Source organism: Oncorhynchus kisutch, linkage group LG22 (assembly GCF_002021735.2).
Source record: "Oncorhynchus kisutch isolate 150728-3 linkage group LG22, Okis_V2, whole genome shotgun sequence".
Classification (NCBI taxonomy): Eukaryota; Metazoa; Chordata; class Actinopteri; order Salmoniformes; family Salmonidae; genus Oncorhynchus; species Oncorhynchus kisutch.
Window position 1 is genome coordinate 4222463 of NC_034195.2, and position 60384 is coordinate 4282846.

The 60384-nt window shown below is 42.9% G+C and overlaps 5 protein-coding genes and 1 long non-coding RNA gene across 9 annotated transcripts; all 6 read right to left on the bottom strand.

Moving 5' to 3' along the window:
• Positions 1–3707: 3707 nt before the first annotated feature.
• Positions 3708–7675, bottom strand: LOC109867820 (ras-related protein Rab-19-like). Its single transcript, XM_020457138.2, has 5 exons — positions 7525–7675; positions 7045–7131; positions 6097–6285; positions 5190–5373; positions 3708–4948 (listed from the first exon to the last, which is right to left on the bottom strand). The coding sequence occupies exons 1-5, from the start codon at positions 7615–7617 to the stop codon at positions 4683–4685; spliced, it is 819 nt and encodes a 272-aa protein (XP_020312727.1). The 5' UTR covers positions 7618–7675; the 3' UTR covers positions 3708–4682.
• Positions 7676–8011: 336 nt separating this feature from the next.
• ccdc34 (coiled-coil domain containing 34) lies at positions 8012–13151 on the bottom strand. Of its 4 annotated transcripts, none has more exons than XM_031801680.1 (7): positions 13079–13151; positions 10852–11116; positions 10431–10572; positions 10134–10241; positions 9829–9987; positions 9315–9441; positions 8012–9125 (listed from the first exon to the last, which is right to left on the bottom strand). In XM_031801680.1, exons 2-7 carry the CDS (start codon positions 11106–11108, stop codon positions 8917–8919), a joined length of 1002 nt encoding a protein of 333 aa, XP_031657540.1. In that variant the 5' UTR covers positions 11109–11116; positions 13079–13151; the 3' UTR covers positions 8012–8916. The 4 variants fall into 4 exon arrangements, with proteins under 4 accessions (XP_031657540.1, XP_031657537.1, XP_031657538.1 ...); XM_031801677.1 differs by having other exon boundaries at positions 13063–13140; XM_031801678.1 differs by having other exon boundaries at positions 12915–13110.
• Positions 13152–17831: 4680 nt separating this feature from the next.
• Positions 17832–20490, bottom strand: LOC116356335 (uncharacterized). The gene is made up of 3 exons (XR_004204840.1): positions 20462–20490; positions 20236–20347; positions 17832–17943 (listed from the first exon to the last, which is right to left on the bottom strand). It is a non-coding gene; the product is annotated as an uncharacterized LOC116356335 (long non-coding RNA).
• A 4015-nt stretch (positions 20491–24505) lies between these two features.
• LOC109867813 (tripartite motif-containing protein 16) lies at positions 24506–30118 on the bottom strand. The gene is made up of 6 exons (XM_020457123.2): positions 29376–30118; positions 28538–28633; positions 28197–28430; positions 27932–28079; positions 27688–27747; positions 24506–25434 (listed from the first exon to the last, which is right to left on the bottom strand). The coding sequence occupies exons 1-6, from the start codon at positions 29955–29957 to the stop codon at positions 24884–24886; spliced, it is 1671 nt and encodes a 556-aa protein (XP_020312712.1). The 5' UTR covers positions 29958–30118; the 3' UTR covers positions 24506–24883.
• Positions 30119–30984: 866 nt separating this feature from the next.
• Positions 30985–36098, bottom strand: LOC109867823 (kxDL motif-containing protein 1-like). The gene is made up of 5 exons (XM_020457142.2): positions 35906–36098; positions 34300–34401; positions 33642–33794; positions 33074–33120; positions 30985–32687 (listed from the first exon to the last, which is right to left on the bottom strand). Exons 2-5 carry the CDS (start codon positions 34392–34394, stop codon positions 32425–32427), a joined length of 558 nt encoding a protein of 185 aa, XP_020312731.1. The 5' UTR covers positions 34395–34401; positions 35906–36098; the 3' UTR covers positions 30985–32424.
• A 4901-nt stretch (positions 36099–40999) lies between these two features.
• On the bottom strand, positions 41000–48187 carry LOC109867821 (SIN3-HDAC complex-associated factor). Its single transcript, XM_020457140.2, has 6 exons — positions 48013–48187; positions 45658–45785; positions 45118–45217; positions 44872–44995; positions 44395–44545; positions 41000–44129 (listed from the first exon to the last, which is right to left on the bottom strand). Exons 2-6 carry the CDS (start codon positions 45783–45785, stop codon positions 43856–43858), a joined length of 777 nt encoding a protein of 258 aa, XP_020312729.1. The 5' UTR covers positions 48013–48187; the 3' UTR covers positions 41000–43855.
• Between the last annotated feature and the right edge of the window lie 12197 nt (positions 48188–60384).

Here is a 60384-nt window from a genome sequence, read left to right on the forward strand (position 1 = left end):
CTTTAGGGAGGAGACGGCGAGACAGCCTGGTGCGGGGGGCTGCCACCTGAGGGTTGGTGTGTGGAGGAGGCACCGGATAGACCGGGCCGTGGAGGCACACGTGAGGTCTCAAGCACCGAGCCTGCACAACCCTACCTGGTTGGATACTCCCCGTAGCCAGGCCAGTGCGGCGAGGTGGAATCGACCACACAGGGCTGTGCTGGCGAACCGGGGACACCATGCGCAGGGCTGGTGCCATGTACCCCGGCCCAAGGAGACGCATTGGAGACTAGATGCGCTGATCCGGCTTCATGGCACCTGGCTCGATGCCCACTCTAGCCCGGCCAATACGAGGCGCTGCTATGTAACGCACAGGGCTATGCCTGCGCACCGGAGACACTGTGCGCCTCACGGCATAACACGGTGCCTCTCTCCACAGTAAGCATGGGGAGTTGGCTCAGGTCTCCTACATGACTTAGCCACACTCCCCTTGTGCCTCCCCCCAATATTTTTTGGGGGCTGCCTCTCGGGCTTCCTTGATCGCCGTGCCAACTCCATTCGCCGGTATCCCTCCTCGCACTGTTCCAGAGAATCCCAGGCGGGCTCCGGCACTCTCCCTGGGTCAACCGACCACCTTTCTATCTCGTCCCATGTTGTCACCTCCTCCAGATAGCGCTGCTCCTTACCACGCTGCTTGATCCTTTGGTGGTGGGTGATTCTGTAACGTTCGTCGTAGGTGGAAGAAGAGGAGGACCAATCTGCAGCGTGGTAAGTGTCCATATTCTTTAATAAAGTAATTGAACACTGAAACAATAAGTAAAACAACAAAACGAACAGTCCTGAATGGTGCAGGAAAAACCCCCAGAAAAGAATCACCCACAACTCAAGGGTGAAAACAGGCTACCTACGTATGGTTCTCAATCAGGGACAACGATTGACAGCTACCTCTGATTGAGAACCATACCAGGCCAAACACAGAAATCTCAAATCATAGAAAAAAGAACATAGACTGCCCACCCCAACTCACGCCCTGACCATACTAAAACAAAGACAAAACAAAGGAACTAAGGTCAGAACGTGACAGTACCACAAAACCTGAACCTATAGGGGTGGGTGCCATAACATTGGAAATCACTCTGTGAGCTATGAGTTTTTCCAACTTGAGACTAGAGCTGTCATGTCATTTTGTCATCCGGTGATTGTCAAGCAAATATCTGCTGGTCTCACGGTAATTGATCGTTAATTAACATAAAAATGTTTAGCCTCTCTTGGCTTCCACGCATAGCCTACAAGCCACTGATGCAGACCTTTGGAACGTCTGCATTTCAAAAATCCATTTAATATAGCCTACACCTTCACAATAAATGTTTTGATTTTTAAAACATTCTAAGGCTGAATGATGCAACTAATTATGATTTGAAAAAAGCTGCATGAAAGTCATGAGCTTAGCTTTATATCTTGCGCAGGATGCACACACTACATCAGTCTCTCATTCACAATTTGACAAGCACTTGATAATATTCTCACTAGGCCTCTAATGTCCCGGCGGCATCCTCCTTGTGTGGCCATAATGTCCCCTGAAAAAAGCCTTTTGCGGCCAAAGTGGCCATTGTGTCCTTGGGCTGAGTATAATTATTATAATTCCCTTCTCCAGGCTGCCAATCACCGTGCTCTGAAGCACCTCACACTCACATGGCTCTCAGATACCTAAATTATTTTTAGCCAATGCCCTTCATGTGATCGGGTCCTTCTCACAGGCATCTCAACTCTGAATTAGGCTAAGAGTGAAGACAGACACATCTGGGACGCAACTGTGCGTGTCCTTCTTGTCGAAGTCCGAGATGCATATTGAAGATGTTAGAAGAACTGTCCACATTTACTTTTCATCAGCCAACAAGATGAGTAGGCTTGCTGAACAGTTCTAGGTCATTGTACATACAATTTGTAGACCATGTGACTTCATCTGCAATGCCTCGGACGATTTTGGATCTGTAAAGGACTGAGGCCAAAACATCTTTCCTGGTTTTCTCCAACCAGCTCTCCGGACTTCCGAAGACAAGGTCGCATGCACCCTCCAATATAACGTTCTTGTCTTGCTTCACAACCACCGATCTGAGAGCCAGGGCTGTTGCCTCGTGGATTAGTCCGTCCACCACAGCCTTTAGCGTGGACACGACTGTCAGAATTGGAAGCTGTTTTCCTAGCTTCTTGAAGTCTAGAACTCGCTAGCTGGTTAAATTAGGCTTTTCCCCAAATGCAATTGGCAAGACCATCAATATATCCTCCCCTCGCACAAAGGCTTGAAATGCTTCAAGTTGCGCCTATCTTAATTCAGTCCCTAAATTGGCCGTTACTTTTCAGAATGCTTCACCCCTGAGTTTTTCTCCCCACAGCTTGGCTTGTTTATCTCGCTAGTGGGGAGTAGGAAATTGACGAGGAAATAGCGTGCATATGAGAACCAATCAAAATGTTAGCTCAAATTCTGAGCAAATATTGAATTTTACACGGACTCTTGTCCAGAACAAGTGGGTCACAGCTCTTTACTGTGTAGTCACGTGGGTCACGTCAGCCAGGCTATCACATTTTAACTCAAGCCCACTTAACTCTCTTCCTTCCCTCCCGTCTCTCCATCACAGTGACAACCCTATAGCAGACATTTATGGTGCCAACCTCTACAACCACTACTTACAGGCCTGACGCCACTGCAGGGTTCAGATGCAGCTCAAGCGGATCGTTGGGGAGCCCCAGAGCCTGGAGGACAACCACAAAATGATCCGTGACAAAATGGAATGGGTGTCAGGGGTGTACTAGGGGCGAGGACAAGTCTATTCCTGGCCCATACACTGTTCACTTCACTGCCTAGTTAGTTAACAGCCCCTCATGGTCTGGGTCTCAAAGTCTGCCTTTACACAGGCAGCCTAATTCTGATCTTTTGCCCAATAATTGCTCTTTTGACCAGTCAGATCAGATGTTTTGCCAACAATTGGGTAAAAGATCAGAATTGTGCTGCCTGTGTAAACCTAGCCTAACAGCTACTCTTTGGTTAGGACAGAGTCTGAGAGTCCACATAGACCTCTCTGTGACCAACAGATGTCTAAAATACAAGTTAACATATGAAGGAGGCTTCCTCCTTAACCCCCTGACTCTTGTATTGTCTTTATGCAAGTCTAGAATGTCCGTGCACACATTTACCATACTGTTCTGCCATTGAGATTTCCGTAACTTTTCCATTTCTGTTGCGTGTCCTGTTCTAAAGAGTGTAATTATGTCTGTTATGGTAATCATGACTATGTTTTTGGCGACTTAAAATGATTCTTAGTTTACTTGAAACAGCCTTAGGGGTGGGTTTGATAGGTCAGTGACTTCCAGGATTATTACAGTATCAGAGTAATTTCTTTATGCAAGTGACTAATTTAAGTCAATGTTCATTGATGGTCTCCACAACTGATGCAAGGCAAGTTGTTCAATTTACCGTTAACTAAACTAGTTAACTAAACTAGTCCTACATATCCGCTCGTGTTTTATTAAGGGTTGGAGCATCTTAACAGAGCCAATAGTATGTGACGGCATGCTATCGGGGGATGTAAATATTTTATCATGTTTTCTGAATTATGATGATTATTTTTGTGGAATTTGTTATTGAATGTTTTATGCGGGGATGTCAGCATGGTTTGAAGGGAAAGAAGTGTGAGACTGTGGAATTGTCAATGCAATTTGACAAACTGGAGGACAATTATTATTTTTTTAAGGTAAAAGATCAAACAATAGGAGTGTTCATTGAAACCAGTCATTCTGACACATACAATAGACCACAGGACGCCAGAGGATACTTTTACCACGTTTGGTTATTAAATACTGGTTACGTTTTAGACAATAGTAGTAGGTTAAGTACGATAAGGACAGGTGCATGTGACTACTGGCAGCCAAGTTTAAAACTACAGTTAAAGACCCACTCCAGCCTCCCTAGAACTTAATTTATCTCCTGATTCACTTAACAAAATAGGTGGTTATTGTTCCTACAGTTAAAGACCCACTCCAGCCTCCCTAAAATAGGTGGTCCATTGCAGCTCCAGCCTCCCTAGAATAGGTGGTCCATTGCAGCTCCAGCCTCCCTAGAATAGGTGGTCCATTGCAGCTCCAGCCTCCCTAGAATAGGTGGTCCATTGCTCCTACAGTTAAAGACCCACTCCAGCCTCCCTAAAATAGGTGGTCCATTGCTCCTCTATTGTTCCTGCAAGCAAAGGGAACATCTGATCTGACATCAGAGTGCACCATCAGACCAACTCCTTGTTTTGGCAAACTCTTGAATTTCGCAATTGTGTTTAATTTATTATTTTTTTTTTACTATTTTGCTCAAAACATGTATTTATTTTTACCCCTAAATGTGTGTACTGTATTTATACTAGATAGAAAATACAGCTGGAGTGGGACTTTTCAGTGGCAGTGATAGTCTCAATCATCACTACAGTACTTGTATCTATTCCATCCCCACCAACGCACAATATAGTAGACACACACATCCCAAACCCCTAGCCTCTATCCCAACACGCTTCTTGACAGCACCTTTAAATGTGGCAGTCTAAAACTAGCGGGCGTTGTGGCAACGTTGATTCCAGACAATTATAGTTTATCTCTAGGTTAATTATACAGTTATCAGGACCATCAGCACAACAACCTCTTGTCCACCTTGCCCATCAATTCTCTCAACAACATGATTTCCTGTCCGTGGAATCGGAGCCATGGATAGGATGGGAGTTTGGGAAGTGTGGGGAGGCCTGTGAGTGTTCGTCTGTGATGGTCAGGCCGTTCCTAACCATCAGCTCCCGGGCCATTAGCACGAAGGCTGCCTCCACATTCTGGGCCTCCTTGGCTGAGGTTTCCAAGGCGGCCAGCGCACCCTTCCCTTCAGCCAGAGTACAGGCATCCTCAAACAGCACTTGTCTCTCCGACTGCAGATCCGACTTGTTCCCTAGGAGAAAAGAGCAGAGAATGGAAATGGTTATTTTTATTTGAGTTTCTTTTGAGAAATAGATGACTGTTGATTGCTTGGAATAATCTATTTATAAGCTCAAGGTAAGTGTCAGACAATTTTCTCTCACCCACCAGTGACGATGAGCACCACATCTGTTATGTCATTATTACAACTGCTCAGTAGGCTTTATAACAGAGTTTGACAAAAGCCACGTGTTGCCTGTGTCTCTCCCACCCACCAATGAGGATGAGAACAACGCTAGCAGCCCCGTACTGCTCTACTTCCTGGATCCAGTGTGTCACAGATTCAAACGTTGGACGCCGTGTGATGTCATAGGCCACTATAGCGCCATGGGCACTGCGGTAATAGCTCTGGGTGATTGTGCGGAAACGCTCCTGTCCAGCCGTGTCCCACACCTGCAGCTGAGGAGACAAGAAACAATACCCACTTTAGCTGGAGAACACACACTACACCAATTTCTTATACACACACTCTCAGGCCAGGTTAAGGAACAAAGGGTCAGTTGAAACCCACCCATAGCCTTTTCCCCAACCCTCTGGTAGAACAAGATAGGTGTAAACATGGAGAGCGCTCCCCTAAGCATATTGAAAGATTAGCTGGAGACAGCACCACATGCTTACACCTATCCAGTCGCATCAGCAAACACTAAAGGGCAAAGGACTGTGTGTTGGATGTCTATGCATCCCTGTGTAGGAGAGACCGGTACAGGGAGGTTTTCATTGATTTCATTTATGGATGAGACGTTTTTAAGGGTGGTCCAAAAACATCCAACCCATCCTCCAAATACACAGACAAACATGTACCTAGGAAAACACACTTATATTGTCCATACAATTATACAGTCACTTGATACACACCCAGAAAACACACACTCACAGCGGGGCGATCCAAAGTTACAGTTTGACCTCTCCCGTTCCTTAAAACAAACAAAAAAGTGCTGAAGACTTCTTTGCTTTTGAGGACAGCAGAGGCAGAACCATTTACACTGTGTAAAGACACATTTAAGCTAGCTAGGCCTATTGACAATAACGAAATACCGGATGGAACAAAGACAATATCTCCTGTACTTAACATCGAAAAATGTGATAAACAATCGCCCCAGAAATCGACACATTTTCCCTTACCTTGACCTTCCTGCCATCAATGTCCATGGTGCGTACGGTGAAGTCCACCCCGATAGTGTTTTGTTGTTTCTCCATGAAGACACCAGACTTAAAGCTCTGGACCACGCAGGTCTTCCCCACGTCCGAGTCTCCCACCAGGATGATCTTAAAGAGGAAGTCGAAGGAGTCGTCCTGCTCCGGCCCAGAGGACTGCATGGTGAGGGGTCGACACAGGGAGAGTCTGAGAGACAAAACTAAAACTGCCCTGCAGCAGCGATATAACTGGTTCTCTACTGTGTAAGTTGTTAGCTGCGTCAATAACAGTTGAAACTGTTGACAGAGATGGTCACATCCTAGTCAAAAACATGAAGAGAACCCTTCCTCAAGAGGAGCTAAAGAAGTACATGTACATTTCCTACTAAAACGGTGTCCCTTCTATGCAGATTGTCTTGGGAAAACTCAGGAACTATATTTTTTAAAAACTGTCTGCTATACAGAAAACAAATTGTTGGCCAAAACAAGAATATCACGGCTTGTTAGTCCCCTGTTTATAACCATAGCCTGTTTCTTCTTCATTCTTTTTTCTTGTCGGAAGTTGTATTGAAGATAAGGCTTCAATAGGCTATATCCTCTACTTCTACAGGTGTTCTCTACTCAGCCCCTCTTCGGGTATTTCCTCAGGTGTCCATCTCCCAAAGTGAGCTCATTCCACACACAAATAAAACGTCACATTCCAAACAATATCACAATTAAAGGTGTTCTGGAAGGCTTCCAAAAGGTCCACGTTTCAAGTCTTCGCCCTTTTTCAAAGGTTGTGTACATCAAATCACTCCCATTCTTTGTTCTCAGACCTCCAACTGTTTTCCTGCACAGTTGGTGTTCTTATGCCCTTTATACCATATTTCTCTCTCTCTACTGTTGTTCTCCCCGCTCTCATTCGTTCACAGACAGCTACGGTACACCCCTTACCTTTCCTGGCAGGTGTGATTTCCAGTTGCCTGCCCACCTGCACCACTGCATCTTGGGAATTGTAGTTTTCCGGGCAAGGTCCAGGGTCTGTGAGGACAGGAAGGAGGGATCAGTCGCAGCGGTCACATTTAAGACTTGTCTCTAGGTTCTTGCGAGGCTCACTGGGTACACATCCTTAGGTCAATAGAGGGAGCCACTCCTGTAGTTAAGCTGCTCGTGGAGAAATGTAAACACAATAATTTTGTCTTGACAAGTGGCCTTTGGACCCCAGAGAGCTGCATACAAATACTCAGAAACACACAGGCGGCTTCCCCTCTCTCACTATTCGCCACCTCCTGACTGCCGTCAATAACACATTCCAGTGCATACAACAGCTAAATATAGAGCAGGCAAGAACACAAGACAACGCTTAAGCGTTTCTCAGTAAACATCTTGTTAATGAGGGTTAATTGAATTTACTGTGTGATGAATCCATTTTACCTCAGGCGCCATACATTGACCTCGCGAGGAGATAAAGTGAAGTGATGAAGAGTCTACTGTTCTGGAAGTCAGAGACCCCCTCTTTTTTTCCATTTCTCTCTCCACCCACACACTGGTTTGTCGTCATCTCAGCCCACAGAGGCACAAGGCACAGCTGGACACAGAACAATGCGTGCGAGTGTGAGTGGCGCTGTGCACCAGGGTTGGCCTATCTATGGCCCCAGCCACCATGTTCTGAGTGTGTGATCACATGACAGTTCCACATTAGGCCCTGCAGCCTGAGGAATGTTTATCTTTCACCCACTGACACCATATCTCCTATTATTGCCTTATCTACAGATGTCTACTGATCAACTCATGTTAGCATTTTTTTTTTTTACTGTGTGAAAAATAGTTCAAGCATAAGAAATAACACTTGTCAATCTCCCTCTTTGTCTGCTATCCAGTTAGGTTGATAAATCTAAAATGAATAAAAATATCCAGCCCATTAGCCATAATATAAATAACAACAAACAGTTTTTATTGACATCCCGAACTATGCAAAAAAATGTACATGTCATTAGGAAATTTTTGTCAGTGAAAGTAACAGAATTTGTAGAAATATTTAGCTTCACATGAATCAAACTATTCTTTGAGAATTAAGAACCTATACAAATCTGGCATCAAAAAACACACTACCACAACGTGTCTTTTCGATGAGAAATACATGAAAACACAGTCAATGGACTAGTGCAACTGAGTCTACACAGTGCAGTCGGAAAGTATTCAGATCTGGACTTTTCCCACATTTAGTTACGTTACAGCCTTATTTTAAACTGGACTAAATACCGTTTTCCCTCATCAGTCTACACACAATACCACACAGTGACAAAGCAAAAACAGGTTTTTAGAATTGATTGCAAATGTATAAATTTTTATTTATTTAAACTGAAATACCTACACTAGCAGCCCGTAGGTGCTTTTATTATTGTTGGACATAAAACAGACTGAAAACATCAGCAAATCAGCGCCAAGTGATTTGAATTTTGACAATCTGTTTCAAAAGATTCACATGCATAAAAGAGAGATATACTGTTTGTGATCTAATTCAAATGTAAGCAAGGCTTGAAATTATCCGATTTTTGTCGTCAAATGTTATATCGGTTTGGGCTTCTTGCGGTCAATTTGCAGTCTACAAATGATTTGTCATTATATTCCGGCCACCTGATCATCCACTCAAAAAAGTTGATGATCCCTGGTATGTTCATTAGCATGGTCACCTCCCCTGTGTCCTCTCACAGTAGCATAAAGCGCCTAAACACTGATCTAAGGTCAGTGTTGTGGTTTCCCCGGAGGTTAGATCTGAGGATAGTACTCTAGATCTGTGTCCAAGGTGAACCTCTACTGGAGCGGTCATCTCCTCTGCAGGCGAGCTGCCGAGCTTACAGTGTCTCGGAGTCTGAATGGGATGCTGGGGCTGTTCTGGTACTTGGGCTGACTTGGCCGTTTCCTGTGGGAAGTCTTCTTCACCGGTGTTTTCTCTGGTGGCGGGACGTGGATGGGCTTCCATGGGATTGGGTTGTAGAAGCTGGGAGATGGGTACGTTACATTGTCATAGCCACCTGGGAGAAGACACAAAATACACGTACTTTACAAAATCAAAGCTTGCTTTAAAATATACATGCACGACTGTACAACTACATGTGTGTGGCAATAAAACATCTTATTGTTACATTTTTTTTTATTGACATTTTCCAGAAGGTGAATATGAGATTGAACAACCCTAAACCAGGTGAAGACCGTTATGTTACCTCGCGGGCAGCCGGGTGCATTGGGACCGGGTCGGCTCTTGTCCTGGGCACGAAGCCATTCCTTAAAGTTTTCCTCTGCTCTCTGTCTGCGCTCTCTCTCCTGAGCCTCTCTGCTGGCTGCCTCCTCCTGTTACAACACAATTGCCCCAATCTCAGCAGCTGAGCACCTCACAAATCATTTCCAGGGAAACCAAAGCAGTTGTGGTCAGAAAGATTGAAACGCATGTTGAAACGGACATTTCCAGGAATTTGCCACATGAACTGGCATTCAGAGTAACAAACTACTGTATAATGCAATTACATGGTTTAGTGCTGTGTTGCTGAAGATTAGTTAGCAACGACAGAAGAGAGAGAGCACAGGAATATTTACCAAATGGCTAATATGTCGATCTCTTCCAACAACTGTACTCTAATGTAGAGAGCAAAGCAACAAAACATTTCAGAGATTTTAATTTGTTTACTGTCCTGAATACATCTCTGAATAATTCCACAAGGCTACTGTGAAAGAACCTACCTTCGCTCTCCTCTCGCTCTCCATTTTCTCCAGGTTCTTCCTCCGTAGCCACTCTCTGTACTTCTCCTCTGCTTTCTGTTCAATCTCCCTCTGCTTCTGCTGCTGCCTCTGCATCTCCTTCTGCTCTTTGCTCTCCTTCAGCAATTTCTCCTGCTTCTCCTGGGGATGACAATCACAAAAACATGACTTACCCCTTTAGTTGCAGATATAACGTATGCATTAGAAAGCATACAACTGCACTGTTCCTCTCTGGAACTTCGTTAATAACCGAGTCAAAAGAAGGAGGGGGGGGGGGGGTTCTTAACCTGTTCTTTCTTCATCTGCAGCCACTCCTGGATCTTCTCCTCCACCACCATCTTCTTCTTCCGCTGCTCTCTCTCCTGTTCCTCATTCCTCTCCCTCAGTAGGCGCTCCTAACAAATAACACTTGTCAGCCCCACAGTCATACTCAATTGCTTCCATGTATAGACATTTGCAACCCTAATTTACAGAAAGGAAAATATCAAAATGTTAGAAAAACATAAATGATCACGTTCTGACTCCAATGCTAACAGGAGTTGCCAAACAGAAGAAGAAGAAACTAAAAAGATACGACAGCGCACCTCTTCTGCTTTCTTTTCTATTCTGAGTCTCTCCTCTTTGGCTTTGCAGACCAGCCACCTCTCCCAGGCAGAGAGACATGCCTCTGGATCCTCCGCCTCAGTTACTGCTCTCCTCTCTGCGGGCTTCTGTTGTGGATCATCTCTGAAACACACACGCTCAACTCTGAGCATAACTTTGTGCACAAACCCTACAGTTAAACCTACTAGAGCTAATTCTGTGTACCCTTCATTCATGCATTTTATTTTGGTCTGTGGCACTTCCATTGAAACAGTCTCATCAAATTGTTTAGCGTCATCAACCCTTTTTAATTGCTTGTTGATGAGGGGACCCTAACTAAAGAGCATGTGGCACGAACAAAAATGTTGACTGACTGTCTGCTGAATCCAGTTGGGTAACACTGCTCGTGTACACCAACCATACCTGATGGGTGAGAGGGGTCTGGCGTCATCACTCTGTGTGGCTGATGTGTCTATCTGATGTACGTGGTGAGCTGCAGCCAGGTCCTCATCACTCTCATAGCTGTCATGGTAGATGGGGGAGAGCAGAGAGTAGGTGGAGTCGCCTGTTGAGTCATAGTCCACACTCTTGGATCGGTGCAGTTCCCTGCCGCTGTCCTGGTAAGTCTTCAGAGGAGTCGAGCTGAAACTCTTGGAGGTAGAGGCAGGAAAGCTTGACATCTTTCCCCCTGTTATCATACAAACATGTGAATTTATTTTTTTAATCGAGCACAAACCATTTTTTAAATGTATTTTGTGGATTGAGCAGTCACAAATAAGGAATGGAGACAGAGTTAAACAGGAGCAGCTATGTAGCGAGCATTATGACGAGCGATCATTATGATGAACAAGCATTATAATAAACACGCATGGCTACTAAACGGAACCCAAACCGGCTGTGCGCGTGTGCCGTCGTGCGCTATTGTGCATAAATGTATTTTGTCCCCCTACACCAAACGCGATCACGACACGCAGGTTAAAATATCAAAACAAACTCTGAACCAATTACATTAATTTGGGGACAGGTCGAAAAGCATTAAACATGTATGGCAATTTAGCTAGTTAGCTTACACTTATTAGCTAGTTTGTCCTATTTAGCTAGCTTGCACTTGCTAGCTAATTCGTCCTATTTAGCAAGCTTGCTGTTGCTAGCTAATTTGTCCTGGGATATAAACATTGAGTTGTTATTTTACCTGAAATGCACAAGGACCTCTACTCCGCCAATTAATCCACACGTAAAACGGCCAACCGAATCGTTTCTAGTCATCTCTCCTCCTTCCAGGCTTTTTCATCTTTGAATTTATATGGTGATCCATCGAAACTTTCATAGTATTACCATGACAACCGGCAACAAAGTTTGTCTTTCAATCAGCCACGTGGGTATAACCAATGAGGAGATGGCACGTGGGTACCTGCTTCTATAAACCAATGAGGAGATGGGAGAGGCAGGACTTTCAGCGCGATCTGCGTCAGAAATAGGAATGACTTCAAATGACAAATTAGCTAGCAACAGCAAGCTATCTAAATAGGACAAATTAGCTAGCAAGTGCAAGCTTTGCCATACATGTTTAATGCTTTTCGACCTGTCCCCAAATTAATGTCATTGGTTCAGAGTTTGTTTTGATATTTTAACCTGCATGTCGTGATCGCGTTTGGTGTGGGGGGACAAAATACATTTATGCAAGATAGCGCACGAGCGCAGCCGGTTTAGGTTCCGTGTTAGCCCTTGGCATCGCAGACGCTCGTTGGCGTGCAATAATTTAATAACATGGATTTCTAAATTTATTTTGCGACGCTCTCGCACGCGACGTGTCCGGTCTGGTCAGCATATAACGCCCATGAAGCTCCGATTCGAACCCCAATTCACCAGTTCTGCCAGCGTTATAACGTCAACATATATTCGCTGATCACCATATATGGAGTTCCGCTCAAGCAACTATCTTCATTTACTCTCGTAGCGCCCAGTATGTACTTCCAAGAAAGGTCTAAATAAAAATGTACAAGTAACCGGAAAATTCCTCTTCAGCACCTCCAATGTACTGTGTTGAGCTGTTGTAGACTTCTGACCTGTGCGTGGCAGTAATTATTGAGTTCCATTGGCATTGTTGGAGGTGCCGAATAAAACATTGTTCAATTGCTTGTAAATGTTGTATTTAGACCTTTTTGGGAAGTACATACCAGCCGTAACGGGAATAAATTACGATAGTTGCTAAGAGAAACTCGATATTTCGTGATAAACGAACGTATTTTGACATAACGCTTGCAGAGTTGGTGAAGGGGAGTTTGAACGGAGCGATCTGGGCGTTAGATACTGGTTCAAAGTTATCGTAGCTATTTGCAGGGCCCGAGCAGCCCTAGCAGACTGTTATTGCAGCTCAGATCAATTATGTTAAAAGGCCCAGACAGCTAGCTAATCCTCTGGCAATAACCTCCCTTGGCACTGGCCAGTTAACGCGATACGTAGCACTGTATGAAGTAGCTACTTACCTACAGACAGTTAGCAAATTAGCTAGTTACTAGCTTGTTTTCCAGCTAGCTAACGTTAGATTCTCATACAATTATGCTTGTCATTAGCAATGCAATAGCATCTAGCTCGACTATCCCAAAAATATTTTGCTTATATTAATCTTTTTACCTAGGTGTTCACGCACCTCTTCCCTTCTGTTTACTTGGTTGTGATTGCAAACAACTTTATTTTCCCATGATACACCACACAATCTCTCACCAATCACTAACGCGGAACGCGACGCTCCTTGTAGACGCTGAGCGGTATCCATGGTGACATCGTGGAGAAGAGGGTCGTCACGGTCATGGACGTCAGATTTGACTTGTAGTAGGTTAGAACTTCCGCAGCAAGCTAGGATTATTAACGTAGCATTTTAGGATAATTAGGTTAATGGTTAGGTCTATCAAAAATGCAAAAAAAAAGATCTAATTTTAATTTGAAAAAAGCCGGATCACTTCTTGCGATGACTGTCATAACTATATAGTTAAATTCAAAGGGGCTGATTGGTATGGGCAACATTGTTTACATTGCCAAAGCAAGTGAAATAAACAAAAAACAACAAAATAACAATTATAAATTAACAGTAAACATTGCACTCAAAAAGGTTTCAAGTAAAGACATTTCAAGTGTTATATTGTGCAAATAGTTGTCGTACGAATAGTAGGGGAAGACAAGTAAAGAGATTAATATTGGTTGTATTTACAATGTTGTTTGTGCTCCACTGGTTGCCCTGTTTTCATGGTAACGTGCAGGGTTGGGTAAGTTACTTTCTAAATGTAATCCATTAGTTACTAGTTACCTGTCCAAAATTGTAATCAGTAACATAAGTTTTGAATTACCCATCTCAGTAACGTAATCTGATTACTTTCCCCTTAAGAGGCATTAGAAGACAAAAATGTAGGTTACCAATTCAACAACATCTATTGCAGGATAAATGAATGTTAAAGTTTACACACCTGGCCATTTACAGTGGGGCAAAAAATGATTTAGTCAGTCATCAATTGTGCAAGTTCTCCCACTTAAAATATATATACGTTTTCAACAACTTCTGTGTTTTGACACTTCAACTATGACAGACAAAATGAGAAAAGAAAATCCAGAAAATCATATTGTAGGATTTTTAATGAATTTATTTGCAAATTATGGTGGAAAATAAGTATTTGGTCAATAACAAAAGTTTCTCAATACTTTGTTATATACCCTTTGTTGGCAATGACTGAGGTCAAACATTTTCTGTAAGTCTTCACAAGGTTTTCACACACTGTTGCTGGTATTTTGGCCCATTCCTCCATGCAGATCTCCTCTAGAGCAGTGATGATTTGGGGCTGTTGCTGGGCAACACGGACTTTCAACTCCCTCCAAAGATTTTCTATGGGGTTGAGATCTGGAGACTGGCTAGGCCACTCCAGGACCTTGAAATGCTTCTTACGAAGCCAGTCCTTCGTTGCCCGGGCTGTGTGTTTGGGATCATTGTCATGCTGAAAGACCCAGCCACGTTTCATCTTCAATGCCCTTGCTGATGGAAGGAGGTTTTCACTCAAAATCTCACGATACACGGCCCCATTCATTCTTTCCTTTACACGGATCAGTCGTCCTGGTCCCTTTGCAGAAAAACAGCCCCAAAGCATGATGTTTCCACCCCCATGCTTCACAGTAGGTATGGTGTTCTTTGGATGCAACTCAGCATTCTTTGTTCTCCAAACACGACGAGTTGAGTTTTTAACAAAAAGTTATATTTTGGTTCCATCTGACCATATGACATTCTCCCAATCTTCTTCTGGATCATCCAAATGCTCTCTAGCAAACTTCAGACAGGCCTGGATATGTACTGGCTTAAGCAGGGGGACACGTCTGGCACTGCAGGATTTGAGTCACTGGCAGCGTAGTGTGTTACTGATGGTAGGCTTTGTTACTTTGGTCCCAGCTCTCTGCAGGTCATTCACTAGGTCCCCCCATGTGGTTCTGGGATTTTTGCTCACCATTCTTGTGATAATTTTGACCCCACGGGGTGAGATCTTGTGTGGAGCCCCAGATCGAGGGAGATTATCAGTGGTCTTGTATGTCTTCCATTTCCTAATTGCTCCCACAGTTGATTTCTTCAAACCAAGCTGCTTACCTATTGCAGATTCAGTCTTTCCAGCCTGGTGCAGGTCTACAATTTTGTTTCTGGTGTCCTTTGACAGCTCTTTGGTCTTGGCCATCGTGGAGTTTGGAGTGTGACTGTTTGAGGTTGTGGACAGGTGTCTTTTATACTGATAACAAGTTCAAACAGGTGCCATTAATACAGGTAACGAGTGGAGGACAGAGGAGCCTCTTAAAGAAGAAGTTACAGGTCTGTGAGAGCCAGAAATCTTGCTTGTTTGTAGGTGACCAAATACTTATTTTCCACCATATTTTGCAAATAAATTCATAAAAAATCCTACAATATGATTTCTGGATTTTTTTCTCTCATTTTGTCTGTCATAGTTGAAGTGTACCTATGATGAAAATTACACGCCTCTCTCATCTTTTTAAGTGGGAGAACTTGCACAATTGGTGGCTGACTAAATACTTTTTTGCCCCACTGTATGGATGCTAAATTTTACTTTATGGTTTGGTTATGTAGGCTTCTTCTAACCCATCGCCTTCTACTACATATAATAATATGATTAAATTATATCTTTACATTAAAAACCAAAGTCTATCAGAATTCCAGTCATTCCAATAAATTCTTGGTCTTCAAGAATAGGACTTGGAAAAATGGAAGTATAGATTCGACAAATTGTTTTACCTGAGCATGACCTCAAAACTAAGGACTTATTAGCCAGCCCTACTCTGATGTTCATGGAGAACTGGTTGGGCTCATTGATTTGAGATGAAAATGAAATGCTGCGCTCATGGAATGGCATGCTTTGATCACTACTGAAAAGTGCTATTTACATGTGAAAAATGAATTCCATTTGCTGCATTTGCTATAAGCCTATTGTTGACCTTTAGTTGGTGACACTTTGACATGTTGATAATATGCAGCTGTTTAAAGGGCAAATCCACAGACTAAACAATAATAAAACGGCCACCCCGTCTCTGTTTTGGTAAAAAAAAACTGAGGGATGGGCCTGGAGAAATGTAACCACTCTCAGATTAATAGACAGAGCTATGGACTGACCATCCATGATATCAAAATGGTTGTTTTAACCATGTTATGCGGCTATACAGTGTTTGTTTACTTATACAATGTTTAAAAACATTGGGGGAAAACAAGGTTATATATTGGGTTCTCCCGGAGTGTGACAGTTGAACTAAGCTCATGAGGCATTTATAAGTTGTTTTAGACACCTACTAATTCAAGGGTTTTTCTTTATTTTTACTATTTTCTACATTGTAGAATAATAGTGAAAGACATCAAAACTATGAAATAACACATGGAATCATGTAGTAACCAAAAGAGTGTTAAACAAATCAAAATATATTTTGTATTTGAGATTCTTCAAAGTAGCCACCCTTTGCCTTGATGACAGCTTTGCAGTCTTGCACCCTCTCCCCTCAGAACACCCTCAATTCGTCAGGGCATGGACTCTACAAGGTGACAAGTGTTCCACAGGGATGCTGGGCCATGTTGACACCAATGCTTCCCAAAGTTGTGTCAAGTTGACAGTATGTTCCTTGGGTGGTGGACCATGCTTGAAACACACAGGAAACTGTTGAGCGTGAAAAACCCAGCAGCGTTGTAGTTCCTGACACAAACTAGTGCATCTGGCACCTACTACCACGTTCAAAGGCACTTACCTTGCCCATTCACCCTCTGAATGGCACACATACACAATCCATGTCTCAATTGTATCAAGGCTTAAAAATCCTTCTTTAACTCTGCAAAGCTACTTCCAGAACAAGATTCATGACAGAAAACACTATCCTGCGAGCGTGGGGTAGTGATTTTGGTACGAGACAGCCACATCAACACGCCCCCATTCCACTCTACCTCCCAATCCATGTCTCAATTGTATCAAGGCTTAAAAATCCTTCTTTAACTCTGCAAAGCTACCTCCAGAACAAGATTCATGACAGAAAACACTAGCCTGCGAGCGTGGGGGTAGTGATTTTGGTACGAGACAGCCACATCAACACGCCCCCATTCCACTCTACCTCCCAGTAGCAGGTTTCAGACAGAGCCACTTTGCACAGATCCTGGTGATAGTAGGTGAACCTTGTCACTCCATGTTATCTCCTTGTTTCTTGTTTTATATGATTTTATTTGATTTATTACTCAAACAATAACAACCCAACTTAAACACAAGACAATAAACAGACACAAATTTCAACAAAATGACATCACACCTTCTCAGACCCGCATGTTCCCACCGCAACCATACATGTCTCACAACCACACTACCCCTCATCTCTTCATCCCCTGGAACATTCTATGCCATATGTGACTTCAAATTGCAATGTTCTATTTTTCTTCGTAGCCCCACACCTTTTCAATACTTAAACGCTGGACAGAGAGAGGGTTGCACATGCTGTGTTGGGATCCACATCCATGCTAGGACTACAGGAGCCTGAAAGAGGTCGTAGAAGATACTGGGCCAGTGCAGCGTGTGTGTGAGTGAGAGAAAGATGGGAGGAGGGAAAGAGAGCAAGAGAGAAGAGAGAGAGAGGGAGAAAGGGGAAGGTTGAGAGAGACAGAGGGAAGGAGATAGATAAAGAGGGACGGGGAAAGTCCTTGTAAAATACAAAAAGAGAGATAAATGCACACCTGTCGTAGAAGATGGATCAGATAATCAATACATTCTTTTTTATTACTTTACTCCAAAAGTTTGAAGAAGTATTGGTCCTAAAGGTGGAGGAAGGAGACAAGCATTCAAAGACAGGATGAGGTGGGATGAATGAGTACTCACCCTGGTCATTGAGCTGAGGCAGCAGGTCAGCTGAACTCTAGGAAGGCAGTGTGAGGGCCACCTTCACAGGCTGCAGGGTCATGGAGAGGTCCTGGACAAACGTGTCCGTACTGACATCATCCTGCATTTGGACAATCTGCATAGAGAGAGGAAGGGAAGGAGGGAGAAAGAGGCAGGGACAAAATGGAGAAGGGGAGAGATCAGATCAATTGGAAAATATGATTATGAACAATAAGAAACGTTTTATACCAGACTGAGAAGAAACTAACTGTGTACTTATTTTGCAGCCTGGAGGTAATTTCACTGGGTAATGGTACTGGGTCATCATGGCAATGCGGGTAAGCGCCTCCCTATCTAGCTGTAAGTCCTCCATCCATCTACTTTGTGGATAGATTACTCAGTTCAGTCTCACTCACTCACTCACTCACGAGCTGAAAGGTGAAAACCACTTCAGGAAGTAAAAAAAGTGCTTGAACCCCAGCCTTCTAGTACATTTGAAGTAGAAAACACACAGAGCAACCAAGCCAGCACTTCTTCCCAGGGGCTTTGTCAGGATGCGATCCAGCTCGCTGCCAGTTCGGTTGATTGCGTCAATGGTTGTGCCTGTTTTCAATCTTTCCGCAAGGTGGCTCAAACTCTCCGTGTTTGGTAAATGCTCAGTACAATGCTCATGTGCTTTCAAATTGGTCCTGATATTATTCCAGAAACTAACAACATCACTGCTCAAATGAGAGTATCTTTTTCCAAAAATGCGACCACAAAAAGAAAAAAGCGGCATCAGTTATTGATGTAAGTGACATCACTTCTGCCCTCTTCTCGTCAGACCTGGTACCTTATACCTCAGCACAAACAGGAAAAGTGACATCACTTCTGCCCTCTTCTCGTCAGACCTGGTACCTTATACCTCAGCACAAACAGGAAAAGACATCAGGGATTGCAACATACTCTGTTTCCCGGAAACATGGCTGTCTCGGGATATACTGTCCCCGTCCATACAGACATCTGGGTTCTCAGTACATCGCACAGACAGGAATAAATAACTCTCCAGGAAGAAGAAAGCCAGGGGTGTATGTTTCATGATTAACTACTCATGGTGGGATTGTGATAACATACAGAAACTCAAGTCCTTTTCTTCACCGACCGAGAATACCTCAAACAAATGCCGACCGTATTACCTCCCAAGAGAATTCTCTTCGGTTATAGTCACAGCCGTGTATTTTCCCCCTCAAGCCGATAACACGACGGCCCTCAAAGAGCTACACTGGCCTTTATGCAAACTGGAAACCACATATCCTGAGGCTGCATTTATTGTAGCTGGGGATTGAAACAAAGTAAATTTGAGGAAAATACTACTGAAGTTCTACCACCACATTGACTGTAGTACTTGCCCTGGTAAAACATTGGACAACTGCTACTCAACTTTTGTAAATGCATAGGCCCTCCCTTTGGCAAATCTGATCAAGACTCCATTTTGCTCCTTCCTTCCTATAGGCAGTAACTCAAACAGGAGGTACCCGTGCTAAGGTCTATTCAATGCTGGTCTGACCAATCGGAATCCATACTTCAAGATTGTTTTGATCACACGGACTGGGATATGTTCCAGGTAGCCTCTGAGAATAACATGGATGAATACACGGATACAGTGACTGAGTTCATCAGGAAGTGTATAGGAGATGTTGTACCCACTGTGACTATTAAAACCTACCCAAACCAGAAACCATGGATAGATGGCAGCATTCGTGCAAAACTGAAAGTGTGAACCATCGCATTTAACCATGGCAAGGTGACTGGGAATATGGCCGAACACAAACAGTGTAGTTATTCCCTCCGTAAGGCAATCGAACAGGCAAAACATCAGTACAGAGACAAAGTGGAGTCTCAATTCAATGGTTCAAACACAAGACGTATGTGGCAGGATCTACAGACAATCACAGACTACAAAGGGAAAACCACAGACATCTAACTTCCAAATAAGCTAAACACCTTCTTCGCCCGCTTTGAGGATAACAGTGCCACCGACACAGCCCGCTATCAAGGACTGTGGGCTATCCTTCTCCGTGGCCGACGTGAGTAAGCATTTAAACGTGTTAACCCTCGCAAGGCTGTCGGCACAGACGGCATCCAAAGTCGCATCCTCAGAGAATGCGCACACCAGCTGGCTGTAGTGTTTACGGACATATTAAATCTCTCCCTGTCACAGGGTCTGTGGTTTTTGACTATTGTTTCTTCAGGTTTCTACTGGAGGGCACCATTACCCTGTCTTCTAGTTTCCAGGTTACCCTGATTAATGGTTATTGAATTCACCTGGTTGCCTTGTATTTAGGTTCCTCTGTTGGCCTGGATCCTTGCTTAGGTCTCGTGTTTTTCTTAGTGTGCCCTTGTGCGGTTGCTTTGTTATGACTAAGTAAAGTTATGGATTTACCCTTACCTCTGCCTGCTGTGTTTCTCTGCGCCTGGGTTCGAGTTGGTACTAGCATTATTGTCACACTCCCTATCCCAGTCTGCTGTCCGCACTTGCTTCAAGATGTCCACCATTGTTCCTGGACCCAAGAAAGCAAAGGTAACTGAATTAAATGACTATCGCCACATAGCACTCACTGTCATTATGAAGTGCTTTGAGAGGCAAGTTAAGGATCATATCACCTTTACCTTACCTGACAACCTAGACCAGGGGTGGACAACTCCAGTCCTCGAGGGCATGATTGGTGTCACACTTTTATTCCATCCCGAGCAAACACAGCTGATTCATCAAATTCCATTCTAAACTGAAGATTATGATTAGGTGATTATTGGAGTCAGGTGTGTTAGCTGGGGCAAAACTGTGAGACCAATCAGGCCCTCGAGGACTGGAATTGTCCACACCTGCCCTAGACCCTCTTCAATTTGCTTACCGCCCCAATAGATCCACAGACGATGCAATCGCCATCACACTGCCCTATCCCATCTGTACAAGAGGAATACCTATGTAAGAATGCTGCCCTGTGCAACTGGGTCCTGGACTTTCTGACGGGCCGCCCACAGGTGGTGAAGGAAGGACACAACACTTCCACTTTGCTGATCGTCAACATAGGGGCCCCACAAGGGTGCGTGCTCAGCCCCCTCCTGTACTCCCTGTTCACCCATGACTGTGTGGCCACGCACGCCTCCAACTCAATCATCAAGTCTGCCGATGACACAACAGTAGTAGGCCTGATTTCCAACAATGTCAGAGAGAGATTTACACGGTTATCAAAAGCTCATGCCAGGGTTAAGCCTACACCAAACACAGCCCTTATTTTAAGTGTTTCTAAAATCCCCTCTGGGAAAAATTATTGGAACCATTTCCCTGTTATAACCCTAAGTTTTATGGGTATTATGACTAATACCGTGTTACAGGGAAACACAAGTACTTCTTACCTCTTCACTATTCATGTTAATAAATTAGTCTGTCCATTTAAACAAAGCAAACTGCTAAATCGTTCAGTTTACATCTTGCCTAGGCTACTGTAGGCTATCTGAAATGAGATGTAGGCCTATCAGGGGCCATAGGCTACCTGCATCTAGCTAAGATTCTAATTAAGCAAAGTTGAATCAGTTATCATAAACCGAGATTTGAGTCTATAGCCTATGTATATTTGTCATTGTGTAATTGTGAATTTGTCTCCCAGTGTCTGTTGGAAAGCCGACTGAACCATGTTTTCCTCTAGGATTCTGCATGTGCTTTACTCTGTTCTGTTTATTTTTATCAAAAAGAAACTCCCTAGTCCTTACTGATGATTAGCATATCCATAACATGATGTATCCACCAACATGCTTGAAAATATGAAGAATGGTACTCAGTTTTTGAATTGCAACAAACATTAGGATACCTTGTCAGTTGCACAACTGTATGCATTCAACCGAAATGGGTCTTCTGCATTTAAACCAACCCCTCTGAATCAGAGAGGTGCAGGGGGCTGCCTTAATCAACGTCCATGGCGCCCAAGGAGTAGTTGTTGTTGGGGGTTAACTACCTTGCTTATGGGCAAAATGGGAGTTTTTTTCACCTTGCCGGCTGGTAATTAGATTCAGCGACCTTTCAGTTACTGGCCCAATGCTATAAACCACTAGGCTACCTGCCACCCATACGCTTTGTATTCAGGACAAAAAGTGATTTTCTTTGACACATTTTTTGCAGTATTACTTTAGTGCCTTATTGCAAACAGGATACATGTTTTGGAATATTTTTATTCTGTACAGGCTTCCTTTTCACTCTTGTCATTTATGCTATTATTGTGGAGTAATGTTGATCAATTTCTTCAAAAGACAATCAGGTCTATACAATTATCAAACGTATATATTGGTAGTAGAAAGGAAACACAGACTCCTTGTTTGACTATTAGGATTCTCCTTTAGTAGTACAATTGTATGGCAGAAGTTGGTAGAGTACAGTATATGATAGCTCTCCCCAGGTTCTGCGAGGCGTCTAAGACCTCCTGCAACTTATATAGTTATAGGTTCATAACAAGGTGACATTTCACAACAGAGAAGTCTAAGCATCTTCTGCCAAGTGGCGGTTTCCATCAGGCCTGCGGTGGCCTTGTGTTCTCAAAAAACCAGTCGGATTCTCAGAACGTCAGACAGTCACGGTGGGACCCAGACAGGAGGAGTATGAGCTTAGGTGGTTTCCGCCATCTGATAGTGTGTGCAGGGCATATCACTCAAGTCAGGTTTTAACACACACACAGAGGTCTTTTGAGAGGAGACCTTACAGTTCATCATCATACAATTTATTAACCTTTTAAAAAGGTATGAGGCCTTGGTTTAACCCCTTCAGTAACTACAATATTTTTGATCCATCCTCAGTTATCTCCTGTCACAGCCATTAAACTGGTGAAATTCTTGAGCAGTTTCCTTCCTCTCCGGCAACTGAGTTAGGATGGACACCTGTATATCTTTGTAGTGACTGCGTGTAATCCAAAGTGTAGTTAATAACTTCACCATGCTCAAAGGGTTATTCATTTTTTATATCTACCAATAGGTGCCCTTCTTTGCGAACCATTGGAAAACCTCCCTGGTCTTTGTGGTTGAATCTGTGCTTGAAATTCACTGCTCGACTGAGGGATAATTGTATGTGTGGGGTAGATTGGGCAGTTAAACATGATTATTTCATACAGAATAAGCCCATGCAACATATGTGACTTGTTATGCACATTTATATTCCTGAACTGATTTAGACTTGCCATAACTAAAGTGTTGAATACTCATTGACTCAAGGCGATTCTTTTTTCTTTCTTTCTACATTTTTTCAAACATAATTCCACACATTATGGGGAATTGTGTGTAGATCAGTGACACAAAATATAAATGGCATCATTTTTTAATTCAGTCTGTTACACAACAAACTGTGGAAAAAGTCGAGACGTGTGAATACATTCTGAAGACATTGTATATTTACCATTTGTGAGTGTGTGATATGGGGGTTGACCGTCTATACTCGGTTGCCTTCGCATTACCACTCAAATTAGCCCATGGTGAAAGTTGATGGGAGATTGTGGGGGGGGTACCTGAAAAAGAGCTGGTTGGATAGAGAGTCATTGCATGTTAATTTATTAAATTATGCCCATATGTATATGCAAATGAGTTATTTTCAAACGAAATTATTCTATCAATATGACAGAACGTATAAAAGGGCCATATGTGGTTTAAAAATGTTGGCATGTATTTTTGATATTTGACATTCAGTCCCACCAATGTCTGAATTCTACTGATTTTCTGTCTCTCATAGAATTATTTGCTATAATACAGTCCATATTTGACAGATTTTTATTTTCTCATTAAAAATGGTGAAGTATCTTACTCCATTATGCAGCTGTTACAATTATCAGAACTGTATTCTGGACCTTTTTGATCCATTTTGACGACCGTTGCTGATGTTGATAGGGGGTCTGTCTGCATTAAGTGGATTCATTTCTATAGCCAATCAAATATAGCCTGTCCAACTTCAGGTAACTTCTACCCAAACACACTTCATTAAGGGAATCTGGAGCATTTCTTCTTCACATTCATGGCCATAAATACTCTGGTGTTCTGGTGGATCTCTTACAGTTACAATATGAGAACCTCTCTTCAGCAGTCTGTCAAATTTGAGAATTCCTTTGACCACATGTAACATTGAATTTAAATGGCTATCAATCTAGTCATTGCAAAGGAGATGACGAGAGTTCTTTCAATCAAGATTCAGTGATTTTGTGACCATAAAAGTGAAAGTTCATTATTCATGTTGCATTGTTATTATGGATAAATAGTGATTGCGACAACATTGAGAGAAAAATAAACATTTACGGATATAAGCCAAACTCATCTTTGGTATAAGGCTCAGGGGCAATTTAGACCTGTAAAAAAATATATAATAATAACTTTAGTAACAGGGGCTCATTAACATATTTCCCAGGGTTCTGTTGATGGCGCCTTCCACTATTAGTGCGATTTCTGTATCAGTGGAGTATGATTTATTGGCCCTTGTATGGAGGAGCCTTCTATAAAGCTACAGTGTAATAATGGATAATCATATTGGAAAACAAATGATCTGTGTAGAGACAAAGCCTTGGTTCTATGAACTAGTTGGACAGTAAAATAAGAGTCTCCTTTTCCTGTTTGTGCTGAGGTATAAGGTACCAGGTCTGACGAGAAGAGGGCAGAAGTGATGTCACTGGACAGAATAGAGACAGACAACTCCCAACAAATCACACTCACTTTTAATGAACTAATATAGTAGAGTAGTGCATAGTATACATACATTACTATATGGTAAGGCAGAGTTATGGCTAGTTATGGTTAGAAAAGTACAAAGTGACCGGTATACTAACCTACTTACATCGCAAAGTCTAAACACATTGCCTTATGGTTGGCATTGAATATGTTGAACAGCAGCTGAACTTATTGTTCGCTGTACACACAGGCAGTATGATTGATGACAATCAACGCGGCTTTTTCAAAGTTTCCAAAAAGTACACAAATAACCGTCCCAATGTGTTCCTGATACTTTTCTATTTGCACAGTCGTTCCATAGGGAAGTACTGTAATCTAGGTTCATATTTTACACTGTACATATTAAGCTAGTTACTTCTCAAAAATGGTGTCAGTATCCTCACAGATGAACCAACCCCAAACCCAGGGTAGAGGGGCCGAGTGAACGTGGTCTTGACTCCGTGGAGGAGGGTCATGGTGTCTGAGACAGTCACGCTGTAAAAGGACAGAGTTCCTGCCCCATGATCCAGGTACACTCCGACTCTGGAGTCTGAGCGGATGGCAGGGATAGAAGTCTCTCTACCATTATGGTAGAAACAGCATCTAGATGCAGAGCAGTACAACCTCCAGGACTGGTCATTAGCACCAAACCAACACTCATGACCACTTCCTCTCCTGCTGATCCCTTTATATGAGACGGCTATATCAACCTCCACCCCGGTCCACTCTACCTCCCAGTAGCAGGGTTCAGACACACTCCAGACACCCTCTTTACACAACACCTGTTTCCAGTGGCTAAATCTATGTTCGTGGTTGGGATAGGTCTGGATCTTATGACTCCTGGTCACCTTTCTGTTCCCCTCAGACAGACACAGGAGTTGATTTGCTGTGTTGGGATCCAATGTCAGCAGGCAGCAGTCTACGAAGAGGAAAAATTGTGTACATTTTATTTATTTATTTAAAGACCCTGTGAATTTAAGGGTATTTTATTGACAAGCCAGTCAACCAATCTCTGCTCCCATATGTTGGCCAATCACCTTCTTGGCACTCTTCCCTTGGGTGTTAGGGGAGTTTTATTTTCTCAAAAAGAGCGGGACATGAGCATACAGGAGAAGAGATGACCTAGTCAAGTTGATAAGTGCAGCCACTAAACTCTGAGTAGGCTTAGTGTTTGAATAATGTTTGCAATGCTAACATTCATGCTACCATTTGGTTTTCGCCTTCTATTCATTGCTTAATAAATGTTAACAATGTAGAAAAATGTTTTTCTTTCTGAACTCTAGTTCTAACTATGCTTTGTTGAAAGTAAAACCGTTTCTGGGGGGGGAACAAAAACAGTGACTACAGGTATTTGAATAAAGATCTGAGAAAGCAACTACTTTTTCAAACTAATTTGAATACAGATCTCAGGAAGTTACTACTTCTCTGAAACTATTGAATTAGCTGCCTTCAACTAATGGCATGGCTGCATCTGGAACTGCATGTTGAAGATGGAAATAGAATGGAGTAGAGCACACACACAATCTACTATACTATTCCAAGACATGCATCTGTTGGTCACAGATACTGTACCTTTACAACAAAAAGGTAGGTGTGGATCAGAATACCCGTCGGTAACTGGTGACCACCATTTGCCTCATGCAGCATGACATCTCCTTTGCATAGAGTTGATCATACTGTTGATTGTGGAATGTTGTCCCACTCCTCTTCAAATGGCTTTGCGAAGTTGCTGGATATTGGCGGAAAATGGAACACGCTGTCGTACACGTTGATCCAGAGCATCCCAAACATGCTCAATGGGTGACATGTCTGGTGAGTGTGCAGGCCATGGAAGAACTGGGACATTTTCAGCTCCCAGGAATTGAGTACAGATTCTTGCGACATGGGGCCGTGCATTATCATGCTGAAACATGAGGTGATGACAGTGAATGAATTGCAGGACAATGGGCCTCAGGATCTCATCATGGTATCTCTGTGCATTAAAATTGCAGTCGATCAAATGCAATTGTGTTCGTTTTCCGTAGCTTATGCCTGCCCATTCCATAACCCCACCGCCACCACGGGGCACTCTGTTCACAATGTTGACATGAGCAAACTGCTCACCCACGTCGTCTGCAGTTGTGAGGACGGTTGGACGTACTGGATTTTTTTTTAATAAAGTGATTTTGGAGGCAGACTTATGGCAAAGAAATTAACATAAAAAAATTCTGGTAACAGCGCTGGTGGACATTCCTGCATTCAGCATGCCAATTGCACTCCCTCAAAAGTTGGGACATCTCACCAAGAGGGACGTAAACAGATTTGTGCCCATTTTAGAAAGCTTTTTTGTGCGTATGGAACATTTCTGGTACCTAATATTTCAGCTCATGAAACATGGGACCAACACTTTACATGTTATGTTTAGATTTTTGGTCAGTGTATACACACACAGTACCAGTCAAAAGTTGACACACCTACTCATTCAGGGGTTTCTTTATTTTTTAACCAAAAAGGTGTTAAACAAATCAAATAGCCACCCTTTGCCTTGATGACAGCTTTGCCTTGATGACAGCTTTGCACACTCTTGGCATTCTCTCAACCAGCTTCATGAGGAATGCTTTTCCAACAGTCTTGAAGGAGTTCCCACAAATGCTGAGCACTTGTTGGCTGCTTTTCCTTCACTCTGCGGTCCAACTCATCCCAAACCATCTCAATTGGGTTGAGGTCAGGTGATTGTGGAGGCCAGGTCATCTGATGCAGCACTCTAGTACTCTCCTTAGTCAAATAGCCCTTACACAGCCTGGAGGTGTGTTGGGTCATTGTCATGCATGCATGCATGCATGCATGCATGCATGCATGGGCCTCGTTTTACCCTAATACAAGGGCCTGAAACTCATACAATCCACATCAAATTGAACCAAATCCACATCCATCTTTATCATATTTCCCAGCATGCTCTATATAAACCATATTCAACTACCTCAAGTATTTGTAAAGTTGGTTATCTTCAAATAAACTACAAAATAAAACTATTTTTTGCCCAGGTCTGGTTGGAGAGAAACATTTTAAGCACCTGTTTAGTTCTTATTGGACCACCTGTGGTCTCAGAAGCTGACCACTCAGAATGGTTCCAGCTACCTGCTTTTTTTTACAAAGTGAGTGAACATGCATTGTGCGCGTGTGCTTTACTTACATTCTAAGAACTCCTCCCTGGTCTTGGGCTCAGAAGGGCAAATGTTTGGAACTTTAGCCACTATAGGACACAGGCACAACCATCATTAGGAGGTATGCAACCAGTTTCAGGAGGGCAACGTCACTCAGCGATGCTAACCTAGCCATCAACGGTACAAACACTGCATACTGCATGCATCTCTACAGAAGACACAATAGCAAACATACAAGAGCACTTATGAGCTGGAAATATGCCTTCTACCAACCTTTCCCGTATATTCTGTCCATTTCCTCCTTGCAGATGTCTTGTAGTCGCTCTTTCAGTTCAGTGACAAATTTCTTCACATGCTCAAAGGTGACAATGATGCTGGGTGTGCCCTCAGATCCAAGAGGGACACAGAGAGACTGGAAATGCTACGACATTGAGAAAGGCTACGGTTACTTTATTTCAGCACATTTCACTTGTGAAAGAGTTCTAGACCTAGTCATTGAAAAGTCATTTGTGAGTGACATTTAAGTTAGAGATGTCACCTGGAGGAAATGGATATGATCTTCTGTTTGTGACAGGTGCTTTAGCTCGGCATCTCTCCTCCTCAGTCCAGCGACCTCTTGCTCCAGTTGCTTCAGATGCCTTTTAGCTCGACTCACTTGAGCCTTCTCTTGGGCACTGATCAGCTCCTTCACCTCAGAGCGCCTTTTCTCAACGGAGTGGATGAGCTCAGTCAAGGTCCTCTCGCTGTCAAACAATTCCGCTTGTGCAGAGCGCTGTTAGGACACAGAGAAGAGGGATCCAGTTCAACCACCCTATTCACTTAGCTTTCATCGGGACCCCAGACTGCCGCGAGTGTAATTAAAATATTCCCAACTCTCACCTTCAGAGAGTCCACAGCCTGTCTCAGCTCCTGCATCTCCTTCTCTCTCTCCTGGATTCTCTGCTGCGATTTCAGATTATTTCCCCCCAACTGCTTCTGCAGAGAATATCATATGCATAAAACAAATAGCTTACTATCAAGGTAGGCCACTGTGCATCTGACAAGGTACCCAGAAAACAAAATGTTGAAAAGGCGTTTTTGTCTGACGTTGGAACCGGTTCAAGGAACGGAACCTGAAAAGACCGATGTTTTTCAAGGAATCGAAACAGAACCGGGCCAAAGTGATCTCTCGTGTTCCCGGAAGTGGAACCGTTATTTTCAAATCTTGAGAGCAGCATAATGTTATTTTTTGTTTCTAATGTCTGGTATATAATGCTGTAATTCAGTGAAATGTATGATGCTAGTAATGGCAAAAGCACATTTCTATTCACGCCATGATGTTCAGCGCTTCAAGCCAAGCCCCTTTCGTGTCCACACCTCTCTGGCTCTCTCACCCCCTTGAAATTTGAGCTGCATCTCGCTCTCAAACATCTGACTCATCAAGCGTGCAACCGCTAGTTTAACGGTCTGAAAACTATTGTCCGCTCAAATGGGTTGGGCGTCGCACTGATTGGATGATCCCTTTCCAAATTGAACCTCATCATTCTGTTTTGTATGAGGAACCAGGGACATCGACCTACCAGATGAAGCATGTTAAAAACAGGTTATGTCCAAATTATTTTTGCGAGTTAAAATGTCTCTACTCTGCTTCTTACGCATATTCTCACTCGCTGGTCTGGATGCCAGGCTAAAAGAGATGAACAAATGTATTGTGTGATTTGACTGTTCTCATCTTTACCTGTTTTTCAGTCCTTTCTTCTGCAGCGGCGACTATATCATGGCCTTTATGATCATCAATCACACACAGCAGACAGATACATTGCTGATCGGTACGACAGTAAACCTCCAGCAGTTTGTCATGGCGAGTGCAAATCTTCTCCTGTAGTCTAGTGGCATCAATCAACTTGTGTTTTTTTCCTTGGTTGAGGTCATTGTGAAGTTTTAGGTGAGTCGCACAGTAAGAGGCAAGACACAGCAGACAGGACTTGACAGCTTTGAGTTTTCTCCCATCGCAGATGTCACACCCCACATCTAAAGGTCCAGCATAACAGTAAGCAGGAGGAGCAGCTTGGAGTCCTGTCATCTTCAGTTTCTCCACCAATTCGTTCAGTAGAGTATTTTTCCCCAGAACAGGTCTTGGGGTGAAGGTCTGCCTGCACTGGGGACAGCTGTAGACACCTTTCCCATCATCCTGATCCCAGCTTTCTTTAATGCAGCCCATACAGTAACTGTGTCCACAGGCAGTAGTCACTGGATCCTTCAGTGGATCCAGACAGATTGAACAGGTAATCAAATCCTTATCAAAAACTGCTTCTGCCATGGTGAAACACCCTATCAGACTGAGCAGCAGAGTCAGAGAGAGATACTTGTTTCCCGGTTTAATGGTTTGTTCTGAGCAGTAGGTGTGGCTTCCACTGAATTCGAAACTTGGCTTTTGGCCTGGATCTGTGAGTGATCCATAAAATCAGTGTCTGGCCAGCAGAGGGCATCAGAATCCCTATTCGTCAAGTACAGTACATTGACTTGGTGAGTAGGCGCTGCCAGCAATAGACAGTGTACTAACAGAATACAGACACAGTCAACATACTTACAGTAAACATAACATTCTGGAGTAGAAGATGATTTAGTGAGGATATACAATTTACAGAGGGGATATGCAGAGGAAAGGATGCTGCCTTAACAAATATATACAGTGCATATAGTGTAGTGCAAACGCAGTATACTGCAGGTTATTGATGGCAAGGTGCAGTGTTCGGCTCAAATCCAAAATCTCTTAATCCCCATGATATGAGGTCTGTCAGAAGTTTCAATTAGAACCTGACCAATACATCGCATCACCGACAATCGGCATTTTTAACGCTATATCGGTCGATAATTCCACCAATAACTGATATTCAATAAATAGCTGATCTGAATGGCTTGTGGCCATTCTCATGTCATTCTTGTCACAATGTAAGAAATCAACATTGACTCACAACCAGAAAATAAATTCTGATGAAGGGTCAAATTGGTGTAAAATCCTTCATCTGTGCCGCATTAAGATCATCAGCGTGCTGAAGTTTCTTTTCTTTACAACCAGAGATAATTGTCTTCTCAAAATGATCACCTGGGGCTATTAATCTAACCCTTTTCAATGTGGCAAGGGAGCACGTTTTATTCTGTTCTGGACACATCTCCCCAATAGCTAAAACCCCATAACTTCTGTGCATGTGCTACGGAACAACGCTCAGCTAGTTTCGGAAATCCCATATATATGGCTGGAACATTGGTCCACTGTGGAGGCAACCCGTCTGATGCTCCGCCTCTACGAAAAGTTACATTAAAAGCTGGAGGTTTTTTGTTGTTGGGGGGGGGGGGGGTCATATTCCAAGTATTTTTAATTGTTAATCAAACCAAATAATATAATTTAACATTCAAGTTGTTGCGTAACATTTATCGTAATCATGATACAGATAAAGACGTAGAATGCTTAAATTAGCCACTTCACCGAGGGGTCATTTACAATGTAGCCTAGTACTCGAGCTCAAGTCATCCCAACAAAATACAATGCATATCCGGAAACAACAGAAAACAATAATACTGAACTCTTCCATGCAGCAACTCACACATTTTGCATGTTAGAAAAAAGAAGAAAAAGTCTGTGGTGGTGAGGTTTCAATTAGAAGCTGACCGATATATTGCGTCGCCGAAATGATCTGCCGATACTGGCATTTTAACGCTTTATCGGTATCAGCCGATAATTCCACGATAACTAATGTTCAATAAATAGGGAATGGGTATCTCAAGCTGATCTGAATGTTTGCGGCCATTCTCATTATGTCACAATGTAAGAAATCAACATTAGCAGCACATTTCTTGGACAACTGCTCTTCTGAATGGCAATTTAGGAGAATTCAGTGTGGAAAATGACACTCATTTCCCTGCTGTAAAACAGTATATCAGCAGATATATCTGTATCGGTAAGTTTTGGCCCCCCAAAAATCGGATCCAAATAACCATATCGGTCAGGCTCTAGTTTTAATAGGGCAAATAACACGGAGGTGTGTCACTAAAAAAATGGAAACATATTTTGGTAGCCCGTACTATTGCGATTAGCTGGCCTCCAATAGGCTTACCCATGAGCAACAAAGCTCACTACCTCTTTAAATGAGTGCATATTTCCAAGCTCAACCATTATTAATGAGAGAGCGACTCCTGTGCATACAAACAAATGACTAGCTGGGTGCAGTCCTCCTGTGGTCAGTAATTAAAGATTCAGTTCTTCACAACCACAACACACATTCAAGTATCTTCTTCATTGTTAGTGGCGAGTGATGGACAAGCGTGTCTAACAAAAGGGATCTTTGGACACAATCTTGGCGTTTACAAGTGAACAGCAGTCAGTGTGCTGGTTTAAATCCTGACCATCAAATCAGCTACTGATTCAAACCCGACAAACCAGATAACTGGCCAAAACTCTAAAAGCCAAATCAATCACATTGACCTCCTGCTGCTTCTATCTAATCTATGGGTACTGAGTAGAGCTCTAAGCCTGGGTTACGGAGGCTCTACTCTGCAGGTACTGAGTAGAACTCTAAGCCTGGGTTACGGAGGCTCTACTCTGCAGGTACTGAGTAGAGCTCTAGGCCTGGGTTACAGAGGCTCTACTCTGCAAGTACTGAGTAGAGCTCTAGGCCTGGGTTACAGAGGCTCTACTCTGCAAGTACTGAGTAGAGCTCTAGGCCTGGGTTACGGAGGCTCTACTCTGCAGGTACTGAGTAGAGCTCTAGGCCTGGGTTACGGAGGCTCTACTCTGCAGGTACTGAGTCCGGGCCCTCGTCCCTCAGCATATCCGTTTCAGGGCTAGGCAGGCCTTGGTCAGAGGTGGGCGTGTCAGCCTGCTCCTGGGAGAGGTCTTCGGAACACCGGCTTACATTCGGGGAAATGACGTCAGGGCTCGTGTCACATGACTCGGTGCTCTGCTCCGACGTGGTGGCGGTGATCATCGTGGCGACACTGGGCGGGATGGGATCAAACTCGTCGTCCTCCAGGACCGGCGACTCGTGGGCGTCTGTGAGGGAGAGACTCAGGGTGACTCTCGATAGTCTAAAGTAGCCACCATTCTACATTAATTGGAGAGAAAAACAAACATCACAGGTGAAAGCAATTCACCACCAATTTATTTCCCCATTGTGCATATGAATGAAGAAAGAACAGCACTTAATAATATTGAGATGCCCCCTCAGAGGCACTGAGGAGAAAGACTTAATGAATATGGAATCAAAACATTGAATTACGTTACGTCAAATACTTTCAAGTGTCGGATATGTGTAGATCTAATTAACAAGACGCGTAAACTACTGTACTGTGAAAAATGCCTGAATGTGCAACTATTTACAGTAAACAACTTGTCTGTCTGCCAATGTTGCCGTCATGACTGTAAAATGTCAAACTCACTGCTGAAGGCCTCTGGGTACTGCTTGGCGATCTTGCCCTTTAAAGTCCTGCGTGGACAGATAAAGCCATGAATATTATGAAAGAAAGAAACCAAGGTTAGAGCTATAATTTTGTGACTACTCCCACGAGCTAGAGTGAAAATTGGACAAGAGACAGTATGTGACTGACCGTCACAGTCAGATGAAAGTTTCCATTCGTAGTTAGTATAATATATACTTGGAGGAAGTATACAATCCACCAAGAAAATGGTTGTTAAACAACCCCTTGCCACTTCCTGTAGATCTGAAAATTTGATAGGTATGAAAGTAGTTCCCATCTTGTCCCGATAGGCTGGGTGGAGACATTACCATATTGTTTACACTTATCCAACCCGTGTCAGATCTACAGAAAGGATTTCAGGGTAAGGCTTGGGGATGTTTTTGTATGTAGGGTATAAGGAGTCTAGAGGTCGGGTCTAACGGTAGCCTCATTGTCATATGTCAGATAGCGTGACGGCAATGGCGTGTCATGTCAGAATGACGCCATCTGTCAGAAGACAATGGGGGAGGTATTAGGATGGGACCATCACCTGATTCTTCTAAAGATGCTGTCCAAGTCCTTCTTCATCTCCACCAGGGTGCGCGTGTGAAGCAGGAAGTGTTCGTTCATCTGCTGCAGCCGCACGTTGGAAAGGCCATTGAAGTTGATCAGCATCTCATTGGTCTTCTCAAAGCGGTCCAGCCTGGGAGAGGAGCCAATGACGAGCAAGATAAAATAGGCTCTATTATATCGATAATATTAAATTAATGGTGTCCTATTTGTGTTAGTCTTTGGCAAAGCTGTGCCTGTTTTGCCAGTCTGCACAAGCTGACTGTAACAGGCTTGAGTGTCAAGGAAATGAGTAGGTCTAGACTGTTTTGTTGGTGTAATAAAATCACCTCAGATCTGATTGATGTTGTGCTGTATTTGACTATTGTAACATATCACAGCGAGTGCAAGGCCATCCATCAAGACCCCATGCAGCCAGCTAGTCTGTTCTCCATGTTAGTGTTTCCCAACTCCAGTCCCCAACAGTACAACTTTTTATTGTAGCCCTGGACAAGCACACAAGTTGAATGAGGTACTTTTGTTCGGAGCAATAACAAAAATGTGCACTGGAGTTGGGAAACATTGGTCTGGGTGAGAAATATCAATGCTCCCAGCAGATATAGGATGTGCTCTGTGCAGCAGTCCGGACTGTTACTCACATGTGCCTCTGGGCTTGGATGATGGCGTTGACATCCTCAGAGTTTACCATGCTAAGCATTCTGTTACAGAACATTCCAGAAGCTGTGGGTTCCATGGTGCTGCTGATTAATGGAAAGCATTTACCATCAACACTGTGAATACATGAATGTCAAACAGCTAGGCGTTTGCATGACAAATTATAACAAATAGCTAGCTAACACAAATATGAGCCTGCTAGGGAGCAGGCCTATCGTAGTCAAGAAATGCTATGAAGCAGTTACATTGTTAGCACTGGCAAGATACAAGGCTTACTATGCGTTCTGTTAGTTTGCTTAACACTGAACAAAAATATAAAAATGCAACAAGATTTTACTGAGTTACATTTCATATAAGGAAATCACTCAAAATAAAATCAATCAGGCTATGGATTTCACATGACTGGGAATACAGATATGCATCGGCTGGTCACAGATGTCTTAAAAAAAGGTATGGGTGTGTATCAGAAAACCAGTCAGTATCTGGTGTGGCCACCATTTGTCTCATGCAGTGTGACACCTCCTTCACATAGAGTTGATCAGGGTGTTGATTGTGGCCAGTGGAATGTCCCACTCCTCTTCAATGGCTGTGCAAAGTTGATGGATATTGGCGGGAACTGGAACACACTGTCGTACACATCGATCCAGAACATCCAAACATGCTCAATGGGCCATTGAAGAAGTGGAACATTTTCATCTTCCAGGAACTGTGTAGAGATACTTGCAACATGGGGCAGTGCGTTATCTCGTCACAATGTCTGTGCAAATTTCCATCGATAAAATGCAATGGTGTTTGTTGTCCATAGCTTATACATGCCCATACCATAACCCCACCACCACCATAGGGCACTCTGTTCAAAGTTGACATCAGCAAACCGCCCGCCCACATGTCTGCCATCTGCCCGGTACAGTCGAAACCGAGATTCATCCGTGAAGAACACACTTCTCTAACGTGTCAGTGGCCATTGAAGGTGAGCATTTGCCCACTGAAGTTGGTTACGACGCCAAACTGCAGTCAGGTCAAGACCCTGGTGAAGAACAACGAGCACGCAGATGAGCTCCCCTCCTTTTGTGCCAAAATTCTTAGGTTGTGCAAACCCACAGTTCCATCAGTTGTTCAGGTGGCTGGTCTCAGACGATCCCACAGGTGAAGAAGCCGGATGTGGAGGTCCTTGGCTGGTATGGTTACAAGTTTAAGGCTGGTTGGACGTACTGCCAAACAACGTTTGATAATGGTAGGGAAATTAACATTAAATGATCTGGCAACAGCCCTGGTGGACATTCCTGCAGTCTGCATGCTAATTTCACGTGTTGTGTGACAAAATAGCAAATTTTTGAGTGACAAAGTTGTTCACAATTTGAGAGAGACGTTTTTGTGCGTATGGAAAATGTGTGGGATCTTTTATATCAGCTCATGAAACCAACACTTTACGTTGCGTTTATATTATTGTTCAGTGTGCTAAAGCTAGCTGGCCAGCATACCAACTATGATGGACTAGACTATAGACAGACAGTACACGTAACGTCACACAGAACGAGCTTAGTTATACAAACGTGGTAACGATAAGCAGGGCTAGTCTAACATACTTACGATTAGATATGTCCCAAACTCGTTATATCCGTGAGTTTTCTTTAACACTTGAATGGCAATATACACTCTTACATTAAGCTACTGACATTCACTTTCATAACTGGAGCTAGATGTAATTTAGCAGTCTGTGGCAAAGAGAAACATTTATTTCTGGAGAAACAGAACGCTACGCTGCACCGCACTTCCGTGTTGTGGAAATGTTGATCATGTGACATAGGAAAGGAATATCTGTCATTTCCGGTGGCTTTATGGCAATCACTGCAAACCAAAGGTAGTTATTATAATTGTTTTTACCTTTTTTAGAACTTTAGGACGGGTTAGAGGGTAACGGATTACATGTATTACCGTTTTTTGTGTGTTTTTTTTTGCATGTAATCCGTTAACGGTAACTGTAGTCTTTACATTACTTGCAAAAATATTCTAATCAGATTACAGATACTTTTGAAAAACTATATTACTTCGAGGATTACTTTTAAATTCAGAAAGGATGTTTGCGAAAAAAAATATTTCACACTTCTCTGTTTTGAAAAAAGGCGCAAGTTTAAGTTTGTTCCACTTGAGCAAATCTGACCACATGTGGAACAAACTTAAACTTGCGCTTTTTTTCAATGCTGATTTAAATGTCATTAAGAAAACAGCGAAGTGTGAAATATTTTTTTATGATCTCTGACTTGTGATGTCACATCAAATGTGTTTGATGGATCGCGGGAAAAGAGCAGGAATAGGCTTTGGTAGGCTACAGTCCAAGCTTTGTCTTCCAATGGTGGGACTGCTGTCGGCATCCAAAGATGATCAGTTTGAATAAGCGCTTGGATGTAAGGGTGACAGCAGTTGTGTAGTCTACGGCGTTACGGATATCACTTATTATTGATATCTACATAGCGCATTGATGTGAATCACACTGAACACACTCTCTCATTTAGCTTTTTGCGCTTTACCGATTGTGGTTGTTGTGGATGGCTGTTCACAAATCTAAATGTGTATTTGAACCCAATAATGGTTGAATTCAAGATGTTTAAACTGCCTATCAATCATTGTTTTGGAAACCAGTTCACAGCCAGTGAAACATGCGCTCTTGCCACATCTGCATAGTGCGGATCCAAACCCATGGAATAAAAGTGGGGATTTTATTGCTCAATTTAATTCATGCTGATAAAAAAGAATAGCCCTAAGGGACACATGCTCACACTTGCACACTTTTGATAGACTTAAAGCGGCAATCTGTAGTTGCTACATCCGTCTTTGGACTTATCAATCATTTTTATATCATGGATGGTCAATCCTTGCATCCATAGCTCTGTCTATTAATCTGAGAGTGGTTATTGTTTCATCTGTGGATTTGCCCTTTAAATAGCTGAATGTTATTAAGATTTCAAAGTGTCACCAACAAAAAGGTTAACAATAGTCCTATAACAAATGCAGGATATGGCATTCATTTTTCACATGTAAATAGCACTTTTCAGTAGAGCTCAAAGCATGCCATTCCACGAGTGCAGCATTTATTTTTCAACTCGAATCAATGAGCCCAATCAGTCCTCCATGACAACAAAACCATAAACAACAGAGTAGGGCTGGCTAATAAGTCCTTAGTTTTGGGGTCATGCTCAGGTAAAACCATTTCGCTAATCTATACTTCCATATTTCCAAGTCCTATTCTTGAAGACCAAGAATGTATTGGAATGACTGGAATTCTGATAGACTTTGGTTTTTAATGTAAAGATATAATTTAATCGTATTATTATATGTAGTAGAAGGCGATGGGTTAGAAGAAGCCTACATAACCAACCCATAAAGTAAAATTTAGCATCCATATATGGCCAGCTATGTAAACTTTAACATTGATTTATCTTGCAATAGATGTTGTTCAATTGGTAACATACATTGTTCTCTTTGTCTAATGCCTCTTCAAGGGAAAGTAATCTAAAAGTAACGGAATGTAATAAGATTACATTACTGAGTTTGGAGTAATCCCACAATTCCATGACTGATTACAATTTTGGACAGGTAACTAGTTTGGGTAATCCCACAATTACATGACTGATTACAATTTTGGACAGGTAACTAGTAACTGTAACTGATTATATTTAGAAAGTAACCTACCCAACCCTGACTCTAGGTCTAACTAATCATATGGGACCCAAACTAATGCGACCCGAACTGGGGGTCGCATGGGAAAAGAAATTGCTTTTGACACAGATTTTACATTATATTGACCAGATAGTGGCCACTCTAACAATGAAAATACATTTGTAACATTTAAATATATGGGTGTAGTGCTGCCAGAGCGCAGAGGAGCTGGGCTCCCTCACTTTTTTCTATTTGACTCGAGAATACACGGTTAAACTATTTTGGGAAAATGAATTACAAAAAAAATATTTTAAAATGATATTTAACTAGGCCCTACCAGTAAATGTCAATGAAAAACTATAGAATGACAAACGAAATGAATATGTAGCCTAAGGTAGGTAAATGGTGGTAGGTAAAAAATCTATACAAAAACAAATCACTGTGTCTGCCTAAAACTGCATGGACCCCTCTTGTGCAGTGGAACACAGAACGATATGTGGAACCCAGAACGATATGTGGAACCCAGAACGATGTGTGACCACTTGCTTAAGGCAATGCCGTTTTGCAGAGGACACCCAAACCAGAGTGGCCACCGCAAAGCCCAAGAAGCCTGACCCTCTCTGGAAGTTGCTGTAGCCCTGTTTAGTATATTTAGCCTAGATTGGTATGTCAGTGTGGGCAATTGGAAATGTAAATTGGGTCAAGTTGGAGTTAATAATGCATTTAGGTTCTAGTTTTCAGACGTGAATCTGTGGAGGGGAGAACGGCTCTTAAAAATGGCCGGAACGGAGCGAATGAAATGCAACCGAACACCTGGAAACCATGTATTTGATACCATTACACTGATTCCGCTCCAGTCATTACCACAAGCCCGTTCTCCCCAATTAAGGTGCCACCAACCTCCTGTGGCGGAAATGCACCACACTAACAAGTAGATTTTATGGCTGTGCAATTCTACATTGTACTGATTTATGTTTACTACTTGGCCAAATTATTTGATCGCATTTTTTTTATCTATGCAAATAAATTCTATGAATTAATAGTTCACTTCTCTGTTTTATTCTATTCTGTAATAGGGTATTCACGTGTTCAAGCTAGTCGAATCAACGGTTATTTATGATACAGCTTGTAAACTACACAATACAAGGAAATGCCTACTTGCAATAAAGCTCTCCTTGCAAACACTGCAATGACATTAAGCGGTAGGCTATTTGTATTTACCTACAAATATCTATACCACATAGCCTAGTTGTAGGCCTACTTCAAATTATTGTTGTATGTTCCTGAACTGTCCGAATGACAGAGCTATCCTTCAACTATTCTTCAGCATCACAATTTGGGTCTCGTTTCAGAAGTAAATTAACTTGGCTAGGTTTCGCCAGTTGATTTAAAGTTATTTATAAAGCCCTTCTTACATCAGCTGGTGTCACAAAGTGCTGTACAGAAACACAGCCTAAAACTCCAAACAGCAAGCAAGCAATGCAGGTGTAGAAGCACGGTGGCTAGGAAAACCTCCCTAGAAAGGACAGAAACTAAGAAGAAACCTAGAGAGGAACCAGGCTATGAGGGGGAACCAGGCTACATATACTCAATTAGTACTTGGTAGCATTGCCTTTAAATTGTTTAACTTGGGTCAAATGTTTCGGGTAGCCTTCCACAAGCTTCCCACAATAAGTTGGGTGAATTTTGGCCCATTCCTCCTGACAGAGCTGGTGTAACTGAGTCAGGTTTGTAGGCCTCCTTGCTCGCACACTCTTTTTCAGTTCTGCCCACAAATTTTCTATAGGATGGAGGTCAGGGCTTTGTGATGGCCACTCCCATACCTTGACTTTGTTGTCCTTAAGCCATTTTGCCACAACTGTAGAAGAATGCTTGGGGTCATTGGCCCTTTGGAAGACCAATTTGCAACCAAGCTTTAACTTCCTGACTGATGTCTTGAGATGTTGCTCCAATATATCCACCTAATTGTCCTTCCTCATGATGCCATTCATTTTGTGAAGTGCACCAGTCCCCCCTGCAGCAAAGCACCCCCACAACATGATGCTGCCACCACCGTGCTTCACGGTTGGGATGGTGTTCTTCGGCTTGCAAGACTCCTCCTTTTTCCTCCAAACATAACAATGGTCATTATGGCCAAACAGTTCTATTTTTGTTTCATCAGACCAGAGGACATTTCTCCAAAAAGTACGAGCTTTGTCCCCATGTGCAACTGCAAACCGTAGTCTGCCTTTTTTTATGGCGGTTTTGAAGCAGTGGCTTCTTCCTTGCTGGGCGGCCTTCCGGGTTATGTCGATATTGGACTCGTTTTACTGTGGATATAGATACTTCTGTACCTGTGTCCTCCAGCATCTTCACAAGGTCCTTTGCTGTTGTTCTGGGATTGATATTGATATTTGAATCAAAGTACATTCACCTCTAGGAGACAGAACGCGGTATGACGGCTGCGTAGTCCCATGGTATTTATACTTGCATACTATTGCTTGTACAGATGACCAGGGTCCCTTCAGGTGTTTGGAAATTGTTCCTAAGGATGAACCAGACTTGTGGAGGTCTACAATTTTATTTCTGATGTTTTGGCTGATTTCTTTAGATTTTCGAATGATTTCAAGCAAAGAAGCACTGAGTTTGAAGGTAGGCCTTGAAATACATCCACCAGAAGCCCACTGGAATTGTGATACAATGAATTATAAGTGAAATAATCTGTAAACCATTTTTGGAAAAATGACTTGTGTCATGCACACAGTAGATGTCCTAACCGACTTGCCAAAACTATAGTTAACAAGAAATTTGGGGAGTGGTTGAAAAAGGAGTTTTAATGACTCCAACCTAAGTGTATGTAAACTTCCGACTTCAACTGTATATATTGCTACAACTCGGGAAAGCATGAAGTTTATTAGGCTACTGATGAAATAAATTAAGAACTTCATAGGATGGTGAAAGTGCATTGTGATGAGCTTGGGAGTAGTTATAAACTACCCCAAAACAGGATAAAGGTCCAAGGTTTTTAGCAAAACAGAAAATTCTGACTCAAAAATCAAATTATTTTTATTGAAAGGCTTGTACAAAAAAAGTACATCATGTATAAAACACAAAACATTGCTTTGTTGATCTAACTTGGTAAATAAATGCACTTGCATAGCTACAATACATGCATGAAGCACTAAAGCAAAGATTCGACTTGCAACATTACAGGGCAAAGATGAGAGGAAAGTAAAATTGGAATATAGGCTACCTCAAATCATTGAAATTCATAGTTCAACAGGCTGGATACCTGATACAAAGATACAGGTCCAATCAAGTTATTGTACAGTATATTACATAATAAATTACTACACATTAATGTTGATAAGAGTATTGTTCCCAATAATTCACAAATACTGTTAATTGTGAATTTCAGACTAGACTGATTGCTTAAGAACTACATTACATGCTAACCATATCACAGAACCTTAAATGTGAAATCTAAGTTATTACATAGTGAGAAACCAGCATCAGAATAGTCACATGGGGAAAATGCACAGATACAAATCGAAGTTTATTAGTCACATACTTCGCAGACAAACGAACAGTGAAATGCTTATTTCCAACAATGCAGAGAGAAAATAGATAGTGACAAGGAATAAATACAGTGAATATAGAATAAACATGGCTGTATATAGGGAGTAGAAAATAACACAGCTATAACAGTATACAGGAAGTACCAGTACCGAGTCAATATGAAATAAATAACATTTCATTAGAAAGCCCTCAACCCCCCATTGAAATATGTCCATATACATACAATCTTCCCTATAGTATGGATAATTAAAAACTGATTTTAGTGTCCTTTTTATACCACTCAAGTTACAAATAAATGACTAAATAATCTGTTTTGCATTTGAAATGGAATGAATTTAAGTGTGCTTTGGTTGTTTGTTTGATAATGTAGGCTAGTATATAGTAGTAGCTTAACTAACCAAGGAATGATGAATTCTAAGTTTGAACATGATAGTAAGTCCTCAAAAGTATAAAATGCCTAATTAACGATCAATAGAATTGACATATGTATCATGAAGTTTAAATTATACGGAAGTCCTGCAGACAAAAGACAAATAGAATATAAAAAGATAAGTTCCCCAGAATAAAAACAAACAGTTTTTGACAACGGGGGGGGGGGGGGGGGGGCAGATAGAGTTGTGCTCATGTGGGTTATTTCATTGCATTGTAGGTCTAAGTTGTTGCAGTAGATCCACTGTGTGTGTGGTAATGACAATCATGTCCCATTATTGACAGTCATAACCAAAAAGGTATCCAGCCAGGCCTCCAGGAGGAATATTTCACGATCTGAACAGGTTACTATTGCATTTGCTGATTTATAATATGGTGAAGACATGTTTTATATGTGATATAAAAAGAAAAAATACATTGGGTCTGGAAAATAAGAGTAATATGCTTTTAAGGCCATGAAATAGCGTATTTGACTCATGCATCTGATCTACAGATCTTCTGGATGAGAGGGGTTATATTTCTTCGGCATTTATGCAAAGCACACTAGGTGTTGCTTTACTTCATTTTGAAAACCTTAGGCCTCTGTTGCAAACGTTGACATAACAAGCTGGAGAAAACTACCTATCTAGCACTAACTATTGCCTTAAAAAAAAGGGGACATTTCACCATTTTCAACTTCATATTCATCATCTCCACCACCCAAACATCAACATACTATATATAAAAACAGCCCATGTCTATATTTTGTAGTAACAAAAGATGAGGACATCATTCAGGAAACACTTTAGAAATTGTTGACACCAGCCAGATCTTACAACACCTGGATAGTTATTTTACGTATCAGCTAACCACATAATAATAATAATAATAATAAAAATAATATACACTTTTATATGTGGGTGGCCTTAGTGGGAATGGAACCCATGATATTTGGTATTGTAAACAACTTGCTCTACCAATTGAGCAACCACCTATGTTATAGCAATCTGCCAGTCCATGTCACAGTTGCTATAATGGCACGCAACCATTGGTTGATGCATGCAACATCTGAGCAGGAACATCACCTGGTCAAAATTACTAACTCATAATTGGTTAAAATGACATGATGCGCACCAGATGACATCATCTAGAATAATATATTTTCTGGTGTGCATCTTTTTGATTACACAACACAAAAAACACAGTTTACACACCGGTGTTGGTGTGGTGCTGGAGATGATGAATATGAAGTTTCAATTTGAACATTTTCCCTTAATATCATCCCTAAGTACCAACACTGACAAAACACTAGCACTGCCTTCCCTCACTAAATTAAGGCTGGTGTATTGGCTGTTGGTGCTGTGAACAGGCTCTCGATCGTGGCCCATATAGAAATACATACAGGCCCATATATACAGAATAGATAAATATAGTGTGAATGTGAATTTGTTTCACAATAATACAAGTGCTACTGTACAGCTGTTACCTGTTAATTAAGGTATTCTGCCGATCAGTCAAAACTACAGCATTTTATGTCAAGGAGAAAAACACCAAGAGAGGTGTCCGAACATCTGGGTTGTGTTCATAAGGCACCAAACGGAAGAAAATGGATTTGCAACACGGAGTGGACTACATGGACTTGCCCAATAATAAATGCTCATTTTCCATTGCAAAACGTTTTCAAACATTTTCCGTTGCATGCCCAAGCCTAATGAAGACGAACCCAGGACAATATTAAGTACAACAAGACCAGATGAATTGGGAAAAAATTTGCCCATATGCCTCAGTCAGTCTATAAGTTACCAAACAAACAAAACGACGGGGTTCAGCTGCTCGCTGACTAAAGGCAATCAGCGGTAACTTCTTCTTGTAGGAGCTTGTAAACCAGAAGCATTCTGTAGGCTTCCTCAAAGATGCTCACACTGTGGTGCAATATCGCCAGTCTTCCTCCTCAACCTCCACTTTGGTCTGAGATGTTGTCATGATGACCTGTAGCTGAGGACTCTCTGAGCTCTCCTGGCTGTCTGACCTCACCACCTCGTCTTCCTTCCTCACCACCACCTCCACCACTTCTACCTCCTCTTCCTCCTGCAGTTGACGTTTCTTGCGACAGCAGGGCTTGAAGAGGTGAGGGTCGATGAGCACCTCCCCAAAGCGGCCCTTGTAGATGATCCCACAACACACCTTCTGCCTGGAGGAGAAGCAAAGGAACATGAGATTATTCATGTAATACTGATACAGTTTATGCAGCCATACAAGATATGGTCAATTATTGTTACAGCGACGAATGCATATGTGCATATAAAATAAATTAAGTCTTAGATTGTTCAGGTTTCCTTTTTTGTCCTATTTCTCTCTTATCTGAGTACCAAAGCATCTGGTGAAGATGAACAAGGACACTTCCAGGCTGGATATTACAGACACAGTGTTTTGATTGGAGGGGACTGCGGCCTTACCTCTTCCAGTAGGTGAGGTCCAGGAAGGAGAAGACAGGGGAGCGGCTGGAGCCTGGGGAGAGCTCTGTGTCGGAGCCCTCATCTGAAGGGTTGCTGTAGCTGGGAGACTGGGCCGGGGAGACACTGGACGTGGTGCTGTGGGCATCAGAGTCTGGAGGAGGGAGGGGTAGAACCATAGATGTAAAAGGCTATGCTGTAGTGTACATCATTAGGTAGACTGAAGAAGGAGTATGTTCAGATTGGTAAAATCTCACAAAAATGTTTGAATCTCAACCTTCCAGATTATGTAGATATTTAGGCTACGTTATAAAGATACTTGTGAAATGAAAAAAAATATTGTCTGACTCTGTGCCTCAACCTCTGAAAAGCACTGAGATTGGGTGTTACGGCTGCATTGATCTATTACTGAATTAGCAAAACAGACCTAAAAGTGGTCAAACCTTACTATGTTTATGGGGCACTGTGAACAGGACTTACTGTTCCTCTTTAGCTCTTTCTGCAGTCGGCTGATCTGGATTGGCATGGCTCTCTTGGAGAGGGACTTCCGTTTCTTTGGCCTGGAGGAAATCTTTAGGCTGGGGCCTCCTCGGGCATCAACCACCTAGGATAGAAGAAAAGAAAATTGAAGAGAGGAGCTCCCAACACCTTTTTTCCCTTCTTAACCCTTTCCAACAGGCAGGTGAGTTGTGAGGAGCAGATATGGACAAAAAATGTGGAGCTTACGTGATTCCAGTTTTTCTTAGACCCCACTGGGAGTTTCTTACATCGTTTCACCAGGAGTACACATGCATTGCAGATTTCTCCAGACCGAGTTTCACATAATCTACATGTGGGGAAAACATGTGAAATATGGGTTAAGCAGGACCATGTGAACAATGTAAATATTACGGATGTTCATAATGACATTACATTTAGCTTTACCAGGAGGAACACAATTTCTGACCATTTTACAGTATTTCACATGTAGCTGTCCACTCATTAGGGATAATAATATTTTGTTAATTTTCAGAGTGTGTTTGGGAGGCAGCAGTCTACCGATTTGCTGCACAGGCCCCATGCATAATTATGCACTGAGTGCTATGGAAACAGAACTCAATATGTGATATTTTATTGACTGCTTAGTTTTTTTGTTTGTTTTTTGACTGCTTTTTAAAATTGATTTGTTATGTTTTACAACGCCTGCAGTCATTCTACTTTTGCAAGAATGCATAGATGTCGAAATCTGCTATAAGGGCGCGGTAACTGTCAGAAATCCTTGCTTACCCGAAACAGCTCGTGAAGTCATTCTCGTACCGCTTGCTGTCGGTGAAGCGTGAGCTGGAGGACTTGGCGCGGCAGATGCAACAGCCGTCTAAACTCCGGTACATCTTTGGCTTGTGAAAGCCAAACATCTGTTTTCAAAAACACAAAACAGCAAAGGCATTTGCAGTTTAATAAAATAAAAATGGTACAAATCATTATGAAAGGAAATGGCCTATAATAAGATGGTCAATTTTGTTCAAAAGTTATTTATTTGCAAAATATTCAGCCTGTGTACCAACCAGCGGAACAACAGGTTACAACTTCAATATTTTCCCCCCCTCCATATAGGCTAACTATTGTAATAATGGTTGATAGACAATCAATAACTTTCAGAAGTCTCGCGCGTGAAATACATTTTAAATTTAAAAGAAAAAATAACGCGCAGCAGATGAAAGTGAGCATCTTGCCATGCCTGACCCAAAAGGAGCAGGAGCGGATATAGGTCAGCTGTCTGTCTGCCTGTCATAGAGATAATGTCACCCTGCTGCCGCGCTCATATCGTCTTCGGAGATTTGCATTGCATAGTCGCCGCAGCGTTATGGCCAAATATCCTTAGCTAGGACAAAATTGTAAACTAGTTTGATGCTAGAAGACAGACGCACCGACGCAGTAAATTAAATAACCAAGGCATAAGCTAAGTTTATCTGACCTGCCGCTTGTGTGAATACCTCGTGGTGCAAGAAATGTGAAAATTTGGAAGAACGGGTTATTTCTCATTTGCATTTAAAAGGAGAAGTATATATTACGTTGCCATGCAAAACCTATCACGATGCTTGGAATCCTTCAAAATAATCATGCGGCAAAACCGTGAGCCGCGCCCCCTACAGTCTACTTGTTTTGCCATATAAGTGGCAGTCCTTCGGGTCTCTTGACAGTGCAGTGGCACAACCAGACAGTAGCAGGATAATACAGTACGTGACGTAACTCTACATGGCAACAGACTTCAAAGGCGGAGAGGGGGTGTGTATGTGGAGGAGGGGGACAGGGTGTGTGTGTGTATGTGGAGGAGGGGGACAGGGTGTGTGTATGTGGAGGAGGGGGCCCGGGGGTGTGTGTGTGGAGGAGGAGGCCAGGGGGAGTGTGTGTGTGGAGGAGGAGGCCAGGGGGGGTGTGTGTGTGGAGGAGGAGGAAAGGGGGTGTGTGAGGGAGGAATGGAGCTTGTGATATTTAGAATTTTAAAGTTGTAAAACCGACTAACATCGTTTCATTAAAAACGGCCTATGTTTAAAAACGAAACGAGACGGTCGTGATGAAAAATAACCTTAGCACCGAAGAAAGACTACTGTAAATCGATACGTTCCCCGCCCACTTACACGAGGAAGCATGCCACAAGAGCAGCCTCATGCGCACCCATTTTAACTGAACCTTTCAACCCACCATCTGAGTCCATAAACTCGATTATGTCATTGACACAATCGCATTATCAAACTTTTTACATAAAAACAACACAGTCCTCTCTAAAACGAGACATTTTTTGCTTTGGAATAGTCGTTGTAATGTGATCTTTAGGCTACACATTGTTATTCAGGTGACGTCGCGTCACTGGCCAGTGCAACTCCAAACACCAAATGCGCACGAAGTTCAAAGCTTCGGGTTTTAACAGTGACAACGTAGGTCTACATCAATTATTTTAAATTGTGGTTTAATCTTGCTATCATTTTTAGTTCGTCGCTATCATTTGGTTAGGCCACTACTTGTTTTGTGATAGATGCATCCGTGTTGACACAGAGTAATCGCCCGCGTGTTGAAAGCGCACCATCTCTGGTAGGAATGGCAGGCATGATGGGGTCTCGAACTTGGGTATTACTTACGTCGGTAAACAGTCGAATAAATAGCGGAACATGCACATTTCAACATTGCAAACGAAGTGTACTCGGAGGCTAGGAATCCACCTATTAAGAATCACAACTAAAAACGAATGAATTGGGAAGACGCCATACAACCCACTATATAACTCGAAATAATGGGGATAAAATGCCTAGGCCTAAATCTGCTGTTCACCCATTTTTTATATGTTGCAGACTGGGTTTATTTAGTTCACCTCCAGAAGTCAACAAACAGGCATATTACTGCAATCGTTTCATTCCCATTTAAACTAGCCTATTAAATCCGGTATATAAAAAGGCTAGGCTTAAAGGCCAATTAATTATGTTTTTCGAACTGTGAAAATCGATGTTAATTGTTCGCCTTGTCAAGTGGCCAAAACAACTCGGAGCTTGCTTGTTTCGAAGCCTACAATAAGCCAAGCAAACTGACACAAAAATGTTGCACATTTTGAGAAGCCTAGACCTGAACATTAGCCAACACAATTCTTACCTTAAATGCAAGTCGAACGTAGCTGATACAAATTAATAACCTTGAACACGCGTCGTTACAATGTTGCCGAACTACTCTCACAATTCCACAGCATCGAGATACCGTTCTCTCTTGTTGATGTCTAGCTCGCTGTGTATGGGACTTGGTAGTTGTGGACTCAGTGCGCGTGCGCCCCATCCACGCCTCCATTTTCTGACTTTCTTCAATCAACCTGATTTGCATAAACGGCTGACGTTTCATAGCGTTTGCACTCTGCTGGCGTTATGCGGATGGGAGCATTGCGCGGGAACAGGGGGCTCGTCTTTCGTTGCTATGGCACGTTGAAGAATGTAAGCAAAGAGGCGGAGACTATGGAACGCCAGATGGCTTGTTAAAATGCATTCGCTTGAGTAATGGCCGTTATAACAAAACATTAGTAACTGGACTTAGGTCTCGTTTAGTGGACAAGGACTCGTGTAGCTGGGTAACTCCAACATACATTTATTTAAAAGTGAGAACCACTCACTGACATCTGACTTTTTATCAAATTGTATTGGTATGCGGGTGTAGCGAAACGCTTGTGTTCCTAGCTCCAAAAGTGCAGTAATAAAAAATAAAAAACACAACTTTTTTAAACTCCAGCTATTTAAAAACCTCTTAAGGATCCCCCTTACAAAAAATGTTCACCTAAAATGACATACCCAACTCTGACTGCCTGTAGCTCAGGACCTGAAGCAAGGATATGCATATTATTGATAACATTTGAAAGGAAACACTTTGAAGTTTGTGGAAATGCAAAATGAATGTAGGAGAATATAACACATTAGATCTGGTAAAAGATAATACAAAGAAAAAAACATGATTTTTTTTGTATTTTTTTGTACCATCATCTTGTAAATGCAAGAGAAAGGCCATAATATATTATTCCAGCCCAGGCGCAATTTATATTTTGGCCACTAGATGGCAGCAGTGTATGTACAAAGTTTTAGACGGATACAATGAACCATTGCATTTCTGTTCAAAATGTATCAAGACTGCCCAAATGTGCCTAATTTGGGCGGCAGGGTACCCTAGTGGTTAGAGCGTTGGACTAGTAACCGGAAGGTTGTGAGTTCCAACCCCCGAGCTGACAAGGTACAAATCTGCCCCTGAACAGGCAGTTAACCCACTGTTCCCAGGCCGTCATTGAAAATAAGAATGTGTTCTTAACTGACTTGCCTGGTTAAATAAAGGTAAAATAAAAAATGAAATTGGTTTATTAATAACTTTTCAAGTTCATAACTGTGCACTCTCCTCAAACAATAGCATGGTATTCTTTCACTGTAATAGCTACTGTAAATTAGACAGTGCAGGTAGATTAACAAGAATTTATGCTTTCTGCCAATATCAGATCATGTCAGGATTTGTGAAAAACTGAGTATAAATGTATTTGGCTAAGGTGTATGTAAACTTCCAACTTCAACTGTACATTTTTTATGCATTCCAGAAAAGCCACAACACAACACTAAACAATACATGAATTGCACTATAACAGTGACAAACGGTACCCACAAACTGTTAGGGCCTACATAAAGCTGTCCCAACAGCAGAGTCCATACAACAGTCCCAACACCTTACCACTGCTACACCTGTCTATCAATAGAGCCTTGTCTGGCAGCGAAACAGTTCATTCAGCCTAATTTACTTCCTTTTAAAAGAACATCGCTGATATGCGTGACTTGCTTATTAAACAAATTTGGTTTCTACTGATAATTGAGATGGACAAACTGTGTCATAAGGGGATGACGAGTGGATAAGAGGAAATCCTTAATTTCGACGAAGACATTAATGAGCGGACTACGACGGACGTAGTCAATATAACTATTTTTTGGCATTTTTTAAATGTACAGTGACAGAATTCAGAACATGGGCCGTTCTTACAGTATTCTCCCTGTACACCAAGTCAGAACGATATGATAAATAATTGGGGACATATAAGCAGACAATAAAAGCTCTTACAATATTTGATGATGACATTTCTCTAAAACAGGCTATAGGTTACATGTGCACCACCAAGTCAGAACAGTAGGCTAAGTTATGAGGGGAAATGGGACCAAATTATTATGGTGAGGAACAGGGGCTACTAACACCTTACTACACAACATTAGTATTTCTTTCTTAGCTACAGTATACATATCTCCCTGGCATATTACATCATTTATGCAGCAGCATACAATACATTTTTGGACTCACCTTGTTGTGCTGTGCTCACTTGAACAGGAATGTGAAGCAGCAGTCCTGGTGGGCAAATTTTGTCATCAAAGTCTAGCATTTTTGGACTCACCTTGTGTCACACCCTGATCAGTTTCACCTGTCCTCGTTATTGTCCCACCCCTTCCAGGTGTCGCTTGTTTTCCCCAGTGTATTTATCCCTGTGTTTCCTGTCTCTCTGTGCCAGTTTGTCTCGTATGTAGTAGTAGTTGAGTAAACCTGCATGTTTTTCTCCATACTCCCTTTTCTATTCTCTTTGGATTGTCCTCCTGGTTTTGACGCCTGCCCGACTCTGAACTTCTTTCCCGCCTGCCTAATCATCCTGCCTGGCCTCACCTTGATTCTGCCTGCCTGTACCTTTTGGACTGGTTTTGACCCTTTGGCCTGTCCACGACCATTCTCTTGCCTTCCCCTATTGGATTAATAAATATTGTAAGACTCCAACCATCTGCCTCCTGTGTCTGCATCTGGGTCTCGCCTTGTGTCATGATACCTTGTTGTACTGTGCTCACTTGAACAGGACAGTGGTGAGGTGGGCTTTCGTGAGCAGATTTTGTCATGAAAATTTGTCATCAAAATCTGGCATTATCTGGATTTATGGAGCTTTCAAGATAACTGGGAACTCTGGGGGGGGGGGAAACCAGGTTGAATCATGAGGATCACTGACTTCAGAGTTGGATGACCATTCGAAATGTATTTTCCCAGTCTGAGTTTTTTTTTTAACGAGTTCCCAGTTGTCTTGAACTCACTAAACTCATTCCCCAGTATAATTTTTTATATCCTTTGGTCTGATGAGTCCAAATTTGAGATTTTTGGTTCCAACCGCCGTGTCTTTGTGAGACTCAGAGTAGGTGAACGGATGATCTTTGTGAAGCATGGAGGAGGAGGTGTGAGGGTGCTTGGCTGGTGACCGTGTCAGTGATTTATTTACAATTCAAGGCACCCTTAACCATAATGGCTACCACAGCATTCTGCAACGATATGCCATCCCAACTGGTTTGCACTCAGCGGGACTATCATTTGTTTTTCAACAATGACCCAACACACCTCCAGGCAGTGTAAGGGTTATTTGTGTAAGGGCTATAAGAAGGAGAGGGATGGAGTGCTAGTGATGGAGTGCTGCATCACATGACCTGGCCTCCACAATCACCTGACCTCAACCCAATTGAGATGGTTTGGGATGAGTTGGACCGCAGAGTGAAGGAAAAGCAGCCAACAAGTGTTCAGCATTTGTGGGAACTCCTTCAAGACTGTTAGAAAAGTATTCCAGGTGAAGCTGGTTGAGAGAATGCCAAGTGTGTAAAGCTGTCATCAAGGCAAAGGGTGGCTACTTTGAAGAATCTCAAATATAACATGTTTTGATTTATGTAACACTTTTTTGGTTACTAAATGATTCCATATGTGTTATTTCATAGTTTTGAGTTTATTCTACAATCTAGAAAATAGTACAAATAAAGAAAAACCCTTGAATGAGAAGGTGTGTCCAAACCTTTGACTGGTACTGTATATGTAACAAAAAAGCTGTAGAAACAAAATAGCTATTGTTTTGTCCTCCAAAGAGGTGGATGGGTTAATAAAAATTTAAAAACATTTAAAAAAAACACGTAGGCTATTATTCCTCAAGTATAATTTCAGGGAATAAAAAATAGTAAATTCCAGAGGTGGCCAACCTTGCTACCATGAAGCCCGGCAATAGCACAGTTGATTATCAACTAATTATGTGTGATAAGGTGTGTTAGTGCTGGAACAGAAGCCTGTACACCCAGCGCGGTTGGCCTGCTCCAGTTTTAATAGGTTTATACATTGTGTGTGACTTTTAAACTGTATTTTTGTTCACAACATTTGCTAACATAAATACACATATAAACCATGGCATACAAGGGTGTACCCTTATTCTCTTGAGACAGTCATTGGGACCTGAAACAGGCTTCATTGTACTTTAATTAGACAGCACTGAATGTTATGTTGCTATATCTCTGTCCTCAGTTTTTTTCTCGCTAGATACCTGAACTGGAGAATATTTTCATTATTCCTCCCACAAAGGTACCTGCCCTTTTCAGAGTAGCCTACTCTCTCCCTTCTCTGACAGCTGGAGCTTCTAATTCTTTCACCCTCTTCCATGGCTGTTAGCTAGCTAGCTGCCTAGCTACAAATGCATTTCGAGTTTGCGTTTTTAATTTCTAATGATAAACACATTAGGATAGCTAGCTATAGTTAGCTAGCTGGTGATATTTAATTCACTTAGCTAGCTATACAGTATGTCAATTACGTTAGCAGGTCCTGTCAAAAATGTTATCATATTACTCCAGTGCTAGCCTCTCTACACTGGCTTCCTGTTAAGGCAAGGGCTGATTTCTAGGGTTTACTGCTAACCTACAAAGCATTACATGGGCTTGCTCCTACCTATCTTTCCGATTTGGTCCTGCCGTACATACCTACATGTTCGCTACAGGCACAAGACGCAGGCCTCCTTATTGTCCCTAGAATTTCTAAGCAAACAGCTGGAGGCAGGGCTTTCTCTTGTAGAGCTCCATTTTTATGGAATGGTCTGCCTACCCATGTGAGAGATGCACACTCGTTCTCAACCTTTAAGTCTTTATTGAAGACTCATCTCTTCAGTAGGTCCTATGATTGAGTGTAGTCTAGCCCAGGAGTGTGAAGGTGAACGGAAAGGCTCTGGAGAAACGAACCGTCCTTGCTGTCTCTGCCTGGCTGGTTCCCCACTCTCCACTGGGATTCTCTGCCTCTAACTCTATTGCAGGGGCTGAGTCACTGGCTTACTGGTGCTCTTCCGTGCCGTCCCTAGGAGGGGTGCATCACTTGAGTGGGTTGAGTCACTGACATGATCTTCCTGTCAAGGTAGGCGCACGCCCTTGGATTGTGCCGTGGCGGAGATCTTTGTGTGCTTGTCTCAGGATGGTAAGTTGGTGGTTGAAGATATCCCTCTAGTGGTGTGGGAGCCATGCTTTGGCAAAGTGGGTGGGGTTATATCCTGCCTGTTTGGCCCTGTCTGGGGGTATCGTTGGATGGGGCCACAGTGTCTCTCGACCCCTCCTGTCTCAGCCTCCAGTTTATGCTGCAGTAGTTTATGTGTCGGGGGGCTAGGGTCAGTCTGTTATATCTGGAGTATGTCTCCTGTCTTATCCAGTTTCCTGTGTGAATTTAAGTATGCACTCTCTAATTCTTTCTTTCTCTCGGAGACCATGCCTCAGCACTACCTGGCCTGATGACGCCTTGCTGTCCCCAGTCCACCTGGCTGTGCTGCTGCTCCAGTTTCAACTGTTCTGCCTGCGGCTATGGAACAGTGACCTGTTCACCGGATGTGCTACCTGTCCCAGACCTGCTCTTTTCAACTCTCTAGAGACAGCAGGAGCAGTAGAGATACTCTGAATGATCGGCTATGAAAAGCCAACTGAAATTTACTCCTGAGTTGCACCCTCAACAACCACTGTGATGATTATTATTTGACCCTGCTGGTCATCTGTGAATATTTTAACATCTTGGCAATGTTCTGTTATAATCTCCACCCGGTACAGCCAGAAGAGAACTGGCCACCCCCCATAGCCTGGTTCCTCTCTAGGTTTCTTCCTAGGTTCTGGCCTTTCTAGGGAGTTTTTCCTAGCCACCGTGCTTATACAACTGCATTACTTGCTGTTTGGGGTTTTTGTACAGCACTTTGTGACATCAGGGCTTTATAAATACATTTGATTGATGTGAGTTAATCTGCACACTAAGTCTGTAGCAAGCTAGCAAGTAAACTTTAAGAAAAAGCATTTTCAAAATATATTTACTTACTTGAATAGGTTCTCCCACTGCCTCTATTTTCTGTGTCCTTAGAAAAAACTAAATATATAAATGTCCTAAAGCAAAAATACACACAAATAATATTATCTGATGAAATTGCTTTAGAAAGGGGCACAAGACAGGGATGTCCTCTCTCCCCCCTGCTGTTTTAACTGGCAATTGAACCACTTGCATAAATTCATTGGTCAGGAACCAAACATAATATGTGTAAGTATTGGTAAACATAAGTATAAACTAAACTCATTTGCAGATGATCTCCTAATATACCTGACCAATATTGAAAACTCAATATCTGAAAATCTCAGGATATAAAATTAAAGTGGAAAAAAACAAAATATTGGCAATAGGAAAAATAAAAATAATAACTCATGATCTGCAGCAATCCTATAAGTGAACCACAAAAAATATCAAATACTTTGGATGCCTTATAAGTGACAACAAACAACAAATATATAAAGATAACTTCATGCCATTACTCAACAATATGAAAGCAGATCTAATTAACTTCTTCGATATAGGGGCCACTCTTTTAATTTTGGGATGAAAAACGTTCCCGTTTTAAACAAGATATTTTGTCACGAAAAGATGCTCGACTATGCATATAATTGACAGCTTTGGAAAGAAAACACTCTGACGTTTCCAAAACTGCAAAGATATTGTCTGTGAGTGCCACAGAACTGATGTTACAGAAAAAAACCAGATAAAAATACAATCAGGAAGTGCCGCATTTTTTGAAACCGCCTCATGGCAATGACTCCTTATATGGCTGTGGAGGAGCTAGGAGTCAGCTTACCTTTTCCACGTTTTCCTCAAGGTGTCTGCAGCATTGTGACGTATTTGTAGGCATATCATTGGAAGATTGACCCTAAGAGACTACATTTACCAGGTGGTCGCTTGGTGTCCTCCGTTGCAAATATTGCGTAATCTCCAGCTGCAAGTACTTTTCCGTTTGCTACTGAGGAGAAACCCAACTGCCACGAAGGATTTATCATCAAATAGATATGTGAAAAACACCTTGAGGATGATTCTAAACAATGTTTGCCATGTTGCTGTCGATATTATGGAGTTAATTTGGAAAAAAGTTTGGCGTTGTAGTGAATTAATTTTCTTCTTTTTTTCTTAGCCAAAAGTAATGAACAAAACGGAGCGATTTCTCCTACACAAATAATATTTTTGGAAAAAATTAACATTTGCTATCTAACTGAGAGTCTCCTCATTGAAAACATCCGAAGTTCTTCAAAGGTAAATTAGTTTATTTGAATGCTTTTCTTGTTTTTGTGAAAATGTTGCCTGCTGAATGCTATGCTAGGCTATCAATACTCTTACACAAATGCTTGTGTAGCTATGGCTGTAACGCATATTTTGAAAATCTGAGATGACAGTGTTGTTAACAAAAGGCTAAGCTTGTGTTTCAATATATTTATTTAATTTCATTTGCGATTTTCATGAATAGGAAACGTTGCGTTATGGTATTGTGCTTGAGGCTATGATTACGCTCCCGGATACGGGATTGCTCGTCGCTAGTGGTTAAATGGAACAATCCTCCCATTAATCTTACAAGTAGAATAAACCTCTTCAGAATAGCATGGCTCCCAAAGTTTTTATATGAATTCTCGGTAATACTGTTTACCCCACCAAAGATATTCATTAAAAAAGTATACTCTGTCATAACAGACTTTATAAGGGCAAATAAAACTCTTAGAATAAAACGGCAAGTTTTACATCTTCCTAAGTCTGAGGGTGGTTTTAATCTTCCAGACTTGGAATTGTATCAACTCACCATCCAAGGCTGTTACTCATGACATATAGTTAAATGCACTAAAGTGGAACAATGGGTACACATTGAAGATGTAATGCTCATCCCCAGAATCTTTTCACATGTCTATTTTCAAAGGAAAAAGCTAAGAACATTAACAACTTCATAGTTATGAACACTATAACAATATGGAAGAATATTAAACGCATTCTAAAAGAACCAATATCACTCCCTAAAAACACCACCCTATGGAACAATCCTTGGATAGTTTTTTCAGAATTCACAGATAAATGTCACATTGTCTAATGATCGGAGACAGGCGCAGGAATACGTAATAGGGGTTTTTAGTTTCTCCACCCAAACAAAAGAGTGAGGTTTAAACCTCTAAATAATACACGGGGCGAGGCCCGTAAAACAAGTGCACAAATACATGGAAGCCGATACAACAGCATAGGTACTCACAGGACCAACGGATATGGTAATAATAACCGACAAGGACAATGGGGAACAGAGGGCACAAATATAACATATTAATCAGGGGGAATGGGAACCAGATGTGTGTAATGAGACAAGACAGTTCGGGGTTGGTGGTAATGAATCCAGTTCAGTGATGCCTAGAAGGCCGGAGCTGAAAATCCCTGGTCAGCGAAGCGTGAAAAGTTGGGTTAATATGGTAATCAGCAGGGAGTTGCAAACAGTAAGTTACCTCATTAACCCTCCTCAGGACTTTAAACGGCCCCACAAACCACGGGCTCAGCTTCCTGTAGGGCAAGCGGAGGGGCAGGTTCCGGGTGGAGAGCCAGACCCGGTCGCCTGGAGAGAAGACAGGCGCCTCACTGCGGTAGCGGTTGGCCTGTTTCTTGTGCCAAAGCATGGCCTGCTGGAGACGATTGTGCTCAGCGTTCCAGGTCTCCTCAGCGTCCCGAAACCACTCGTCCACAGCAGGGGCCTTGGTCTTGCTCGGATGCCAAGGTGCCAGGGCTGGCTGATACCCAAACATGCACTGGAAAGGAGTGAGGTTAGTGGAGGAGTGAAGGAGGGAGTTTTGCACGTACTCAGCCCAATGTAGAAAATCTGCCCACTCCCCGGCCGGTCCTGACAGTAACACCTCAGGAACATGCCTACCTCCTGATTTACCCCCTCCACTTGCCCATTAGCTTGAGGATGGTACCCGAAGGTGAGACTGACCGTGACCCCCAGGCGTTCCATGAACGCTTTCCATACGCTTGAGGTGAACTGAGGGCCACAGTCTGACACAATGTCCTCCGGGATCCCGTAGTGCAGGAAGACCTTAGTAAAATGAGCCTCCGTGGTTTGCATGGTCGACGGGAGCCCAGGCAGAGGAAGGAGGCGACAAGCTTTTTAAACCGGACCACAACAACGAGAACGGTGGTGTTCCCCTGGAAGGGGGGAAAGTCCGTGACAAAGTCCACCGAGAGGTGAGACCAGGGTCATTGCTTTTCATAAGGGAGGTGTCTGGGTGTCTTAGACTGGGCACAGATGGAGCAGGAAGAGATGTAAACCTGGGCGTCCCTAGCCAAGGTGGGCCACCAGTACTTCTCAGTCATGCAGGCGAATGTACGGCCAGGATGACCCGACACAGGCGCCGTGTGCCTCCAGGCAAGGAGGCGGTCCCGCACACCCGTGGGTACGTAGATGCGGTTCTCCGGGCACTGTGCAGGTGCGGGTTCTGTGTGCAGGGCCTGCCGTATGTCGGTGTCCACGTCCCACACCACTGGCACGATGATGCGGGACAGACGGACGATGGGGTCTCCTCTCCCTCTCTCTCCTGTGCGTCATAGAGGCGAGACAGGGCGTCCACCTTCACGTTCTTCAAGCCTGGCCTGTAAGAAAGCGTGATTTGGAACCTGGCAAAGAATAGAGCCCACCTGGCCTGTCTCGGGTTTAGCCTCTCCACTGCCCTGATGTACTCCAAGTTGCGGTGGTCCGTCCACACCAGGAAAGGGTGTTTGGACCCCTCCAGCCAGTGCCTCCACTCCTTCAGTGCCTTCTTGACTGCCAAGAGTTCCCAGTCCCTGACTTCGTAGTTCCTCTGGGCGGGGCTCAGCTGCCTGGAGTAGAAGGTGCAGGGCCACAGCTTTGGAGGGATTCAGGTGCGCTGGGACAGCACTGCCCAGAATCCTACTTCGGAGGCATCCACCTCAACAATGAAGGGGAGTGAGGGGTCGGGATGTGCCAGCGCGGGAGCAGTGGTGAAACGTGCCTTCTCGAATACCCTCTCCACCTCCGCCATCCAACGAAGCCTCTGGGGACCTCCTCTCAGCAGGGAGGTAAGAGGTGCAACCACCGTGCTGAAACCCCGGATGAACCTCCGGAAATAGTTGGCGAACCCCAGGAATCGCTGGACTGCTTTCATGGAGTTGTGGCTGGGCCATGACCTGAATGAGAGCCACTCAGAGCCACTCCCCCGGTGGATATGAGGTAGCCCAAAAAGGACACGGACCACAGGGTTGGAGCAGAAGAATTCACTGGTTTGTCACCTCCTCGCCTATTTGTGGATAGAGGGCAGGTCGAGGAGAAATTACCCCTTTCCCCACAATAGGAGCAGAGTCCCAGATTCCTCCTTCTCCTACGCTCTGCCTCGGGCAAACATGCAGAACCCATCTCCATCGGCTCTGGCCACAGTGCAGGTGTAGCCATGGGCTCCAGATTTCTCACATGTATTCATTGGGACCGCAGGAGGTTGTCCAAACGAATCGCCATGCTGATGAGCAGGTCGAATGACACGTTGTCACCACAGCAGACTAACTCCATCTGTACCTTCTCCCGCAGTCCGCTGCGGAACACAGTGATCAGAGCCGACTCATTCCATCCAGGGGCGGCCGTGATGGTCTGGAACTCCAGGGCCAACTCCGAGGTGGTCCTAGATTCCTGGCGTAGTCGGTGTAGGCACTCACCCCCCTCTCGGCCCTCCACAGGATGATCAAACACAGAGCAGAAGAGGAGGGTGAAGCGCTCTTGGGACTCGACCTCGGGTCCGCCCGTTTCCCAGACCGCGGCCCCCCAGTCCAGGACCCATCCGGTCAGTGCCGAGATGACGGTGGCAACCCTGTCTTTCCCGGAGACAGCCTCGGCGTAGCGAGCGAGATACATTTTGCAATGCAGAAGGAATCCCTTGCATCTCGCTGGTGCTCTGTGAAAGCACTCCGGGAGGGACAGGGGTATTCCACGGGCCGGCTCAGATGGGGCCGGTTGTGGTGTGGAGCTGGTGCCGGAACCGGTGCTGGAGATTGTAGGGACTGCACATTCCCCTCCAAGCGCAAGATAGTTGCCAGCACGATGTCCATGGCGCTGCCGAGTCTGGAGAGACAGTCCGCGTGATGAAGGACTGTCTCTACGATGGTCCTGCTGTCTCCATTTAATTGGTTGGTTATTCTGTCATGTTGTCTAATGATTGGAGACAGGTGCATGAATACCTAAATAATACACAGGAATTTGTTCTTAACTGACTTGCCTAGTTAAATAAAGGTAAAATAAAATTACAATACATTCAGACCACTTTACTTTTTCCACATTTTGTTACGTTACAGGCTTATTCTAAAATTGATTAAATAAATGTTTTCCCTCATCAATCTACACACAATACCCCATAATGACAAAGTGAAAACAAGTTTTTAGAAAATGTTGCTAATTTATAAAAATAAATAAAAAGATACCTTATTTACATAAGTATTCAGACCCTTTGCTATGAGACTCAATTGAGCTCAGGTGCATCCTGTTTCCATTGATCATCCTTGAGATGTCTCTGCAACTTGATTGGAGGCCACCTGTGGTAAATTGAATTGATTGTACATGATTAGGAAAGGCACACACCTGTCTATACAGAGTCTCAGAGTTGACAGGGGCAAAAACCAAGTTATGAGGTCAAAGGAATTGTCTGTAGAGCTCCAAGACAGGATTGTGTCGAGGTACAGATCTGTGGAAAGATACAAAAAAGCATTGAAGGTCCCCAAGAACACAGATGCCTCATTCATTCTTAAATGGTAGAAGTTTGGAACCACCAAGACTCTTCCTAGAGCTGGCCGCCCGGCCAAACTGAGCAATCGAGGGAGAAGGGTCTTGGTCAGGGAGGCGACCAAGAACCTGACGGTCACTCTGACAGAGCTCTAGAGTTCCTCTGTGGAGATGGGAGCACCTTCCAGTAGGACAACCATCTCTGCAGCACTCCACCAATCAGGTCTTTATGGTAGAGTGGCCAGACGGAAGCCTCTCCTCAGTAAAAGGCTCATGACAGCCCACTTGGAGTTTGCCAAAAGGCACTTAAAGGACTCTCAGGCCATGAGAAACTAGATTATCTGGTCTGATGAAACCAAGATTTGGCCTGAATGCCAAGTGTCATGTGTAAAGGAAAACTGGCACCATCCCTATGGTGAAGCATGGTTTTGGCAGCATCATGCTGTGGGGATGTTTTTCAGGGACTGGGAGACTAGTCAGGATTGACGGAAAGATGAACGGAGCAAAGTACAGAGAGATCCTTCATGAAAACCTGCTCCAGAGAGCTCAGGGCCTCAGACTAGGGCAAAGGTTCACCTTCCAACTGGACAACGACCCTAAGCACACAG

Coding starts and splice junctions, on each gene's coding strand:
- LOC109867821 (XM_020457140.2), bottom strand. CDS start 45,785: ATGTTTGGCTTTCACAAGCCAAAGATGTACCGGAGTTTAGACGGCTGT. Junction 45,218..45,657: donor GACTTCACGAGCTGTTTCGG/GTAAGCAAGGAT, acceptor CCCCACATGTAG/ATTATGTGAAACTCGGTCTG. Junction 44,996..45,117: donor CTAAGAAAAACTGGAATCAC/GTAAGCTCCACA, acceptor CTTCTATCCTAG/GTGGTTGATGCCCGAGGAGG.
- ccdc34 (XM_031801680.1), bottom strand. CDS start 11,108: ATGTCAAGCTTTCCTGCCTCTACCTCCAAGAGTTTCAGCTCGACTCCT. Junction 10,573..10,851: donor AGACCCCTCTCACCCATCAG/GTATGGTTGGTG, acceptor TGTGTGTTTCAG/AGATGATCCACAACAGAAGC. Junction 10,242..10,430: donor TAGAAAAGAAAGCAGAAGAG/GTGCGCTGTCGT, acceptor GTTATTTGTTAG/GAGCGCCTACTGAGGGAGAG.
- LOC109867823 (XM_020457142.2), bottom strand. CDS start 34,394: ATGGAACCCACAGCTTCTGGAATGTTCTGTAACAGAATGCTTAGCATG. Junction 33,795..34,299: donor ATCCAAGCCCAGAGGCACAT/GTGAGTAACAGT, acceptor CTCCTCTCCCAG/GCTGGACCGCTTTGAGAAGA. Junction 33,121..33,641: donor AGCATCTTTAGAAGAATCAG/GTGATGGTCCCA, acceptor CTGTCCACGCAG/GACTTTAAAGGGCAAGATCG.
- LOC109867813 (XM_020457123.2), bottom strand. CDS start 29,957: ATGGCAGAAGCAGTTTTTGATAAGGATTTGATTACCTGTTCAATCTGT. Junction 28,634..29,375: donor AAGAAAGGACTGAAAAACAG/GTAAAGATGAGA, acceptor TATTCTCTGCAG/AAGCAGTTGGGGGGAAATAA. Junction 25,435..27,687: donor CAGGGAGGAGTTCTTAGAAT/GTAAGTAAAGCA, acceptor TCCTCTTCGTAG/ACTGCTGCCTGCTGACATTG.
- LOC109867820 (XM_020457138.2), bottom strand. CDS start 7,617: ATGGAAAAAAAGAGGGGGTCTCTGACTTCCAGAACAGTAGACTCTTCA. Junction 5,374..6,096: donor TTGATGGCAGGAAGGTCAAG/GTAAGGGAAAAT, acceptor TTGTCTCCTCAG/CTGCAGGTGTGGGACACGGC. Junction 4,949..5,189: donor CGTTGTTCTCATCCTCATTG/GTGGGTGGGAGA, acceptor CTTTTCTCCTAG/GGAACAAGTCGGATCTGCAG.